The sequence below is a fragment of the Anoplopoma fimbria genome, chromosome 15 (genome assembly GCF_027596085.1).
Source record: "Anoplopoma fimbria isolate UVic2021 breed Golden Eagle Sablefish chromosome 15, Afim_UVic_2022, whole genome shotgun sequence".
NCBI lineage: Eukaryota > Metazoa > Chordata > Actinopteri > Perciformes > Anoplopomatidae > Anoplopoma > Anoplopoma fimbria.
In genome coordinates, this window is record NC_072463.1 from 23,748,690 (window position 1) to 23,820,778 (window position 72,089).

The following is a 72,089-nucleotide window of genomic DNA, read 5'->3' on the forward strand; positions in this document are numbered from 1 at the left end:
GAGAGTGAGAAGGCACAGTACAGGTTAAGGCTTATGGTGAAAGTAGCCAAAAGCACACGGACACTCGCTCCTGTGTGCAGCTGCCAGGACCCCAAAGCTTCAACAAGCTGCCTGCAGGCCCTCTCCAACATGGGGAGGCTTTGAATCTCACATGCAGCCGCATGGGCACAGACACACACACAGCACAAAAGCTATACTCACACACCTCAACGCAAATATATTCCCTTTGCTGAATGTAAATACAGAAGTGTTAGGATTGAATCAATAGTAGCCATCCCTGTCTCTCACACATTACACAAACACGTGCACAGGTGTACACACAGATGGTATAACATACACAGGAAGACATGCCCACACAGATAAATGCATCAGGTGCATAGCAGACAATAGGAGAAGGGCTGCCAAATTCATGCATCTGGCCTTGGACCCACTTTCTGTCTCTAAATTGGCACGAACAAAAGATTATCTCATGCCAAATGAATATGGAAGACTTCACCTCTTTAAACAGTCACCTAAAATCAATGATGGCACACTTTTCAGTGGTTGCTAGCGGTCTGTCACGAGTATCTGACAATGAATAATTCAGTGTTTGCTGGAGCCGTTCATCTTTTTTTAAATTAAAAAAATGATATATATATATATATATATATATATATACATGATGTTTTATCATAGTATGTCTACCTTTTTTACTATGCACATTATGTCAAAAACTGGCTCAAAGAATGTGGCATAAAGGGTGTCCACACATATCTAAACCAAAAGGAATTGATTAAAACTAAGGTTAACACAAATGAACAATAGGGAGTGGAAGTCAGCGATGTTAGCAATGAAAGTAATGCATGGATGTGTGGCACGTGTGCTGTGGAGGTGTTGAATGTGCAAAAACAAAGAGCGGAGGCTGCAGGGTGGACCTCAGCTGTAGGAAGGGAGAGGCAAGAGGAAGCACATGTGCCAGTTTATATCGCCAAAGGCCCAGGTGAGCTGTCAACCAATTGTCTACTGCGGTTGGCTAGGACAGCCTTCACGATACACAGACTCCCACCATGTGCATATATTTTGCTGTGGTTACGGACAACTTTGAGTTGGGTTGTAGGCTAGCAGTCATGGTGAAGGACAGTAAGGACGCGCTGGGGAAAAAAGAACATGCACTATGATTTTCCACGCCTGTCGCATCTGAAGGGGGTGAAAGGCATGAAGAAGTGATGCCACTAAAGCTGCTAGAGATTCAATGTTTGGCTGAAGGACACTTCAGCCGGGTGAACAGCCTTCTGGGTGAGAGTGGCCTCCCAAATCACCATGACATCCTGTTGGCCTTTTATGTTTAATTGTTCTCTGCTGTTGGATACGGTAGAATTTGATTTCATGAAGAGAATGTCCTCTACCAGAAAAACGAATGCACTGGCCGCTTGACAAACATTTAAAATGACCTAAATTAAAGTTTTGCTTACAAACCTTCTCTTGTGGTTGTGAGAGTAGTTACTGTCATCTCTAAACAGGAGAGACAGAAGTAGCATGTTGATGTTATACCGTCTGTGGGGTCAACAAAACAGGTGACATTGACAAAAGGGACTGTAGTTCACGCCTAGTCCCGTATCAATAGGTTTCTTTTTACCATGACCACAATGTTTCCCTCACCTTAACCAATACTTTTAGTTGCCTAAACTTTGGCAGAGTAGAAATCATTGATTTGATACCCTTTTGGAGTGATTATATGGGTTGTTATGGAAGAGTCCACAGCAACCTTTTTTGTCAATTAGGTATGACGATTGTTGGATTTGCAACACTGAGGAGCTTAAGCACAAAAAGGTAACAGAATCAACTTTTGATTTTATAATGCAAACTCATCTGCTGTGAATTAGTCGAGATAAAATATGCTGATCCATCTCTCATCTGTCTGTGGTGTCTGTCCTCCTAAGACAAATTTGACTGCAGCTCAACCTCTCCCATTTCTGTCTGTCAGATCACCACCTATCTATCTTCCTGTCCTTCCATCCTTCCCTGGCTCTGCTGACAGTTCCATCAGCCCCTTCTTTCTGTCCGTCTGTCCGTCCGTCCGGCTGTCTGTCTGTCTGTCCTGCTCTGGCTGTGTTGACAGCGCCTCGGTCTCATGCCGTCGCAGTGTTCTGCTCCGTCACGGCCACTGGAGCGACGCCTGCACTCTCTCAGCCGATGGACAGGCAACCATTCTTGCTTCCACTTTTTATCAAATTTTTCTTTCCCCTCAAAAGTTTATTTTACCCGTTTCCTCACTTGCTGCAGCTCTCTGGCTCTCTCTCTTTTTCTGTCATCTGCCTCCATCTCCATCCTCCTTCATAGCTAACCATCTTCTTGCTGGGAAGCTGACAGAGAGGGAGACTGGGAGAGGCAGACAGATAGGACACATACATCCCTTGAAGGGCACTGTTCAGAAAATTTGCCAGCCAGGCCCATGGTGTCTCATCCCCTCCTATGTCCCCCATGCTGCACCTAGACTCCATGCCTGCATGTAATGATGCACCCTCGGAAATGGAGGAGACCCAAACTAACAGTTCACAACTCCCGATGCACAAGACAGGCACGCCGAATAAGAGCAAGCTTGACAACTTCCTCTGAATTATATATCACCCTACATGAATCTATTTGAATCTCACAATAAGGGAAAAACGAACAGAAACAAACGCGGGCGTAGACAGAATATTTTCAAGGGCTCTGATAGCGAATTTACCGAATTCAAGCTTTTATCTCCAACATGATGTTCGCCATATCGCAGTCTCAGGAAAAGAAGCCCGTATTATGGCGCTTCACACACAGTAACCTCAGTTGGCAAAAAACGCCGCAGTACAGCACAGTACAGAGCCCAATCCTTACAAGTAGGTCATGGGGGTGGGGACGGGGGGATGCGGATGGGGGGTGCAGCCCATCTGGAGCAGTGCATTCTGAGTAGTTGACTGCAGATGAAGGGGAAGGCGGCGAGAGGATGAGAGCGCTGTACTTAAAACACGACTCTGTATCTTTTTCTTTTGCAATTTTTTGGTCTCTTGAACCCTGACTGATTTCACAGAGAAATGTCCTGCCAACCCACTTCACCTCCTCCCAGGGAGGGAGCACGATCAGGTAACATATATCAAAGTGTTGAGGGCACGCATATGTGAAAATGTGCAAATTCCCACACGAGTGTATTACCTGAGCAGACCTCGTGGTAAGTGGGGTTGGGTGTAAAGCCGCCGGCGAAGCCCACCTGGGTGGAGTAGACTCCTGGAAGCCGCCAGAAAAGTCTCTCAGCTCCCCAGAAACAGCCCAAACCTGGACACAAAGATGCATTCAAACACACACCCACAGCGTTAGTGCTTCTTGTCTACCACACCATCCACGCATCTGATCAAAATGTGTCAATAACCACAAACTGGTTACAGCATTCCATATTGGGTTCATTCTGATTACGCAAATGTGTGATTGTGCAGTCTCACCAAGCATGATGGTCTCCATGCCTTCTGGAAAAGGCTCCACAGTGGGATTCCCATTGGCTGCGTGTTTGTCTGTAAAGCGAAACAGTGTGCAAATGTGAAATCAAATCTTAACACCGTATTTCAACAGCACAAATTACAGCATGTGTGCGCAGGGGCCCACTAGCGGCCTCGACTAGGCCTCATAGCTCTGCACTTTGTTACAGGCTGACCCAGGCTGGCGGATCAGAGGCACAGGCTTCTGTGCTGGAAGACATTTAAGAGATTACACGGCTTTGACCGCCATTCTAACCCTGCTGTCCTCTCCTCAATGCCCACAATTAAACACTATCACACAGTTATTTCCTGATCTCCCTCTTACTCTACTATATGCTTTCAAATGTGAGTGTATTAAGTGCTAGGCTTGGCACCATTTAGTGTCCACGAAGCAAACTAATGATGACACTTCAGGGGCACGAGCCTGCGTAACCTCACGAGCAGGGGAGGGCCCTCGCGAGTAGACCCATTGCTGTCCTAATCTTCACTAAGTTAAAAATACCCGATAAGTAAAACAAACTGGAGTGCTGAGAGATGGCGGGGGGGGGGGGGGTGCATGCCAACTGTGGTGCATGGAATTAGAGCGCTAAAAAGGAAGTGAGTGAGTGTGTGTGTGTGTGTGTGTGTGTGTGTGTGTGTGTGTGTGTGTGTGTGTGTGTGTGTGTGTGTGTGTGTGTGTGGCCCACAGATGTGTGAGGAGGATTATGGTTTAAGAAGACTGAGTTGACTTAGTGTGCAAATCTCCACTAAGCAAGGCTGGTTTGTACTGCAACTACTAATATTAGTCTACAGATAAACAGGCCACAGGGTACACTAGGAGCTTAGGCACATACTTACAATGGATGCTCGCTCTAAGTTCAATGTGTGATTGCTCTCTGGCCACAGAGAGATGTGATGTGTGACATTGACCTGAAAACCAACAACCTCTTATCTGATTGAGTCATAATAGTTCATTTCCTAGATAGGCCTGGGATGATCTATAACTGTAACAACAGGCAAAATACCAGTTACCTGCAGTTTATTTTAGACTGAGTGATTACTGTAAAGCCAGATAGCAAAGAAGCATTGAAAAAAAACAAATGCAATGCCTTGACCTAAAAGATTAAGAAGGGTTTTGAAGAACACAGGAAGCAAAAGAAGCATCACAGCACTTGAGCTGATAACACCTATCTCGGTGAGCCACCTTAAGGACACTTTTTTGATATTAGACAAAACTCTTTGGTTTTCCTGTGCAGCAACTGATTGCAGAAGCATGAAGGACTTAGGAAATGTCACAAGAGGCCTGGGCTGCCTTCAGGCAGTCACTTCCTGCCCTCCTGTTGAGCGACAGTTCTGTCTTTCAGCAGCAGGTTGTTTGACGCTGCCAGGTCATGTTCGCCGACACAGTCAGCTGCAATCAGTGTATATCTGTCAGTGACGGTGCTGGCTACATATTCTCAGTCCACAGGGGTGACTTAAGGTGGTAGGCGGACAGAAGAAATCTTCATCCTTCTTCTGTGAATTTGTCTAGTGTTCATTCTCTCCCTCTCACCCTCTTGTCCTGCATATTTTGGCCACAGAGATAAAAAGTCCTGAAGTTGCCAAATGACGGGGAGAGAGAAAATGTGAGAGTAAGAGAGAAACAAGTGTGCGATAGAGGAGGTGGAGTGGGAGGAGAGATCAGCCTGCCAAAACAATAAAGAGAGTAAATAGCCAGTGAGAAGCAACAGATGAGGGTAGCAGAGAGGCAGTGAAGGATTCTTTTGGCTTTCAGACCACCATGCCTTTGGGCGCTTTATAAAAAAAGACCAAGCACTTCATCCAAGAGAGAACACAGAGAAAACAAACAAGCAAACAAATAAACAAACAAAAAAAAGAGAGGTAAAAATGAAGACAGCCAAGATCACGCCGACACAGAGCTGACCAGAGAAGCCAACTCGGAGCCCCCACCCACCCCATCCTCCGCCCTCTCGTCTATCTCAGCTGCTCTCCATCTCTGCTTCACACTCTCTTCCTCACAAAACCTTCCCATCATCCCTCACTCTCCACTTACAAAACACGTGTTCACCCTCCTGCACGCACACAAGCACGCAATCATCCGCACAAAGACTCGCACGCTGACCTCTGCTGTGGGTATTTCTCCCATGGAGCAGCTGGCAGAGGTCCAGGTGGTGCCAGGCTGGCTCCTTTCACTCTGCCTAGCCCAGCATTCCCTCCTGCCAGCCCAGCGCCCACACCCCATTCTGCCAGAATTACCCCACCTAACACAGAGAAAGAACTGGCTGAATACCCTCACTACACTGCCTCAATACGCCAGAAAAAGAAAGAACAGAGGACGACAAAAACAAGCAGGGAGGGTGACTGACTGAGTTTACAAAAGAAGAAAAACAGGCTGAATATGGGGGAAGGATTCATGAAAAAGGATTTTTTCCCCAACTTGGATGAGATATGGGCGTAATGTCTTTTGTGCGCCTTTGGTTTTCGAGGATATCTTGAAAGCGCAGTGCAGGCTACACAGTACAGCGGGACTGAAGCGGAATACTTTGGTCAGCTTTTGATGATTTAAGCATGGTGGTTGTAGGCGGCTGGACCAGAACCAAAACATCGGACCCCGCTGCTCTGCTTGTATCATGGCTACCATCAATCAAGGGCACAACAATCTGTTGCTTAGCGGATAACAATGTCCAGTTTGAACTGTTTCGGATTGGTATTTAGTCTTTGTTACCCTTCCATTCTACCCATGGTCCTGTGTTTCTCACCCGTAAAACTGAAGTCCAAGCGCTGCTGCCCCCTCATGCAGAGACACGGGAGAGGTACTATCCCTGGGTGCCAAAACTGGTGACGGAAAGGTCGATTTCCAGGCTGCTCTGTTTATTTCCTTCCAAAAATCCCTTCTCTCCTTTTCCCTCTCTCTCTCTCTTCCTCTTCCCTCCCTCTCGCTATTCCTCTTTCTAGCTTCACACAGGTTGGCAGAGAGTCAGGCACGAGTTGTCGGAGGAGGCTGAAGCTTTATACTGGTGCCAACTACCCTCTGCTGTATGGGAGGATGGGTAGGGGCGAGGAAGAGTGGGGCAAATGAGGGGAGGGGAGGAAAGAGGCAAGGCTGGCTGGAGGTGGGGGATTTTTAAAAAGAGGTGAGTAAAAGAAATGATTTAGCTGTGGCCTAAAAACAACCCAACACTGTAATAAGAACTTACACACATTGATAGCTGCCACTGTTCAGGGTGGTTAAACTGTCTAGACTCTCAAGAGCACAACTTTGAAGCCATCCATGCATTCCATACATACTGTATCCTAGCAACGGAAACAGTTGCTATGGAGAAGACTACCTACTATAGCAGTGGCTCCATTATACCCTGCAAGCAAGATGGAGGCACATCCTGTTGGAGCCTGCAGGAATATCTTTACTCAAACATCGATCTGACGAGGTAAGACAAGGATGGGATCCACCTGGTCAGCACAAAGGAATAAAGGCATCTCGTTTGAACTATTTAAAAGTATAAGGAAATCATACGAAAAACTAACTTTTAAATACCTGTTTGCAGAGATACCTGAGCAAATTAAATTTTCTATACCACTTACACTATCCAGTGTTGCAGGGGGCTGGAGTCAATCCCAGCATGCAATGGGCAAGATGAAGGATACACTATTCAGGGACTCCAATTCACCTAACTGACTGTATGTAAAGAGAAGCTGCTGAAGGAAACCAATGCAGACATGGGGTGAACATACACAAGCCAAAAACAATCCACATTTCAAGTTGGGTAATAACACAGCATTTTGCACTAAACAGAACTTATCTTTGTGCTGTACCAGCAGAGCAAATCTTTTTAGATATGTATCTACTGGTTGCATGCTCTACAAATTACTTATATATTTTTCTTCCCCTCTGAGCTTATAGCGAAAGCCAAAAAAACAAGGGCATCTTGAGACGTCAGAGATGGGAAAACAACACAGCGATAATGCCAGAAATATATCTTTGCCATGAACCTGCTTTGAAGAGTTATAGTGAAGCATGTTACAGAGATTGATTTTGGTCAGCTGACCTCCCCCATCCTGTTTGGAAGAAATATTGGCAGTCTATCCTGCACTGACTCAAAATAATAGCTACTGTGCCCCTACCATGTAGCAATCTGCCACTGGATCATTCTCGCCAAGGTCGTAGAGTACATTATACAGAATGTGGCGAGGGAGGGAACGCAGGACATCGGGACGTCTGAATAAGGAACAAGGAGCTTCTTTAAAGAGGCTGGGGGGGGGAGGAAGAGGCAACTTTCAAAATGAGTGATCTTCATGTAGCGAGAGGACAAATGTGTGCACTCACACAGACACAAGGCTGGGACAGCACAGGGCATATGTGGAGACAGTCCTTGCAATCCCTAAATTACTCATGCTTACTCCAACACGCACACAAACACACACACACACACACACACACAAGAACAACCCCATCCCCACCTAAGCTGCCCCCCACGGTGAAAGGGGAGGAACAGATTTCCGCCATGCGGTGTCTCCGAGCTGCTTCGACAGACGGAGCAGGAACTTACGACGGGGCGGAGCCTTCATGCGCATAATGCCCAGATGGGCCCCTGGACGCTGCGGCAACGCTTCCTCCTATGCACTCACACCCAGCTCCCACAATGCACTTTGTGGACATCTCAGTCTGAGTAGGTGAAAATCGGGTCCAGGTTCAAATCGCACCATGTTTCGCCTTCGTCACATGTCCACATGCACTGAAACCAAGAAAATGACGATACATTCTTTTCCGAAGACAATATTTTACTAAGATTGAGCACCAGTGTCTTTCTAACAGTGCTGAGAACTGCCTTGGGCATACTTGGTTTAAAAAGGTTAAGTATGCAACTCGATTAAGTTCCCATGGCCATAACTTAATGGGAGAAATCTCTGTTCATAAAGGAAGTAAACTGTGGGAATACATTCTGCCACTAAAGCTACAGTGTATGCACTACTTAATCCAGAGTCAAGTTCTACTCCTGTAAGTGTGTGTTAGTTTTGCAGAGCAAAATATAGCGAGCTGCTGTGAGAGAACCTTCAGCTTTAAGAAGGATGGTGACCCCAAGCCCCAAGCCAAAGCAACAGCTGTAGATAAACAACAACAAAAGTAGAAGTTTTACAATAACATAGTCACATCCAGATGCCAATCAGACACACACTTGAAAATGGTTTTGACCTTGTAATTTGGTAAACTTAAGTTGTGCCCCCCAAGTTTGACAAACTTGTGGTAAAAATGAGCCTTATCCATCTTGAACCCAATTTCTAACCAGCAGACAATTCTCTGATAACACAAGGGTAGATGATTTCAACCCATGAAGCCATGCAGAATCGGGAGGGCCTCAAAGCAAACACATATGGAGCACAGAGCGCTGCCTACGTAGGCTGCAATCTGTGCTCAAGGTTCCTTATTTCACAACACATGGTTGCACTTTGAAATATACATTAAAGCCCCTTCATGCTACACACACACACATTGAACATAAATACAAATATTACATTTGACTCAAAAACCCCACTTAATAATGATGATATTGACAATATAAATGAATAACATAGGCCGACACATAGACACACAGGAATGTGGAATGTTCAGTGTAATGAGAAACATATTTCAAATACATCCGTCTTAAATTAAGAATCATAACTCAATAACAACAGAAATATTGCAATATTATTTTATTCCTGAATAAGACGGCAGGCATTTTCCAGCCATTATCTTATAGCTTTAGTCTTCTGAGGTCTCTCGCCTGTGTTTATGAGACGTGGACAGTTTACCAGCTGTCAGCTCAGGACAACTCCATCATGTCTGGACACAACCTGTTATGTATTTACCTGCCACGACCATTCTCTCCTCCCTTCCTCTCAGAGTCTTTTCTGCCATTGAGTCAGCGGCAGCGAGGACACAGAGACTATGAGGAACCAAACAGACTGTTTGTGGGAACAACTGTAGAAATGTCTTTTGTACAGGAGAGAGAGAGAGAGAGAGAGAGAGAGAGAGAGAGAGAGAGAGAGAGAGAGAGGGAGGGGTGGAGAGACGGCGGAGAAAGAGCCACCGATATGAATATTCATCGTGCGTGGGCAACGTCGTGCACTGCATATTAACTAATCAAGGGGTTAATATGACTTTGGCACAAAAGCCTACAGCACCGTGTGCGGGAACGAAATTAAATTGAAATAAATATCCGCACCGTTCCGCATGCAAATGAGCTCACACCCAATTATGAGCTGTCGGTCAGTGGGAGGCGCTTCTGGTGCGTCGGGTTGGAAGGGTGGAAGTATGGGTGGATGTATGGGTGGAAGTATGATGGATGGATGGGTGGGTGGGTATGGATGTGGGTGGATGTATGGGTGGATGTATGGGTATGGGTGGATGTATGGGTGGATGTATGGGTGGGGATGGGTGGATGTATGGGTGGATGTATGGGATGGATGTATGGGTGGATGTATGGGTGGGTGGATGTATGGGTGGGTGGATGGGTGGATGTATGGGTGGATGGATGGGTGGGTGGATGGATGGGATGTATGGGTGGATGTATGGGTGGATGGATGGGTGGGTGGATGTATGGGTGGATGTATGGGTGGGTGGATGTATGGGTGGGTGGATGTGGGATGGGTGGGTGGGTATGGGTGGGTGGATGGGTGGGTGGAGTATGGGGATGGGTGGATGGTATGGGGGTGGATGTATGGGGGGGTGTATGGGTGGATGGGTGGATGTATGGGTGGATGGGTGGGTGGATGTATGGGTGGGTGTATGGGTGGATGTATGGGTGGGTGGGGATGTATGGGTGGGTGTATGGGTGGTGTATGGGTGGGTGGATGTATGGGTGGGTATGGGTGGATGTATGGATGTATGGGTGGATGTATGGGTGTATGGGTGGGTATGGATATGGGTGGATGGTGGATGTATGGGTGGATGTATGGGGGTGGGTATGGGTGGATGTATGGGTGGATGTATGGGTGGGTGTATGGGTGGATGGATGTATGGGTGGATGTATGGGTGGGTGGATGTATGGGTGGGTGGATGGATGGGTGGATGTATGGGTGGATGTATGGGTGGGTGGGTGGATGTATGGGGGGTGGATGTATGGGTGGGATGGGTGGATGGATGGGGGTATGGGTGGGTGGATGGATGGGTGGGGGTGTATGGGTGGATGTATGGGTGGGATGGATGGGTGGATGTATGGGTGGGTATGGGTGGGTGGATGTATGGGTGGGTGGATGTATGGGTGGATGTATGGGTGGGATGTATGGGTGGATGGATGTATGGGTGGGGATGTATGGGGGTGGGTGGATGGGTGGAGTGTGGGTGGGTGGATGTATGGGTGGGTGGATGTATGGGTGGGTGGATGTATGGGTGGATGTATGGGTGGGTGGATGTATGGGTGGAACATGGGTGTGGATGGATGGGTGGATGTATGGGTGGATGTATGGGTGGGTGGATGTATGGGTGGGTGGATGTATGGGTGGGTGGGTGGATGTATGGGTGGAATGGGTGGATGTGGACAGTGGATGTATGGGTGGGTGGATGTAATGGGTGGGTGGGTGGTGGATGTATGGGTGGGTGGGGGTGGGTGGATGTGGGTGGGGGGGTGGATGGATGGGTGGGTGGATGGATGTATGGGTGGATGTATGGGTGGTGGGTGATGGGTGGATGTAACAGTGGATGGATGGATGTATGGGTGGATGTGGGTGGATGTATGGGTGGTGGGTGGATGTATGGGTGGATGTTGTGGTTCAGTAACAGTAACAGGATGGTGGATGTATAACAGTGATGTAGGAGTAACAGTCCTGTAAACAGTAACAGTGACAGTGACAGTAACAGTAACAGTAACAGTAACAGTGACAGTAACAGTAACAGTGACAGTAACAACAGTGACAGTGACAGTAACAGTGATAGTAACAGTAACAGTAACAGTGACAGTGACAGTAACAGTGACAGTGACAGTAACAGTGACAGTAACAGTAACAGTAACAGTGACAGTAACAGTGACAGTAACAGTAACAGTAACAGTAACAGTGACAGTAACAGTGACAGTAACAGTGACAGTGACAGTGACAGTAACAGTGACAGTGACAGTAACAGTGACAGTAACAGTGACAGTAACAGTGACAGTGACAGTGACAGTGTAGTGACAGTGACAGTAACAGTGACAGTGTAACAGTGACAGTAACAGTGACAGTGACAGTAACAGTGACAGTAACAGTGACAGTGACAGTGACAGTGACAGTGACAGTAACAGTGACAGTAACAGTGACAGTAACAGTAACAGTGACAGTAACAGTGACAGTAACAGTAACAGTGACAGTAACAGTGATAGTGACAGTAACAGTGACAGTAACAGTGACAGTGACAGTGACAGTAACAGTGACAGTAACAGTGACAGTAACAGTAACAGTGACAGTAACAGTGACAGTAACAGTGACAGTGACAGTAACAGTGACAGTAACAGTGACAGTAGTGACAGTAACAGTGACAGTAACAGTGACAGTGACAGTAACAGTGACAGTAACAGTGACAGTAACAGTGATAGCCTACCTACACAATGGCTTAAGCCCTTCATGTGTTCAAACGTGGAAAAAAAAAGAAAGAGTGCTCAGTCTGTCTGAATATGATAGCTGCCAATCAATACTGCATGTGTTTTTATTGTATGATCATCACTATGATGTATTGTCTGTTTCAAACTATACCATAAGTTATTCAAGCACATCTTCAAATATTATTGTGACTATATATATATATATCATTTAATGTAGTCTACGTTTGTCTACTCACTGATTCATGCTGTCGCTTTACCTTTTGTTGTTTTGTAATTTAAAACCTGAACCGTAATAAAGAATGTATTGTGTTATGATATGTAGCTACACCTATATGGTGTGGTATGATGAAACAGTGTAAAAAAAAAGGCACATTCATTATGTTTGGAGAGATTTTCTGCTCCTTACTAATCAGTTTCAGGTGGGTTGGGTCGTACCTGTTGAGAAATGCCAAAGTCAAAAAACTTCATCACTTTAATAACGTAATATATATTTTCCTTTTAGTTACCTGCTCAGTCAATGGTATTTTCAATTAAGGCATTCCAACCACATTCATGCTATGTCTTCTTTGCTGTAAAAGTGTAGAAAGTTACAAATTGCATTTCCAAAGTCTTCGAGCAAGTCGGAATGCTGAAGTCCGGGATGTGCCTCAGTCATCGAAAGCCAGATATGCTTCACATTATGTTATGTATGGAGCCAGACCAGTAATAAGATAGTAATGAGGGCAATTATGTACGTGTTGGAACTTCTTGTGCATGCTTTTGAACCAGCCAATTTACCAGTAACAAAGAATCCAGGGAATTGTTCCTATATCCTGCAAGCCAGAATAAAATCACACCCTGCTGCAATACTCCCTTTTCCCCTCTCTCTCTCTTCCCCTTTCTCTCTCTCTCTCTTATCTGCTGGGGAAATGAAGCTCAATCACCTGCGGAGGAGCTGAGGGCGGCACAGGGGACTTTGCAATGCAAATGCCAGGTAATTACCCGAAAGCTAGGAGAGTGGAAGCACACAGATGAAAATAGAGCAGGCACAGAGAGACAGAGAGAGAGAGAGAGAGAGAGAGAGAGAGAGAGAGAAAGAGATGAACCAAACACTGGGTTCACATGCCTGTTGATGCAGGATGATTGGGGTGTTTTGGGGATGTAGGAAGAGGAAAGGGGAGAGGGGAGGAGGGGAGGAGGGGACAAAAAGGTGATGAGAGACAGGATGGATGGGAACCACGGCGTGTGTCATAATGTCCTGCCTGTGCGTGCGTCTGGGAATGTATGTGTATATCTGTATGTATACGTGTGTTCCTTTAACAAATAATCAATACATTTAGTATTTTCCCGTGTCTCTGCGGTGTTTTACGATTAAGAACTTTTAAATCAAAAGAATATCTGCGCTGAATAAAGTCATTTTTTGCCTGAGTAGAAGTGTGTGTGTGTGTGTGTGTACACTTGCATGCACAAGTGTTTTTGTGCGCTTGTGCGCATGAAGGCATGTGTGTGTGTGTGTGTGTGTGAGCTTGTGTGCACCATTGTCTGCGAGCTCTCTAATGGGCCCTTGTGTATGTGGTGTGTGTGTGTGTGTGCATGTGGTCGGTGATTGCATATGTTCGTGTGTGTGGTTTGTGTGCTGTACCGGAGGATTTAGTGAGTATGCCAGCTTGCAGCTGTTTGATTGTCAGTGAGTGAGAGCGAAGAGATGTGCAGATGTGAGTGACTATCAAAGAGATTATGAAATGACCTGGAATTAAACACTGCAGTAGATTTTAACCGGGTATCGTGGCACGTTAAGCCCTTTGTGTGACTGAGGGATGGTTGAAAAGCTGTATGTTTGTGTTTGTTTAGACAGTTAAATGCCATTTCATTCAATAAGCCAAATGCTTGTTTGTAATTCAATATAGGACTCTAGTGTTTGTTTGTTTGTGGAAGATATTATCAAGCAATAGTGTGACTCACAAGCAGTTTGCACCTTGACTCAATAGCTGCCTCTGATTAACATCTGAACAAAACAGGAGCCAGCCAACCAGAAAACTGTTTTGGCGATTTAGTGTAATTGTGGCTTTGCTAAAGTCTCACTTCGCCTAATTAGAATAATAAATCACGCCGCCTCGTTGTTTTCAAAGGGCCCTCCATCGACTCGCCGAAGCAGGTGGGATTGTGGGATGGTGTGAAAAAACAAAGGGTTTGATTGCTCGGCTGAAGCTCCAGTCAGTTAAAAGCAACGTGGCGCTCTCTCTGGGGATTCATATTCAAAACTGCGGCGTATCAATTCATAGACCTGAGTAGGAAAAAGCCAACTTGACAAATTTTGATTCATATGCTGGCCCATGCTTGACTTCACTTGACATAAATCACTTGGCTCATTGGAAAATGGAGAGAGAGGAGATGGGGGGTTTGTTTGAATGACATGAAAGGCTGAGAGGGGATTGCATGGTGCTACCTTTTTCCAAGATGGTTGTTGTGTCTCTCAGTTGCTTTCTGAAGGGAAATAAATGCACATTCTGCTTAGGCCATCAGAATCAGCTTCAATGGCCAAGTGTGAACACATACAATGAATTTGACTCAGTCATTTTGTGGCTCTCAATGTATATACATATATTAAACAACAACACAGTGACATTTGTAAACAGTAATACAGAAGTGCAGCGGTTCTGAGAATGACACAGTGTATATAGTGTGTACAGCGATGCAGGGTATGCTATACCAGGGGACATGCAATATAACATTCTCTCTCTCATTTCAATGAACTTTGTTTACATATATAAAAATCCAATAGCAATGAATTATGTTGTCCCTCCGACTAAAGAAATCATCAAATATTCACATATAAGAAGATAGAACTGATAGACCTTTTTGCTTTAAACTGACTTCTAGACCAAGTGATTATTTTAATAGTTGCAGATTTATTATCGATTAATCTTTTAAGCTCTAGAGGCCTCAGTATTGTTCTTATCTTATAATCACATGTACCATGTGGTAGCAAAACCGAAAATATTGCATTTATTCATGAATATTCTCAGTCATGACAATTGGCAATATATTGTGTTCTTTTAACCAACGTAGTGCATCTGTTTCTCATCCATTTCCTGTTCAGTAGTGATTACAAACATTATGCACTCCTGTTTGGGTGGCCATTTCTTTTTGTGTCTTCCTCTCATTTGATGAGTAGATACTCGTTTGGGATGCACCTCTACTTCTGAAGAGTCAGTTTGTAGTCTCTCTTTAGAGCTGTGTAACAGGACATTGTTTTCTGTAAGTATTGGATTTGCTATTTCAGTGGTTCAAATAATTAGATACAATTTTTTCAGTGATTTTGGTTCATTCTACAATGTTTGCAGTATAAGTGGTTCTCAAATTGGAAATCACGAGAGCACCCGCTTTAAACAGTATTGCAGGGATTGTTAAGGTCTTGATTTTAAGTTTAATAGCTCTTTTAAAGTAGAAGAATAATAGAGTCTTAAACAATTCACGTACAGCAGAGCTTGTTCTCATGAATCCTCACCTGCACTCTTCAGACTGTATAATATTGGATCTCTGTTGGATGTTTGTCCCTTCAATAAAATGTTATAAACCTTTTGAGTCCTGCCCTTCATCTCCATATACGGTTACGTTGTTGGGAAAATTACACCATTTTTGTATAACCAAATTTTGTCTCATTTAGTCAAATATCAGACGCATTTTCTTTAGGATTATGTGGATTCCGACCAATCATTTTCTACAGTATTCTAAAGATTTTGTAAACAGAAACAGCAGGCAGAGGCAGAATACATATTTAGACTATTTGCTGAGGTAAATGTAGCAAAGCCACACTGTGAAATATCTCTATTGTGGGTAAAAGCCCTGCATTCAAATTTGACAAAGTAATAATTGGCAACAACTCATTATGCAGAATTGGACCCTTCAATGTTAGAGTATTCTATATTAATTATTGTTGATTCATTAACAGGAAAGCATTAATCTAAAGTCTTGTTTGGTCCAGATGGGGTACTATTTAATAGCTTTACATACTGTTTGGTAGTTTACCCTATAACTGAGACATGTTTTAAAGACTGATTGAATGTGATTTTGTTTTGCATGTAAAATCTTACAGAAAAGTTAGGAGTCACTATACAGCTGTCTAAATAAAATAAAAAAGGAAATGTAGTGGAATAGAAGTACAAAGTCACATAAGAATAACTAAGTAAAGTAAAAGTACCCCAGAGTACCGAAGCAAAGGTTTTTACTTTGCACTACTGACAAAACGTTGTATTACTTGTACATATTTGTTGAAAAGAATCTCCTCTTGTATTGCCTCTTTGAAATATTTTGTACTAGTATAAATATATACGAAATATACGACGATATATATATTCCCCCCACGGCCAAACTTTTAAGTAATTCCTTAAATAACCTTTTTTCTCTCCAACCTTTCTGACTCTTTCAAAATGGCACATAGAACTTTTTATATCATAGGTTCGCTCTATGCAGAAAGATATGCATGAACAAAAAGAAAACAAGAGGTGATTAGAGCGAGCTAAGTGCAGCTATATAACACCAGTCCACTTCCTCTCTCTCTCGCTCTGGCACTCCAGCCATGCTAAGAGTGGCTGGGCTAAGCCACTCTTGCCCTACATACAGCCTAAACAGCAGATTACTGACTGTCCCTCTAATCCCATGCACCAGGGCATGTGCCACTGTCACCATGCACCAACCACCCAATCACCCTGCAGCCACCGTCACAGTGCCTGCTGTTCTGCTAGCTGTGCAACCCACCCTCCCCGCCCCGATCCCTAACATCGTCCCTGTTTCTGTTTTTTTGAGTCGGTCACTTTGGATTTTCGGTTTTATTTCTATCCCAATAAAGCGAGCGCTGAAAGCTGAGATATCGAAATACCTCTTTCGCCTCGCATCTCTTTCTCCCTCTGTCTCTCTCTCAGTCTTTCCCTAGCAACACCCTGTCCTGTCCTCATCCTCCCATTGCCCCCCCCCCCCCAACCCTTTCCCAGTTGTAACCTCCTCATGACCACCTGGCATGGGACAGCTTCCTACAGTCCCCCTCAGCCTCACCTAAACCACCAGGCCTGAGATTAGGGTTAATCTGGACCTTGTGTCATCCTGTATCTATCCACCACCCCCACAGCCCCATTCTTTCCTCCCTCCCTCCCTCCCTCCTCTTTACCAAAGAGGCTTTGGTTTAAAATCCTTTATTGTGAACCCCCCCTCTCCTTGCAGTGTCTTTCTGCCTGCTGCCAACTGCAACTTTTCCTCCCGCACCACATCCTCAGCCAATCCTTGAACAGATACTGGGCGAACCTGTCCCCAAGCTATGTTGGTTAAGAGATGTGAGAAAAGGATTTTTGCATTCACTTTCTCTTTAGAATACATTTGGAATTAGGCAGATACAGGCACTATGCTAAAAATGAAATGCTTGCTTGTATGAATGTGCACACAAGCATGCTGTAATACATGATTATACTTACAAAGTGTGCATACTGTATGAGGACTTGCCATACTGATGTGCATGCAGTGGCGTGATGGTATATGTGTGCATTTTTGTACGAGTTTGGAAAAATCAACCTCCGCTCCGCTGTCCCAGTCACCCAGCCCTGAGTGCATTTAGACGGCCGCGCTCTCCTCTCGCTCATCTCACCCCGAGGACAGAGTGAAGGCACGGAGGCCCGAGTTGGATAAAGAGACTCAACAATGGTGCAGAGAGCAAAGATGCGTAGAGAATGAAGACAAAAAGGGGAAAAGACATAAAGTGCTGAATCCCCTTTTCATTTTTTTGTCTCTGGAAATAAATGGCAAATTTTCCCTCAAGCAAAGTCTCCTTTTCTCAAGTTGAAAAGCCAACAAAAAGCACTTGGCAGACAGAAACTAGTAGAATGGAGAGTGAGAGGTAGAGAGGCACGAGGGATGTAGGCCAGCAATAAAGTGTCTTATCGTAAGGGGCAGAGAGAGAGAGAGAGAGAGACCCTTGAGCATAAGAACCTGCATGAGTTGCGCGCTTTAATGAGAAAACGGCATGGAGGATCCGTTGAAATGATCACAAGATGCTGAGCTTATGATGTTAATGTCAAATTCCTTGCACAATCATAGTCAGCCAATTTGTTGAGCACTGTTTAATTTGTTTCGATTACACAGATAGTCTGTTCGCTTATTAAAAAAGTCTGAGTACATGTAACATAATGATTATTTATAGGGTTCAGTCATATGAATCCCAGCCAGCCGGAGGTTCTTCATGCCTTCGATAGACACACATACTAAATGAACACAAACACACATACTCGTAATACGAACTTGATGACGTTATAGTTTATGTAGCAGACCTTAATGCATCGAGGTAGGGCGGGATGCTAAAGATCGTCTGACTGGATTAGGAATATGGAATCCCAGAAGCCAAAAAAGAACAGCGAGATGCAGGAGTGACTGGTAGAGCGAGAGTGACTGATTAAAGGCGAGAGAGCGACCGAACATGCTGAGAAAGGAAAAAGTCGGAGAGTGAGGGGCGAAACGAAGAATGTTCAAAGTGATTGTGCAAGAGTGCGAAATGTCCACAGAGAGCAAGAAAGAGAGAGCAGGCGATGTAGTTAATGGATGTAAATTAATTGCTGTCATGTGGATTCTGATCCCAATAAATCAGGGTCAGTGTGGTCTCCGGTGCAATCACTGCATGGCTGGGAAAAGGCAGGAGGGAGCCCTGATCTGACCGACACACACTCACACACACGTATGTATGTAAGTATACACACATACTGTTATTCACATGCAAATGTCAAACAATAAATATGAGAAACAGGATGATCCTTGGGCCATTTTTGATCAGATGGAACAAGATGCAAATGTGATGTATCTGCTAAATTCTGAAATCAAATCTTTTGAAGCAAGTGTCATACATGAAAAGACGTAAAAAAATAAAAAAAATGAACATTTGTATAAAATAAATTCACTGCAGCACTCGACCAACACCGCTGTATAATCTGCCCACATGTGATATTTTGGATGCAGCGTGTCACGCCGCGAGATCGCCTTCGTCATGAGGAGCTTTTTAAAAATGCATCTCAAGTCCAAACAGACTACTGGATGCCAACTAGTGCAGACCTAACTTGGTTATAAATGCATTGAATTAGCCATGCTTGTTACTGAAAATTACCATTGCTCTTTCTGCTTAACTAGGCTGCAAAATTGATTTACCTTATTTCCCTAGTCTATGACCATCACAAAGACATCCTGTTATTATGAGGGCTGTGAGTATTATTGTATGTGTTAATCAGAAAATACGTGAAGCATGTATTTTAATTACAAATCATACAAGGGCAATTTTAAAAAACAAAAGCCTTTAATAAATTGAATGGCTCACACATTAAAAAAAAGCTGCCACGCTGCAACACAAATTCATAATTCGGGGTAAAAAAAAAAAATGTCAACTCTGATGTGAACGCTTCCATATTTTTTAAAACACTTTTCATTCATTACACTTTACAGTACCGTATGCCCCATATTATGTACACCGTGTTTTCTTTGATACTGTATGCCCCAAAGCAAATCACTCATGTTCAAACAATAATATCTGAACATGACAGAAATGGTGCAAAATGGGAAGTAGGTCACATAGCAATTTATTTGACAAAAAGGGATGGGGGTGGGGAACTGGGGCATGGTCTATACAGAGACAGCAGCAAAGGGGTTTTTGGGAAAGCAGATCAGATAGTGTGTGTGTGTGTGTGTGTGTGTGTGTGTGTGTGTGTGTGTGTGTGTGTGTGTGTGTGTGTGTGTGTGTGTGTGTGTGTGTGTGTGTGTGTGTGTGTGTGTGTGTGTGTGTTTGAGAGAGAGCGTGCTCAGATTCGACCTGGTAAGTAAAGTTACAAGCTCATTCGAGAACTGCTTGGTCAGTGAGGATTTTTTTTTTTTTTTTTTTTTTTGCTGACACATGATCATGTAAACTACACCTATATTTTTTGGGGGGTATTTAGTAAATATTACAAACCACACACAGTGATGCACACTCATCAGTGGCTCCATTGCCCACTCTAGTGAAATTGAAACTGATATTGCGGTCACTGAACTGTATCAGCACCTCTGACACAGAGAGTGTGAGCAGCATTGATCAGCTGTCAATGAACTGCCCAGCTGCCCCCAACCTCTGACACAACTAAACACACACACACACACACACACACACACACACACACACACACACACACACAGTTGAGCTGTGTGTATCACGAGTAAATACCCAACATCCACATAACCTACTGTAAATACACGTTTTCCCCTGCATAGACATCCACACACCCGTAAGCTCTCTGGCTTCTTCCTGATCCTGTTTAAATCCCGTCATCACTGAACATCACAGCTGTATGATTTGCAAGTGCACGAGGGCCACGCATCTCTGTATTCTTAACTGACCTACAGCGCTAAACTCTACATTTTATCTGGCTATACCGTTAGACACAGTCCCGATGCATAGACTCCTTCATTTGTCTTCAGGTTCATCTACCTCTAGGCTAGAATTTGTGTGTCATTGCTGAGAACTCTGGTAATGTTTTGTTTTGGGTATAAAAGTAAAAAAAAACGTTCAATAAAAATGCTAAGTAGTATTTTACATAAAAATAATCTGATGATAGGTCGTGAATGGCAAATTCTAAGAGCAAAAAAAAAGCACTTCTCACAAAAAAAACAGTTTAAAGTTTAGATTTGTAAAATGCAAAAATAAAAATTAGATTTATACTGATTAGTTTCACTGGCATGGAGGGGGCATTTCTGTGTGATACATTTCAATTTTCTATAAACACTTCTGCAGCATTGCAATGCGGAAGTTCCTCAACCAAAGACAGAAAAAATAATCACTTAGCTCGTTTTTTGAAAATAATTGAAATAATTAAAATAAAATAAAATAGAATGTCAGTCTTATGAATGGTGTATTTTATATTCCACCCAAATAATGCACATATACACGAAAACAAATCAATGTTGGGGCATTAGGTTTATGTGGCCCTATTTACATATTGAAAGACTATACTGTATATACTTTCAAGACAATCTAGACAATCTGCACAGACTGCACTGAGGATCTGTAAAGCCACATTAACACATGAGAGAAGCTCTGGAGCACCAGTCTTTTCTAATGACTCGATAATCCGACCCAAATGCTGCCTGCTTGCTAATCTCTCCACCAGATTACCGACCTAGGGACGAGCACTGTCTATTTGTCTCGTCCTGTCTCTCTGCCTGTCTGTCTCTCTCGGTTTGTCTCTTTGTATAGCTGCTTGCGTCTTTTTCCTTGTTTTTCTCTGTATGATAAAAGAAAAAAATATTAGCTTGCCTCTCTGTGATCTTCCTAGCTGTCTGCTAGGAGGGTTGCATGCCCGTTTGCCCGCTCTCATCCTCACATGTACAAGCTATTTAAAATGGAGAACGGACATCAAAATGCAGTCACAACTCTCTTTTCCTCTCTTCGTGCCAACATTTTTGAGGGTAAACATAACCAATTCTAAACATATAAACATATACAGGATAGAATGCGTAAAATTTATGGCATGTAATTTATGCCCATAAATAATAAGGTCTCGGTCTTCTCTAAGACATAGACAACAAAAAAAATGAAAGAGTCGACAAGTGTATTCCTCAAAAACAAATAAAGGAAAAGGGAATTAACCATCCTTCCATTCAATCAGCCTTCACTCACATTCTCTCTTAAAATCTCTCTATCCCTCAGAAATAGAAGGCCAAGCTGTCTTTATTGCACCACCCCAGAGCTCTGCTGCAATGTTTTTGTGCATTTCATGTAAACAGATCTAAACTAATGTCTTATTTGTCACATATCAACCATGTCCGATTCTATATATTTACTATAAAACACTGCCGCTGTTTTCTGCCTGCGAGGCCGAACAAAATGTCTCTTTGATTTTACAGAAATCACTCCATGTCTGCCTCTCCGTGTGTGTGTGTGTGCATCTGTGGCGCGTTGGCATGTGTTTGCATGATTTTGTGTTTGCGTGTGATTGTACTGAGCCGCATCTCTGTCTTATATACTGGAGCTCAAACTGCTGTTGACAGTCTGCAAAAACTTTTGACATTTAGCTTTTCACAAAATAACACTTGACGCAACTAATACTGTGAAAGTGTCTCTGAATTATCCTGCTGTACCAAATTTGGTGACAGATGAGAGACAGATCGTTTATTCCACCAAAAATAATATATCAAATTTTAGGACATTTTATCCCATCAAGGCTTCTGCATGATATTGAAATAGATATTTTTACGCTTTTAACCAAAATGAAGATCAAAGGGTGTAAAGTAAATGTGTGTCAAATTGCGACTGAGCAGACATGCAGCTGTTAAGCCTGCATGATTTTGGAAATGACAGACAAATACAGTATCATACAACTGGTCTAAACCCCAAGACTCAAAATTGCTGCACTATTACAGATAAACTGAACATAAGAAAATGATCACAAAAAGTGACAACAGATTACTGAAAAAAATGGAAATCACCTCAACAGCTGGTATGTTTGCTAAAATGTGCTTTGAGTGTTCATGTTCATGAAAACAATTTAATGTATACATTTTCAGGCACATAAATGTATTTGAAATATTCATTTGTAAAATGTAATTGTCCCGACTCCTACATGTAGGACTGAAGATGTAATATGGAAGCGCTGTGGCATAGTGTAGGTCTAAATAGTTCCAGAAAAAAAAGGTAAAACTAAAACTGACAGAAAATATAAGCACAAAATCTTGGATACAATGGGATCAGTCAAAACACGAACACATAAAAAATACACCCATACAGTATGGATCTCTTCCTGCATAGATATGACAGTTGTAGATGTCGACACATTTGAAAATAATGAGAAAGGTTAGGAGCGGGTATATAGGGACGAGCTAAGTGGTGAAGTGAGGCATGAGACGGGAAAGAGCAACGGAGAGCTGGAGGGAGCGAGAGACAGAAACGGATAAAAAAAAAAAAAAAAAAAAAAGGTGAGTCGGGCCCTAGTAGATTCAGCACTGTTTGTGAATAAGTGTGTGTGCATAAGAAAAGGAAAGAGAAGAGGAGGGGGTGTTACTGCGGCCGTCCATTTCCCGGGATCAGCTGATGGCCGTGGATGATGGAGTGGAGAGGGGTCAAGGGTCAGAGCCTTGCATTGTCAGCCTGGCCCCGCTCTCCCGTGGGGCTCCCTCCCTATTTCGACTCCCTCCTCCATCCGTCCCCGGCGCCTCCTGCACATTTACATACATTTATCAAAACTGTGCGTCGCCGTGACTCGCCGAGCGAAAAGGATGCGGCGCATGCATTACTGCCCGGCTACCCCTGCAGTCTGCGCAGCCGACGCTCGTGCATTCACTGCAAAGCATTATATTTGTAAGCATTTCATATCATGGAGCCGGTGCATGACACATATGTGCATCTGAATGAAATGTGTACGTGTGGCAAAATGTGACCACATTTGTGTGTCTACATGCACATCTGTGTGTGTGTGTGTGTGTGTGTGTGTGTGTGTGTGTGTGTGTGTGTGTCCAGGACAAGACAGGGCCTCCCATCCCCCCCCACAGTTTTAGGCCTATCCTCCTCCCCCTCCCCCCCTCCTATTCCCAGACCCCCCCCCCTCACACACTCACCTCCCCCACTTTGCCTGTGTAATCCCTGCCAGCTGGCCCCGTTGGCTAATCCCTCTGCACTGATCAGCTGGGCCACGCATCCAGTACGGGACAGGACAGGGACAGGGGCAGATAGGGGCGGGACGCTGTGTGTGTGTGTGTGTGTGTGTGTGTGTGTGTGTGTGTGTGTGTGTGTGTGTGTGTGTGTGTGTGTGTGTGTGTGTGTGTGAGATGGGGGTGGTGTCGACCAGAAAGCATAAATTGAAGCCCGAGCCTTCGCCTCGGCGCAGTGTGTCTGTGTGTGAGCCAGTTGCCTGTTCCTCCTCGTCCGTCCATCCCTTATCTCCCGTCCTTCTCCTCCTTCTCCCTTGGATCCTTATACATATATACCTTCATGGCTTATATATGTATATTTTACATCTTGGGCTTTTTTGTCTTCCTTTTTGGTTTTGTCTTGTGCAGATCCAAATGGATTTTTTTTCCAATGGTGGTGACTGGGTAGAATTTAGCTGAGTTTGATTTTTTTTTTTCCTGCTACCCTCTCTCCTCTTTCCCCTGACTGCATGCGTTGACACCTGCCTGCTTCCCGTCCCTTCAGCCCCCTCTTGTCCGCCATCCCACCAACCCCCTGCGTGCCTGCTCCCCTGCTCTTCCCAACCCACAAGGACCTTCACAGGATGGAGCTGCGCAGTCACAGCTACAACTACAGCAACAATAACAACAAAACCGAGGACCAAGGACCTGAAGGAGGAAATACTCTGCAGCTCCTCTGCTATTTTTTGCCTCGTCTTTAGAGAGGAAGGATGTGTTTGATCTGAGCAAACCCTATTCTGCTTGTGCTACATAGTCTTAATCGTTAGGCAAATATAGACAGGAATTGAGCGCAGCGGTCAAGAGTTTAGAAAGAAAAGGGATTTTAAATGTAACAGATGCAGTTTTTTTTCTGGATGCAAGAGTCTTCTGTAATGGAAAAAAAGCTTAATTCCTCATTTTGTTGCTTTTTGCTATACAATCAATATTTACTCTTTCCCTAATTAGTATTTAGTGTATTTTGTTATTAATCAGAGGATGGAGACTGTTTTCTAGTCTGTACATAGTTACATGCGCAGAGTGCACAGAAAGAGAGAGAGAGAGAGAGAGAGAACTGTAGAGAATAGATGGAGAGTAGGAGGGAGGGAGGGAGAGAGGGAGGGTAAGGGGGAGATAACGATACAGCTTTACCAACTGTAATGAAGAACTGCTTGGTCTTATTAAACCGTACCAAGCTCTTAACCAGGACCAGCGGAGGCAGTGCAATGGTGAGGATAAAGCATCGCAGTGTGTACTCATAAATATCTAGTCGTCATCCTTTGTTTTGCTCTGAGGGGAAGATGGTCTGCAGGAATGGTAGCAATCAGGTAGCTGGGCTGCTGCTCTCTTTATGGTGCAACAAAGGTAGCCTCGCACGCTCGCTCCCTGTTTCTCCTTGTTCTCCCCTCTCTGTGTTGCTTTTTTAAAGATGTTATGTGTATACGGAGAATGCCTTATGGTGCGAATGCTGCTTTGATGATCATTAGATGTATTTTTTTGTAATTCACATTTTATTGCTGGAAATCCTTTCTTGCATATACACAAACGCATGCATGCATTTACACACTCTGTTCAGTCAGAGGAATCCCAATGTCATTGGCTTGTATCATGTGTGTGTTTTATTTTCCTGTATTGTCTGTATAGAAAAACCTGTTTCATTGCTAAGGGAGAAGGCATGCTGGTGTGGGATTAGCATGCAATGTACTTTGACGTGTGAGAGGACCGCATAGCCGCCTTTGAGCCCGCAGGGAGGAGAGATCACAGGTGAGGCGAGAGGAAGAAGAAAGTCAAACATGGACCAACGAAATACAACGTCAGGATGTACTTTTCAGATTGATAAAGTAACAGCGTTCATCAAATAGCATTCATGTTGAAAATTGCTGTAGAGCGTGAATACAAAGGAGGGAAAGTGTTGCTAAAAAGCCGGGTAAGTGACAGAGGAGAAAAAGGGTATGATGAGGAACCGAGAAGATTTTGGCAAGTTTGGGTTTGAGCTCTTTGTGTTCACAGTGGACCTTGATTTAATTTCAATACAATTAAGGCACGCGGTGAATGCCAAGAGAGAAGCCACAGTCTTCACTTACCTGAGAAACCAGCGTTCAGCCGCTCCAGGGCTGGAGAGTGGCTCCGATGACTACACAGATGGATGTTCGCCACAATCCTACCAGATTAACAAGCAGCGACATTAGAAGTCACAGAGAAGCAGGAGGCAAAGAGGTTACAGAGCCGTGACCTAAGCCTTGTGAATAGATCAGCTAAAGCAAACCAGAGAAATCTAGGAGAGACATACAAAATACATTGAAATACACCAGAATCACAGGGCACCAGTCAAAGTAATATACTGGTTTCCATAATGACAGAACAGCCTACCAGTGATGGTCCTGTGGCCAAATGGACAGAGGGATCACACCAGGGGGATTTGCCATGTGGTGACAGAGGGACACTTCAAAGGTCTCTTTACGCATGAGAGTACACTCGCCCTGTTTGAGAGGAAGATAGAAAAACAGGGTGAGAATGCTATAATAGTATGATCGGGTATTGTAGTCAAAATAATTATCATAAAAGGCAGTAACCTCCTGAATCATTCTCATGCATGTTACTTTATTTTACAATATTTCCATGACCATCCATAGTCTGAAAATACGGCTTTGCACTTTATTTAAAATATATATGTTTTTTGTTCTCTCTTTCTGTTTGGGGGTTTCTATATTACGCCTTTGTTTGTATTTTTGTTCTGCAAAAAGTCTAAATAAAGAAGTCATTTCATGGACTACATTTCTATTTGTACAATTCATGTCTCTTTTCAAAGTCAAAAGGCCCAAAGCACTTCAAGTGATTTAAATAATGAGCTTCATTTCTACTCTTATAATCACAGAGCTGCATCAAACGCTTCAAGCTGTAAATCGCTGTAGGCGATAGAGATGTGAGTTGACCTACATCTCAGATGTTGGAGGCGGAATATGCAACAACAAAAAAAAAAAAGAAATTGTGGATTTTTGGTCAGATTTATTTTGATGTATTTTACTTACAGTTGTACCGTTAAATTTGCATTTTGGTTTAAGGCGATAGTCTATTTAAAATATGGATGCATGTTTATTGCAGTAAGAATTAATAAATTCATAAAATAAAAATTTTTAGGAAAGAGAGATTTTAAGATAAACGCAAAAAGCATTTGTAGCTGCATCAATATAAGGCCTGTATGCTTCTTTATGCTTTGTTATACCGGTGGATGACGTTTGGTTATTGCCTGTCATCTCACACAATGAGAGTGTGCAGAAGGGCAGGCGTGCCACATATGTTGAGACAGAGGTCATCAACTCTTTTCAGCCCCTTGGCCTGTCTAAACATTATGCATTTTCAAAACTCTCAATAGAATTGGCACACTAGGAGAAATGAAGGTAATACTCAATGTGTCAACAGTGCAGGACCCCTGGTGATAGTGAGCAGGTGACCCCCCCCCCCCACACACACACACACACACTTGCTAAAAACACTCATCTTCATGCCTTATTCCGATCCCTAAATAGCCTGTTTTTTTGTTGAAAAAATGATGCTGATAAATTGGTGACAGGTGTGAAATTATATGTCTACAATTTGAGGAGGCCATTTTTGTCCATGTTAAGTAAAAAAAAAAAGTAAAAAAAAAAAAAAAAAAGATTAAACTTCTAATAGCTGTGTTGTAAAATTTTAATTATAAGTTAAATATGCCTAAGTAATATATATATATATTTTTTAATCCAAAATAAGGGCGTTTTTTTCACCTTTACTGTGTTGTTTCCTTTAGAGGCAGCCTCTCCTAAACAAAACGGTCGAGAAGAGAGAAGAAATCTAATTTAGTCATGTAAATAGAGGCCGGGTTAGCGACATGGTGAAGCGTCACTAATGGAAGAAAGAGATGGATGCCTTATGATAATGAGGGTAAAATAAAGCAGAACCATGACCTTGCAGTGCGACATCAACCCACAGACACAACGCACCTAATGAGCAGCTCTCTGACTGAACAATACTTCCTACAGGACAAATATTTTATAATAATATTCTTCCTTGCATGATTGCAGAAATGAAGAGTGAAATATAGGACATTTTAAACAAGTTATCTCTTAAATAAGTCAATGCAAAAATGGAATATCAATTTCAGTTTATATGTATAAATTATTTCTAATTATGTCAGTATTATACTGACTGCACACGATAAAGTAAACTAGGCCTCACTTCACACGCAGACACACGCGTGACACAGTCATGCTACCAGGGAGGAATGTCTCCTGTCACCACTGCAGGGCAACTTATTCTCTTTCTCCATCTCTTTAGCTCGATGTGCGCTCCGAGATGTGAGTGCTGACCTCCTCCTCCTCCTCCTCCTCCTCGCCTCCGGACCCCCTCCTCCACCACGGTCCCCCCCCCCCATCCCTCCCTTTCTTCTCCTCCATCGTCTCGGTGGCTGTATCTGCCTCTCTTTTATGGGCCGTTCATTTGCATCCCAGGAGGGGCCGAAAGGCGTCCCCAGAGACGCGCAGATAAGGGTCACAGGAGATCCCCTCGAGGCCCTCAACGCAGACACGACACGTGCCGTAGACCCCCCCACCCCACACACACTGCACTTCTTCAGCCTCAAAAAGCTGAGTGATGCTTACCCGGTATACCCTCAGTAAACCGTCTACCTTTTTTTTGTATAAATAGGCCTCTCCTAGTAATGCTCTCTCATGTTAATATCATATTGAGGTCACCGCTGTGCAGCCTCTGGTAGGCCTACACCTCCATCAGTGTCCTACAATAACCAGGCTGCACCAGGCACAGGGGGAAAGAACAAACACATTGGAGGCGTGCGGTCCTCTGTGTAACCCTTCACACAACCCCGTGTGCCTGTTAGTCATTGTTTTCACGATAGATTCACACATGCTATAGAGCTTAATCCTTAAATTAAAACCATGGGTAGAATTCATTTCAAAATGATACAGCCTAGGCTATGTAGTCATCTGTGATGTTTGCAAACAAAGCGTAAACAAATCCATCACGAGAAAGCTTTACCTAGTTTATTTTTTTTATACAATAACTAAAATAAAAAAATAAAAATGATTTGGGTGAGATGCTGTTGAAATCGCTGATTAACCAGTTCATTTAGGGATATGATTTTACGGCTGAGGTAAATCCAAATGTTATTAAATTGAATCAATGTCTGTGTTTTAGTCGCTAAAGAATGTAAAACCAGATAACTTGAAGTTTTTATACTAAAACAGTCTCGACTGATAATATGCAGCGTTTCGGGTATTTTAAAACAAACAATAAAACATATAGCCGTACTGGGTGTGCAGAAGGCCTTAATGCCCCCCCCATCAGCCTGTCTGCTAGTCTGCATGGGGACTGAAAGGCAGTAAATAATGCTGTGTCTCCCTCTAGTGGCAGCTACGTGAATTACAACGTAACACCAGGAAAGAAAATGGCGGATTGCAAATCATTTCTTCCAGTAGTTAGTCGGCCTACACACGCAGGTATACATGATAGGATAGACATTTAAACAGTTGCTCTTGACATCACATTTTCACGACTGCATATTAAAAAAAAAAAAAGCTGTAAAATGCATATTATACATTTCACAATTTAAATTTCAGAGGTGGTGTACTGCCACCAAACAGAAGAAGTGCAGCATGGTAAAGACACATTTTACTCAACCAGGACAGCCAGAGGTGTCTTATGCTCTGCCTGCTTTGAGGAGAAGGACACATCAATAGTAAACACCATGTGACTACTGAAAAGAAACCCACTAATGAGGAAAAACCCACACACCACTTTGTGGAGCATCTTTATTATGCCACAAATAAAAGCCAGTAGTTCTGAAGGAGGACCTTGCGTTTTTTTTTTTTTAGTTTTTCTTTTTTTAAACTCACCAACAATGACATTCTGAAAACGGTGGAAGCTGATTGTGAGATCATAGTATGTAAAGTTGGCTGAGCAGTCAGAAAGAGGAGTGTGGAGGACGAGGCGGGTTAGGAAAATAGAGAGAAGAAATGCAAGTGAAACTTTAAGTCAGCATGGGGAGTGGACGGGCTGAGTATGAAGGGTAGCAGGAGGAAAACAAACATTCATTCATATACCCATCTGGGAGAAGAGAAACAGATGAAAAGAATGCACAGACACGCTGCATGACAAAATTGCTTTACACAGTCAAACAAGGGGAATGCACACCAGTTCTGCTGAATATACCACATTTATTACTTTTGAACTGATTAATAGAAAGAGTGGGGCAAAGCCACTCGCATCACTGTCTTTAGAAAACGGAGGAAGGAGAAAAAACAAAAAAAAGAAAGCAGGCCATAGCAACGATGAATAAACGTGTCCAAGAGAAAGAAAAAGGAGGTTAAACAAAGTCCAATGAAGACTGTTAACAGAGGGCCCCAAATTTTTTTTAGACCATAAAATTATACACTGAGCAAGGCTCATCAACTTAACATTTCTTCTGCTTTCAAACTCTTGACCCCCATCACTACTTCTCCAGATCCTCCACACCCTACCTTCCACCACACACTCTGTCCGACACATGCGAAAAAACAAAATAGAGGGCCGTTCTGAATCTGCAGTCCTCTCAAACAAGACATGGCAAGCATTGTAGGAAATAGATTGTGAGCGAAGATGACACCCGTCTACGATGAAAATCCACTGAGGAGGAAACTCCACTGGGTCCTGGTTGAAGATGTGAGCATCCTCAGAAGACAGGGGTGCGAGTGGGGGTTTACAAAGAGAATGAGACAAATGGCCCATTCTTGACTTTGGGACACTATTATAAGCCAACACTACAAATTTTCTATTGGATTTGTGTGGTTTTTTTTTGAGAATTACAGACTTGCTCTTGGACCATAAAAAAACAGGAGATGATCCTTTGACTTAAAAAAGGAAAAAGCAGCATACAAGGGAAAAGCATATGTAGTGGAATGGGGTGGGGCAAAAAAGATTTCACCTAAGGATGCTATGCATTTAGTTGTAGTCCTATGAATAATCGTTTCCTTTTCTTTTACTACAAGTTCGAAGTAAGTCTTTAAAGTCAAAAGAAATCAAGAAAGTCTTCATTTAGTTTTTTTGTCCTCTGTTAATTCTTCACCCCTATTAGAATTTCTTAGAGAGATCTGGATGTAATGATGTAATGGGGTGGACAGGGCTTTAGGGGGGGCCATTGCAGTCTCTTGACCAAAGCACCAACTGTTACTTGACTCGTCCTTGGCGCTCCTGGAACACAAAGAAAAAAAGGAGAAAAAAAGTTACCCATAATAATATTTGTATTTTCAGACTGCAGTTGACACAGATCCTTAGAGTAATTTATTTCTGGTTCATTCTTTGAAGACAAATGGCCACACCCCTCCCCACTTCAGTTTTACTTAAATTTGCTCATTATGAGCTATTCATGCCGACTTCAGAACAGTTCAGATATAGTTATATATACACACACACACGAACTTGATATGAATCCGAGAAGATTTCAACCCATTAAACTGATTCCGCACGTAGAGACAGATGAAGCAAGTTACCTGAAGCCGGTAATGACTCCTGTTGCTTGGGTTGCTGGGATATGGCTCACTGCCTTGGACCTCCACCTGTCACACAAAGGAGTGAAAACTGAGCTTAACTGGAACAGACAAGTCACTTTACTTAAATTAGAGCTTGGTCACACCTTTTGTAACTTCTCTGGAACAGCAGCGTCTGACAATTTTACATTAACCACACCGTTTCATGATTAGAAGGGTCCGATATAAATTACAACCACGCCTGCAGACATCACACTGGTATTGGATTTAGGTACATAAGCCAAACCTTCTAAGTTCTTACATTAAACATTAATCAACCATTATAACCACTAAGTATGACCTAAATTGCTTTGAAGAGTTATGGGAAATTCCATATATTGACAAAGCTCAACTTGGATTCACCACTATGCTGTCAATAACCCGAGGTTATCAAGTCTGGGTGTTGATAATAAAACAACTCTTAAAATACATGAGTCACTAGTTTGGGAAAACTGCTGGTAAGGCTTATTAAGACTTTTATACATACACACTTAAGCCTCTAAACTGGGATGAAAATCAGTTTGACACATTTCTGGAATGAATACCTGAAAAGAACAGAGCTGTACAAATTCAAAAATAACAAAAATACTTAATAGCTGTATAATTTCAGTTGCTAAATATTTACATTCCATTATGTAAAGAAGTCTTTCACTATAACTGTGAGAAAGCAAGCAGCAGCTAAAGGGTTCCTAACAAAATCTGTATTATTAACTAAAATATTTTAAAAACTAAATTTAATATAAATCTAATGTATGCTTTTTAAGCACCAAACATTAACCTTAAGCAACACATTTGTGTGCCCTTAATAGGCTGTACATTATACTTTTAAGCATACAAAAGATACAGTGGGTTGAATATAAAGATCCAGCTTAAATCATTCTTGTCATAAACCCCCAATGTTTATACATCTACAGAAGAAACAGGACTTTCTACAACCAATTGAAAATAGTTAAATAACAGAAGTTCAGGTTAAAAAGCTGTTGTTTTAAGGAAGGTAAAACAATGTTGTCTTGGGAAACATCTCCCTTAATTTGTCCCTCTGTCTGGTAAAATGATTATAGTATGTGCAATACAGCTGTGCATCACACCAAAGCCGGAATATAAAAACAGTACTTTCTTTCCCACAGTAAGATATGCAAACAAGTATTACTACATTATATGAGCTGCAATACACATTTGCTACTCTATTTTTTGTTCCTTGTGTTGATGTGGACAGTTCAACACAAAATGTGAGTTAAGACATAAGGCATAAAGATACATTTCACATATTTTCAGAAGGCTAGGGAACAGATAGGGAATCAACCAAACCAGAATACAAACAATCAATTCCATTTTCAGATATGTTTTCATGTAATCCACTGCATATTTGCATTTCATTATATTATCTTCAAGTGAATATCACCAGGTAAAATTATTTCTGGTGTTCATTCTTCTGTGTCTGTTATTCCTTTTTAAAGCAGAGTGATTAACCAGATTAAACACAGAACACCACAGTGAAAAACTGAAGAGGAAGAAAAATCAAATATCCTACTATGTATACCACCACTGATTTCTGACAAAGATCTTAATCCAGCTGTAAATCCTTGAGATGTTCCTGAACTCCTTTTTATGCAAAAGGAAAGGTTGTACAGGCACACGGATCGATAGAAACAAATGCACACGCACATCCAAACCATATACTGTACCCAATCCCAACATTAGTTAAAGCAGAGCTCTCTTTTTTCATTCATCCGTTTTATCATTCACTTTTTTCAACAGTAACTGTTACCTTTTTCACACACTCTTCCTCCTCCTGACGCTTCTCGTAGTGAGAAAAGTCATCGAAGATGGACGTGGTGTGTTTATATCCAGCGATGATCTTAAGCACCTGCCTGGCCTTGTCCAGTGGTACCTCCTGTGTGTCCCGAGAGTTGGTCACTGGCTTGTTTTCGTTGTTCTCCAGTCGAATGTGCCGTAGCTGACTGTTGGGAACGTCCTTAACAAAGATCCAGCGCACATCAAAACGACCCTTCCACTTGTCCTGTGACCACACGCCAGCAGACGTGTTGTAGTCCACGGGTGAGCGCATCTCCGCTACGCCACAGAAGTGACCGCTCCCATTGACACTGAACAGAAGATAGAGCGGCCCTTTGCCACCCAACGAACGGTAAGCCGCATCAAGCCTCTTGTTGCCGTGCTCCGTGCTGCACCAGATGTTGTACTTGATGGAGCGGTGGATGTCATCCTCGGAGTAGCTCTTGATGATAAACACCCTGCCCTGCTTGGGATTCCAGTCAAAGTCCTTGGGGTTGTAATTGTTAACCATGCGCAACTTCTCTAAGACTGGGTGAGGCTCGGAGGGGACTCCAGGAACCACACCCACACCAGATGAAGTTGGAGGTGACTGGCCTGTACCACCCCCACTGCCATCCCCAAATCCATTCGCCCGGTTCCGCGGAGGGACCCAACGAGTAGGTTGAGAAGGTTGCTGTTGTTGGTTTGGAGGAGGAGGACCCTGGGAGAGAGGAGGCTGGGGCATCTGAGCCATGCCTGGTTGCCCACCGGGTGGAAGCTGATGCTGCCCCATCTGGGAAACCTGGGGAACCAGCTGTCCATTGCTGAGGGGCATTTGTGGGTTCCCTACAGCGGTAGCTCCGGGCTGTGGTGATGACTGGTTGGGCGGCTGCCCATTGCTGGGAATAGGTGGCACCTGCTGGGGGGTGGCAGCTTTAGGCATATTGCCCTTGTTGTCCCAAGTGCCGATGTCCATGTTGTGTTTAATGGGCGGAGGAGGCAAATTGGCACCGGCCATGCCACCCTTGGTTTTCAGCTTGGGTTGAGGCTTGGCTGGCTTGCTGGCAATATCGGCCCAGGAGGCGGGCTTGGCAGGGGCAATAGAGACAGGAGGCATGCTTGGAGGTCCTACAGATGACACAGGGCCAAGGGGACCTCCACCAGGTAAGCCAGAGCCAACCACCTTAGGAGCCATGTCCCCGTTACCACCAGGAGCGGCACCACCAATCTTAAGCCCTGCCATGCCCTGGTCAAGGCTGTTCATACCAGGTGCCTTGTTCAGGGGCTCGTTGGCAGCAGGTGCAAACGGGGACTGTCCATCGATCATGGCACCCCCAAGCGAGCTGGGAGCGTAGGCATAGCTGCTGCTGTAGCCAGAGCTCTGCGGTGTCCCCGACTGTCCCTGAGAGCTGTTATTGCCCCACGCAGAGAAGTCGATGCCACTGGGGAAGAAGTTGAAACCGTGCTGGCCCAGGAACGGGTTGTTCCCCAGGGGGCCTGGCTGGCCAAACATAGCGTCCGGGAGGTAGTGGGGCTCCCCATTGCTCAACTGTCCATAGGAGGCCAGGTAAGGCATAGGAGGGTCCCCACCTGTGGACCATGCTGCCTCATTCAATGAGTAGGAAAATCCTATGGAGGGGCTGTAGTAGCTGGGCATGTACGAGTCCGACATGGCCGTATAGGCATTGCTCTACATAGGAAAAAATAATAATTTGTTTTAGTGCCAAGAGGTCAAAAATAAATACACATTTTTTTTGTACCAACATAATCAAACTTAACATTTTCTTTGAACCATAATTTTTTGTTAGATATGTTTATACCTTGTTCTTGTAGATCCAAAAAGTCAGACCAAGATAAAAGATGAGGAAATATATCGTATTCTCATCATTATTTAAATATACAGACCAAGGCTCCACCAAACAGAAATGACATGCTTTCTTAGTATCCTTCCTAAGGATACGATGAGTAAATGCATAGCACTGAACTATAAAACAGAGCAATAGTCTCTTAAACAAAAGAGTTAGGCATTCTTCTGAGTGGAGGGAAATACAGGGTCCATTCTTTTCCTCTACAGCCCACTTCACAGACAGTGTCTGTTACTACACAAGTGGAAATTCATCCATCAAAGCAAAATAAATTCTAAAGCAACTGAAAATGTATCATCACAAAAGCACCAATTCCTACCGCACATCCTTAAAGCCGTCCTGTATTGCTCAGTAAAGCAAATATGTGCGCACATAAAAAAAAGAGGCCTCACGGTTACTGAAAGAAAGTGTGTATATTAATCTAGTTGTAGAGGAAAATGTGTTAAAATTGTTACCAAAAAAGGCACACAGATAAAACACTTCTCTCTTAACTTCCAAGGCTTCTGTTTAATAATCTTAAATCACACCAGGTCTCGAATTATAACACAAAAATACATTATATTTAAGTAGCTTGTAACATGTCAATATTAAGGATTGTTGTGACCCAAACTACAAGGTCAGTATCTGGATCAATCAAGGTGTTTATACACTGACCCAGGAGAAAGGCATCATTTCTGTTGACTCGAGATTCTTGCTACTTATCTCATGGTTTAAGCTATCTTTTTCTTGGATTCGATTAAATGACTGTACAAAGACAAAAAATATAAATCAACGGACTCTTAAAATAAAACGCGAACCACAGAAGTTCAGGTTTAAATCACAACCTGTTGATTTTATCACTGAATTCCACAGCTCTGCAATCGTTTTATAACTTGAGGCTACATAAGACTGATGATAAAAAGGGGTTCAAATGAAAAAGAAGCACCTGTTAGCAAACACGGGTCAATATCAGCTTACCTGTCTGGCCTGAGTATTCAGGTAAGGCTCAAACTCATCGTCATTCAAAGTATCCTTTTGGGTCACAGCTCCGTTTTGCACTGAAAAGAACAACAACCCCGATGTCAACAAAGAATACAAGTTTGTGTGACTACAGAGATGCGAGTCGTTAGATGTCTCTTTATGATCATTTCATATCAGAATCATCACCACGTGTTACATAATCAAACCACTCCTTGCAATTATTGGCGAGTGACACAGGAAATGCCACTAGGACGGGATTCAGTTTCCACAGAATAATCTTGAACAAAATGACATGAATCAGCACCTACAGGATAATTGAATGCACTTGGCACTGAGGCTAAATTTTGGCACAAAACACAGAATATATTTCTTCAAAATGGACACATTTTAATTTAAGATAAATTAACCAATAAGGGATATTCACAGCGCAGATTTAACGCATTTTAATGGAAGTGGACCAGTGTTTTCTGGTTTGTTTTCCTAAGTTTCAGAGAGTTCTGTTGTATTTCTAAGTGTTCTGTTGTAGTTAAGTGTTCTGTTGTAGTTAAGTGTTCTGTTGTAGTGTAGTAAAGTGTTCTGTTGTAGTTCAGAGTGTTCTGTTGTAGTTCAAGTGTTCTGTTGTAGTGTAGTCAAGTGTTCTGTTTGTAGTTAAGTGTTCTGTTGTAGTCAAGTGTTCTGTTGTAGTTAAGTGTTCTGTTGTAGTTAAGTGTTCTGTTGTAGTGTAGTTAAGTGTTCTGTTGTAGTCAAGTGTTCTGTTGTAGTGTTCTGTTGTAGTCAAGTGTTCTGTTGTAGTGTAGTTAAGTGTTCTGTTGTAGTGTAGTCAAGTGTTCTGTTGTAGTCAAGTGTTCTGTTATAGTCAAGTGTTCTGTTGTAGTCAAGTGTTCTGTTGTAGTTCAGAGTGTTCTGTTGTAGTTAAGTGTTCTGTTGTAGTCAAGTGTTCTGTTGTAGTGTAGTTAAGTGTTCTGTTGTAGTGTAGTCAAGTGTTCTGTTGTAGTTAAGTGTTCTGTTGTAGTTCAAGTGTTCTGTTGTAGTTCAGAGTGTTCTGTTGTAGTTCAGAGAGTTCTGTTGTATTTAAGTGTTCTGTTGTAGTCAAGTGTTCTGTTGTAGTCAAGTGTTCTGTTGTAGTGTAGTCAAGTGTTCTGTTGTAGTTCAGAGTGTTCTGTTGTAGTTCAGAGTGTTGTGTTGTAGTTCAGAGTGTTGTAGTTCAGAGTGTTCTGTTGTAGTTCAGAGTGTTCTGTTGTAGTTCAGAGTGTTGTGTTGTAGTTCATGGCACGGTGATGGACGACATGGGACTATCTGCGAGCTGTTCAGGACGCCTAAAAGTAAAGCCATAACGCGAGCAGGTTAACAAACACATAAATTACATAAACACGCTTCAGTGCATCATGAACGCAGTGCCCGAGGCCCGCCTGGACACAGGGACAGGTACGTCCCGGGTTAACCTAGCAGCCAGGCTAGCCTTAGCACGCCTCCTCTGTGGTCTGCATGGAGTGCGCAGAGGCTCCATGTTAACGAGCGCCAAGAGTCCTTTCAGCATGACGGTATGAGAGGACGACACCTGTAGCTCAACGGACAGACAGGCACACACACAGACTGGACTCTAACAATAACACATAAATAAAAAAAACCCACGTTGCAAGTGCAACCAGGAAAAAGGAGGATGATGTGTGAGCCTTTTAACGCGAGCTAGGTGTAGCTTAATGCTAACGGAGGAGACCTAACGAGTGCCATCTCACTTCAGGAAACGAGCTGAGGGCCGTGGACACAGTGTTTTGTAGTTTTGTAGTTTTGCAGATGAAATGTGAATTCGCGTTTGGCCTGTTTCAGCCCCGCAGAACTAAAGATAACCCGCATTCAATGTGTCCTTTCTTACCTTTATTAGCTTGGCCTTTCGGTCTCTGGATTGGGTCCAGGTGATTCATGAAGGTTTGATTTATGAGAAGAGAGGAAGGGGAAAAATAGATGAAGAGATATATAAGGTTCAGCAGTCAGTTTCCTTTTAGCAGGTGGTCAGGCCTACTGAGCCACAGCCGCCGCCTCGGAGCTAAGCTAAGCTAACCTAGCTAGCCGTCGCGATGCTGAGAAATGGCCCTCGTAAATGTTCAGAAAATACCTGTCTTTACCTGTTCAAGAAGGCTGCTGGCTGACATGTCTTTCCCCCCCGGAGGACTATATTTACTCCTAAATAAAAGCAGCAGGGTGCAGAATCTGTCTAGCTATTGGAGAGTTTCACCCAAGCGCCCCTATCTCTCTCTACAGAGCCTGTTTCTACACAATGGCGGGCTGCAGTTTGCTTGACAGACTCCTCAACATGGCTGGGCGGCCTGTCGTCAGCTCTCGATGATATTTATCTAAAGCGGACCAGCGCCCCCTAGCGGCGCGGAGGAGCCACGACCTGTGTTTCTGTATCAAATACAGGACCAGTCAAAAGTCTGGAAAATAAAGATGGTACTGTATATATATATAAATAAATAAATATATATATCTATATATATTTATATATATATATATATATATATATATATATATATACATACAGTACCAGTCAAAAGTTTGGAAAATAAAGAAAAACCATTGAATGAGAAGGTGTGTCCAAACTTTTGACTGGTAATGTATATATATATATATATAAATAAATTAAAAAATATATATATATTTATATATATATAAATAAATATATATATATATATATAATATATATATAATTTTATATATATAATATATATATATATAATATATAATCTCATTATATATATATATTTCTTTTTTAATTTATTTTGACATATATATATATATATATATATATATATATATTATTTTATATATATATATATTTATATATATATATATAAATAAATATATTATATATATATTTTTTTTTTTTTTTTATTTATATATATATTATATATATTCAATATATTTATATATATATATATAGTACCAGTCAAAAGTTTGGAAACACCATTTCTCATTCAACTACTTATTTTAAGAATATAAAATATATAAATATACAGTACCAGTCAAAGTTTGGACTGTAAATTGTTAAAGCATTTGTTTGTTTACCACATTTTTATATATATATATGTGTATATATATATATATCATATATTTGGATGTCTTATAATAATTAATATACTATATATAAAATATATAGAATAAAGTATAAAGAAAAAAGTTTGGACACACCTTGAATTCAATGGTGTTTAGAAGGTATATTATTATAATATTTTACTATAACGTTTGGACGCACCTTGTCATTCAACTGCTTTGAAGAATCTAAAATATCATATTCTAATTTTTGTTTAAATATTTTAATGGTGAATTTTATAAAATTGTAAAAATAAACAAAACACCATTGAATGATATATATATATGTCCAAATAATATATACTGGTACTGTATATATATAAAATAAAAATAAAGAAAAACCATTGAATGAGATAGGTGTGTCCAAACTTTTGACAATGGTACTTATATTTATATTTTAAATTTTTTAATTTTAAATACAGTATATATAAAATAAAAATAAAGAAAAACCACTGAATTTATTTTATATATATTTATCCAAACTTTTGACTATATATATATATATAAAATAAAAATATATATATAAAAAAAATAAATATACAGTACCAGTCAAAAGTTTGGACACACCTTCTCATTCAATGGTTTTTCTTTTTTTTTATTTTATATATATTTTTATTTTATATATATAAAGTACCAGTCAAACGTTTGGACACACCTTCTCATTCAATGGTGTTTCTTTATTTTTATTTTATATATTCTTTTATTTTATATATATATACAGTACCAGTCAAACGTTTGGAAAATAAAGAAAAACCATTGAATGGTGTTTCTTTATTTTTATTTTACTTTATATATATTTATATATTATATATATAAAGTATATAAATTTATATATATTTCTTTATTTTTAAATATATATATATTTATATATATATATACAGTACCAGTCAAAAGTTTGGACACACCTTCTCATTCAACTACTTTGAAGAATCTAAAATATAAAACATATTCTGGTTTGTTGAGCATTTGTTTGTTTGCCACATAATTCCACATGTGTTCCTTCATAGTTTGGATGTCTTCAATATTAATCTACAATGTAGAAAAAAAAAAAATAAAGAAAAACCATTGAATGAGAAGGTGTGTCCAAACTTTTGACTGGTACTATATATAAAATAAAAATATATATATATAAATATATATATATATATATATATAAATAAATAAATAAATAAATAAATAAAATATATATTTATATATATATAAATAAATATATATATATATATATATATATAATATATATATATATAAATATATATACATACAGTACCAGTCAAAAGTCTGGACACACCTTCTCATTCAACTACTTTGAAGAAATGACTTATTGGAACTTATTATTATAATATTATATTTCATAATGTTTTAGATTTAATGGAGAAATTATCTCGGTTTATGCCAAACAATTCAACATTTAATTGCATCTTCAGAGGTTACGACAGACAGGTAATAGTGTAGATTTCATGTATATAATGACAATATTAGGTACGTCATAAAACAAAACAAAAACAATTCATCCTGTAGGCCCAGTAAGCATAATATTAAATAACAAATAGACGCTTTACCACAGGGTTTCTGATGGACTTTTGTTGAATTTGGCGTCCTCAAAGACACCTGTTGTTATCGACCTTTAGGTTAGGAGGACACTTGGGGTGGTTATACAAATTAGTGGAATCACAAGGTCATTTATTGTGGTTGAAATATAAATATTTCTCAGACTAAAAACGATTTTAATTTTAAAAATTGTTCCAATATTTGACATGGCATGGAGCCAGGTGGGCATCACTTAAGTTTAAAGGACTAGGCACTTATACACAAAACAAGAAACTTTTAAATGACTTCTTAAATTGGCTGGTATTCCCTTTCGACTTTTAGTCTGCATCTTTTCACTTAAATTGGGCGTTTTTTATTACAGATGATGTTTTTTTCAAAGGAGAAAAGACTTCTATTGAATTTAATTCAAAATTCTGTTCAGAAAATAGTTCTGTTTGTGATTTTTATCAACTTCCTTTTTATTTGGGTACCTAAAGAGTCAATATATTTATTTGAACCTTCACAGCCTGTATTGTGGAAATATTACTGTAAACAGTTCCCAACAAGTTAAGGTAATTTATTTTAATACATCAGTGAGGTATCAGAAATCACCAGAGAACAACAACAAACTTTTCACAGTTTTTCTAAATTTAGATCTTAAGGTATGTCAAACAAAAAAAACCTTTGCCTCCCGACTTAAACCTTTAGCACCCCCTAGCACTGTTTTACAGAATAAGCCTCATTTTCAGGAACTCGAGCTTTACTTGCAATTCAATGCCCTGTCACAAGGTGGCCTCCAAGTCACTGTCTTGAATTTGGGATAAAAGTGAGGCTGTAAGGTCAAGATTAGCTTCTGTGTGGTGTGCAATTATCAAACATGACCATTCAGGACTGCTCCACCATCTCTCTTCCTATGAATCACACTGAAATGCATTCGACACACTCACGCATCCTTTCATTGGTGTTACATTTTGGTTTACAGGCTATTCATTTGTGAAGTGCTCTTGTTGGTGTCCCTTCAAGCTCCGGTGATTCGGACACTAATTAGAAGTGTCTCTATACAGTGTGATATTGTCTCACTTTGTGAAACATCCATTATAAATGCACCAAGTCTATACCTGCTCTTTAAAAACCCTTACAAATATCAAAATAGAATACATTAGACTCTCGGGTCTCGTTCTTTTTGGGGTATTAGGACCTTTGTATGGTTCTGTAAACAGGCAATGCAAGTATTCCTTAACAGTCTTTTGATAGCTTCTTTTTCAACACTTGAATACTTCATATATATCAATGTGTTATTTAATTGACACTGTCATCTCATGCATGCGTGTATACCTTTAGTATCAGTTTAAACCTACCTTGAGCCGACGGGGCATTGGTGGTTGGTTATGTGATGCCCCCCTCTTGTGTACTTATCATTTTTCAGGGCCAAAGGTTGTTCAGATGGCATGTGACTAAATTGCACCTCAGAACACACAACACAAGGCCAGGAATAACCCCACCTTGGAGTCACACAAACACACACATTCGTTTAAAGCCTGCCGGGGAGAACAAGGGGCACAGAACATTGTGTAGATCACAAGGCCTCCTGAACAGAGGTATTTTATTTTAAATTCACACGCAAAACCAAAAAGAATGTATGCGGGGAAACAGAAAAATACATGAGGCCTACACTGGATAGCTGTAGTGTTTAATTAGGAATTCAGTAGGAGTAACACAGGCAAATAGGGATCGCAAACCAGTAGCAGTGACAAGACATTTGACTTGTGAAACATGCCTAGGACAGTAGCATGGCATGCATGTATCATATTCCGCCTTTCAACTCTCAATCATTTTTGGGTGCTTGACTTTTTTTTTTTCCCAGGGGCTTGTTGACTGGTGCGGATTGGACAGGTGGCCTAGCATGGGGAAGAGCTGGCCATTTACCAGCCAATAAAAATAGCTGTGGTCTCCATGATGTCACCGGAGAGTAAATCATAGCTCCTGACTGCAGAGAACGAATGAAAATGAGAGAAAGAAAACAAGTGGCATATTATTTATTTTAAACAGTTTTAATGTTTTGTTAACCTAATCTCAGATTACACTGTTTTTTTGGGGGGCTTCTTGCTTTCACTACTAGCCTATATCAGTTTTCTGCATGTCTTTATCTGCAGGTGCTCCCACCAATGTCGCTACGTTTAATCTATACAACCAGGAAGATGAGAAGAAAGAGCAGACAACAAGAGACCACGTTCCCCACGCCGAACCCCAATAACACTGCCGTCTTCAGCCAGTCATACAGTCTGTAGTTGCCAGAAAGGGTGTACCGTCTAAAGCCGGGGTCTGATCTCACTCCCATACCTGGCATTCTGAAGCCACAACACCATGCTGCCGATGTGGAACCTGATCAGTCGTAAATCTTCTCTGTTTGACCATGTGACATGCCAAATTTGTGATCCTGCCCTCTCGTCCACCCTCCGAATCTCTTTCCTTCCACCTGCAGCCACCCATACTGCCCTTCGAACTGGAATGTCAGGCAGGAAGGTGACAATCTGACATGCCCAGATTAGTGTTTCTTGTGCATCTTTCATTTGTCTGTACGTGTTCCTATGGCTTTATATCTGTATGTGGGAATAAGTGATTGTGTGTGCATAACTCCAGTGACCCAGTGGCAGCATGGCACTCTCGGTAATAAGATGTTAGGAATTTAGCACTTGTCAGCCTCTCCGAGGATGCTGTTAATTCACATTCTGTCTGTTTCAGAGGGTTAGCCCTTAATAGACAGTCAACATTCAGTGTATTTACCTACGTACAAGATCCCTCCCTCTGTGTGTGTGTGTACATGTAAGTATTCAAACTGCTTCCTTACATTAATGACATTTGAGGTTGTCACTGTGCTGCAACTCTGTTTTACTACACTTTTTCTCAGACAACTTGCATTTTCCAAAGCTGCCATAGAGGATTAATAACCAAGAGAACACAGTAAAAGCAGAACCAAACATGTTAAACACGATTAATTACAAACCACACAAAATACTGATAACCTCTTTTTAGTGTTTTCACTATCATCTACAGAACTGTTCATTTCAGGCCGACATAACAATGAACGTGCTTGAGAAAATATCTGACTTTAAGGCAAATTATAAAACATGGTTATCATGAAAATATGTGTGTAGGGATTTATTCAGGTATTTTCTGAGACATTTTTGAGAAAAGAAAGAAATCTGCATTAACTGGACTGTAAAGTAACATCTAAGACCATGAAATTATCCATCAATCAAAATGTTTCCAGCATCCGAAATCCCACATGATATCATGTTCACTAAAAAACATGATACAATACATTGGTACAATTATATTCTGTGATCCCATCAGGTGTCATGTGGTTTTCAAACGGTGCTGCCATGAACTCATACTGATGACTGCAGAAGGTAATAAAAAGCATTACACAATGCAAAAAATGTTGGCGTTGAAAATAATCTTCAGTCAGGTTAAAATGTACATTTCTAGTGAATGGGCTAAAACAAATATGATCCTCAAAAATCTTTAATGATTTTTAACTGACTTCCAGACTCCAAGCTGTGGTATCCTGGTGGTCGGTGAGGACACAATGAGGGAGTTGTTTTAGGAAGAAAATAGCTGCACACTTGCACATTCTATCACAGAAGATTTATCACCAACATTTGTGTAGAGGGATGAACGAGCCAGAACTGTCCATATGTGGCCCTTTGTGTGTGTGTGTCCGAGTGTGTGTGTGCCAAAGTGTCTGTGTTTTCCGATGACACTTGATGATTTTGAACAGCTGAGATGAGTTTGTGTGGAACTGGACAACGGGGCAGCTGTACATCTCTGTCTTGGACATATACACACATACACACAGAGACACATACACACTGAGGCATATAGAACAACGGTGGAATCCTGAGGTCCGACCCCCTTGGGACCAAGCCAGACTGGGACCTTAATAAAGGCCTTGTTGTTTCAGGAGGGAGCTCTTGTGGTTTCAGGTTCTCAACAAGCCCCGTTTTAAAGACCATCGCCATAATCGTCCTCAGTGCATTGTCCTGAATTGCATTTACATAAATGATTGTACAATTTTTTTTTACACTTTGACAATTTCACTTTAAAGGTCTATTGTGTGGGACCTGGCAGCATTTAACGGGGGTGTTTGCAAATTGCAAACAACTGAAACGTCTCCCATGTGCCAAGCGCATGGGAGAACTATGCTGTATGGTCCAAAAACACACGAATGGCCTTCTATAGAGCCAGTGTCTGGTTTGTCTGGTCCGGGCTACTGTAGAAACATGGCGGCTGTCTCCACGAAGAAGACCTGCTTCATATGTAGATATAAATAGCTTGTTTTAAGGTAACAATTCTTATTTTCAGGTGATCATACACCAAATAAAATGTCTGCCAATAGATCCCCCTTAAATGCTACAATCTGTACATTATTTGTAATGTAAAGGGTTAATAAAAGTACACGTGTGCACTCTTTTCTTTAATGTTGTCGAGGTATTTGTAGCAGAGTATAAACTATTAATGGTGGTATTGCAGTGTGAATAGTCGTCTAAATAAAACCAGGTTGCCATTACTACCTCAACAGGCCCTGCAACATCTCAGCCAATGAGAGCCTTTGCTTGGTTGGTCCTCTTTTGAGAGAGGTGGGGCTGGATGTGCTGCAGGGTCACAAGGAGTGATGTAACCTGTGTTTATTTTCAGCATGTACACGTAAATGTAGACACACTGACACCTTCACGCACACTCGCAGACACATGCACACACACACACACACACACACACACACACACACACACACACACACACACACACACACACACACACACACACACACACACACACACACACACACACACACACACACACACACACACACACACACACACAGCAACTGTAGACGCTTGCACATACTGTTCTTTACATGCAAAGATTTTAGCATGCACAAATGAACCTACTGACTTAATTATGGACTTTGGGAACTCTGCCATGTTTCTGCAAGCTGGTTGTCTCTCTAGCTCTCTTCCCAGTTTGGTCACTAAATGACAACTGTTGTATGTGCACATGGACTGCTAGTGGTACACACACACACACACACACTCAATTGAGTAGGGGGTGGCTGTTCCAGGGGGAACACAGAGCGATTAAATAGCTAAAGGTGTGTGTATCACTAGGGAAGACAAGTTGGAGGGAGAGGCAGAGACAGAAAGAGAGACAGAGACACAGAGAGAAATTAAGTCATAGCCATTAATAATAATAGTGGCCTCCCTTTCCCTCGGTCAGCTGCAGCTGTTGATCACGCTGGTGCAACACTGAGCTTCCTCGCATTGCATCACTCTCTTTCTCCCTGACTTAAACGCTGTCCTGCGTTACCCTGCATATATATGGATCTAATGGGTCATATTGCACATCATGCTGCGAGCGTAATGGACTGAAGTAGGATTATTGCCCCATTATGTCCAGACTGATACATTTGTGGAAAGTGGATTTTTCAAATTTCAATCTATTCTTTAATTTGATTTAGAAAAAGACACACTCTTTTGATACTCTACTGATGATATATGCAGTAAAATACTTTCCATTTTAAAGTATTAAATTGCAGTGCTAAGTCAAAGTGAGAACTTGAGTGTGGCATGTCTGCTTTATCCACTGCTATTTAAGAGCGTGTTCAATTCATTAGCATGCCAATAACCTGCCACTGGTTATTCATACTATGTGTGATGTATGCATAGCGAGATGTTGGTCATGTTCTCCATCTAGAGAACGCAGCAGAGGGACGATGTAACTTCCCGAGGAGCTCGTCCACTCGCATACATCAGAGACATTCCACCTCATCTGACACTCGTCCATGGAATTCTGCAAATTTCCCACACTATTCTACCAGGCATTCTGAAGTGCTCGTCAAAAAGACTGGCATGTCCAAACATCAGGCACCTGTAATCACTTAAAACAGGAGAAAATGGACTCCACTTTCTTGAGAATGTATCCAACTTGTTGTTTATGTTTTCAAGATGTATTTTCTGTCACTTTGTACATGGATGTATGATGAATTCTGTGCTCCTGGGTCTGGTCGTGATTGTCATTGGGTATGTTTGTGTGTGTGTGTGAAAATATCTTTTTGTTTGCACTGCTGATAGGTGATAATTTGTCATAGATTTGTGCAGAGTCCCTTTCTCCTCTATGTTAGGATGGCCAGTGTATGCAACCTATAGTTGACACTTATGTGTCATTGTGGGAACGCACTAAATACTTCAAATGACTTGAAGGTTTACTTGGCAACCGATGGCTGTTTTAAGACCACGGATACACTTTCAGCTCGGACGTTTTAAGTATCCAGTACATGGAAAGACATAAAACGTCACCTAATCACATGTATCATGTGCTCATTGTGGTGTGGCTGGTTATAAAGTTCGATGACTTCATCCGACTCTATTTGTGTAAGGGGATGACATTCTATTTAACCTTTATTTTACACCAGGATTAGGAAGTTGTGGAGCCATTATTAGTCACAGGTTGTTTCCAACTTTTCTAGAAAACACTATTGCATGTTAGAATGGAAATGTAGCAGTCCCTGACTTTGACATGATTCACACCTATCATAGGCTTTCAACATCATTACAGCTTTTCAATTAATTATTGGTATCAAAAGGAAACATTTACTTTACTGGTGTGCAATCAATGGTCTGCTGATAGTGGGAGTGTTGGTGGAGTGGTGGGTGTAGGGCTGGTGAAGGTGGGAGGGGTTGACACAGAGATGTACAGGACAGGACACCCTCATGCCTGCTCCATAAACCTCACCACATGTCGCTGCCGCAGCTGTAGAGGAGCACACAGTGAGCGGAGAGGTGTGCTTCTTCTGGGGGGATTATGTCGACGGCGTTTCCACACTGACCACCGGTCACCGAGACCGTCTCTCTTCGGCAGAAACAAACAAACAACAACAACAACAACCGGAATGTTGTCACACTCTCTGTCAGCCAGGTCGGTTTCCACAGAGCAGTGAGGACGCCGCTCATCTACCATGAGCTGTTTGGATGTTATGTACCCAGCCTATGGACATTACGCACCCTACCCGACTGTTCCAGCTTTCATCAACAGCTTACAGGTAGGAAGTGAGCAAATATGTATATGTTATGTTAAAGAAATGCTTTTATTTTCATTGTTACTGGGGAGGTTTTTTATTTATTTATTTAAAGGAGGGGGTTGAGGTGAGGAATGTATGAAGCTTGTGCGTAAAAGCAAGTAACCTCAAGGGTGGTTTAGAGTGTTTGATAGATTTTTGTGATGTAAGTATCTGTTTGATTAAATGAGTCATTTACAAACACCCACATTAGCAGTGCTGTTTGTTCTGCACCCTTAAACTCATATGTATCATAAGAGCACATGTGGACACATGCATACTGCCACACACAAAGAAAAACATTATGGCAAAATGTGTCATCGACCTCTCCAGGACTGTCCTGTGTAACACCTGTCTTAACCCGCTCCTCCCCTCTAACCCCCCCTGTCAGGCTCCCACAGGTCTGAGCAACACTTCTCCTCTCTGCCGGGATTTTATGGACACTCCCAGGGGTCCCGAGGGGATGTCTGGGGCCCCAGGCGCAGGAGGATCAACTTCCTCTTCGTCTTCATCCAACTCTTCCTCTTCCTCCTACACGCCGGCAGCTTTAAGGCCAGAGGAGGGCCCCAAGGAGAAGCAGGAGGCCCCTGAGGCAGAGTACCTGACTTCTCGCTGTGTCCTCTTCAGCTATTACCAGGGAGACATCAGCAGCGTGGTGGACGAGCACTTCTCCAGGGCCCTCAGCTCCTACATGGACGGGGAGGGCAAACGGCGGGCACCAGACCAACAGGGCACAGGTATACCACCTTGTAAGACTATAGTTGTATGAGTCAAATAAGGGCACACACCACTGTCTTCATGTGGATAAAGCAAACCTACATAAATGTAGTGATAATGGACATTTAAATTACTTTCCATGTCCATAATTACAGAGCAGTATGGTATAATTTAGTTGTAGTGGAGAGATTCAACAAAACAACATGTTTGGTTTGGCTTCTCTACATAAAAAGCACAAACTCCAGAAAATCCTATGCCCAGTGTCTGAATATGAAGAAAACAACCACCATTGCATTTCGCAAAACCATGAATCAATTATCTTTTCATGAAATTAATTAGGACCCAATCTGAATGTTATTGCACCAGTTAATCTGACTCACTGCAATGTTTACAAATTTACTTCATGAAGAGTCACGCAAATCTAAAAAAAGTTGTGTGAACTGAGTTTAGGTTGCTTTTGCCATCCACTATTTCCTTGCCGTCTCATAATTCCCATTTATTTATACGAGCACCGGTGACACAGTTGTCTGTGTGGTGTCTTGCGCTTGTTTTTAAGGCCACACAGGGTGAGGGGACAGTTTTGCAGAGCACAGCAGAGCACCAAACAGGTGATGTGATCAGGTGACAGGACTGCTTGTGGGGACTGTTGTCCCTGGAGAGGTGGGGTAGTAAGGTTCAGAGGTCATAAAGGTCAGGAGCTGTTGAGTGTCCAATGGGACTTATTTTGCTCTAGTTAGGGGTAAAGATTAAAGAAGAGCAAGAGAAAGCATGCACACTGTGTATTGTCAGAGTGTTTAGGTTGGGGAAAATTAGGAATCCGAAATATATTATAGACTTTTTGATACCAGGCTCCGAGTTCAGGCATTACATGGTCTTGTTATGTGGTATAGGCTTTGGCAACCTTGCTGAAAAAGACACATATGCGTTCTAAAGCTTTTGTATACTTTCTGAAAGGCAAAAAAAAAATTCACAAATTCCACAAGTATTACTCTGAAAAGCATTACATGTTAGTACAAACATAGTCATTTTCAAATCTTCTATAAACACTAAGTCCTTTTGTACCAGCTGCCTGCAGATTTTCTTTGCATATCCATATAGGGCCTATAAGCTTCTACTCTCTGCGCTATCACTGTTAGTCTCTTTCCTAGCTCAGTTGGACGTCTTCATTTCTGCACTAACACACGCTTCCTGCCTCACAACAGATGCTATGTTTATACATGGCCGTAAGCGCACAGCCTCGCCGGCGTATCCCCTTCAAACGTCTCTGCGGCTGCCATTCTGACTATCGCTCCAGCTCTTGCCCCACAATGGTTGCTCAGTCAGTTGCCTGCCTGCTGGTCAGATTTATATATGCTGTGGCCGGTGTAATAGGGGCAGAGGGAAACATTAGCTCTCAGGGTGCCGCATGGTGTCTTTTTTCAGAGGAATATCTATATATATAAGTATACTGCTAAAAACATATAATGGCTCACTGACATTCTGTCAAGGGCGAGGAGAGGGGGGAGCAGAGAAAACAACAGGTGAGGGTGCAGGAGACAGAAGAGAGGGGCGGCGGGTCCTAGCACAGGGCAAGGTTTGCGTGTCTGAATGAATATGTGTGTGTGTGTGTGTGTGTGTGTGTGTGTGTGTGTGTGTGTGTGTGTGTGTGTGTGTGTGTGTGTGTGCATGTGTGTGCTATGAGACTTTCAGAAGTTCTCGGCTGACATGAGAGTGAGAGATGTCACCACAGTAAGTGATTTAAGGCTTTGTGAGCCTTGGACTCCCTCTAGGTCAGAGCGTCTACCTTATATAGAATCCTAGGATATAGGGACGTCTCTCTTTCTACGTTTCTCTCTCTCCCCTTCTGTCTGTCTCTCTGTCTTTCTCTCCCCCTCTGTCTTCTACACTCTTGGTTGTGTTTATTTCTGTGTCTTGTTGGGGCTAGGGCAGTGTGACAGTATGATCCAATGGGGAAGATATCTGGGCCAGAGGGTGTAGCAGTCATGTGAGTGACATCTATGTTTTAGCACAGGTTGCTCCTGTTGATCAGCTCAGGCCTTTTCCATTTGTCGCTATTAATCAAGATCCATGACTCGACCAAAATTAAATGTTGTTTATCCTCTTTCCCCCCTCTCTGCCTCCATCTCCCATTAGATACCCCTTCACCTAGCAGTCGGCGAAGCTTCCCCCCATCCTTCTGGGACAGTAACTACTCCTCGCCGCAGAGCCGCACGCACTGTGAGACTGGTGCGCCTTCCTATTCCATGGACCCATACGCATCAGCATTGCACCCGGGCCTGCCGCACCCACACGCTCATCATCACTCCCACCCTCACCCATCAGATAGCTGGGGATATCCCCAGGCCCCAGCCTATGGCCACCCACGGCCTCTCCACGAACTGTATTCACAGTCAGGTTTGGAGCCCCACTACGGGCCCCTGCTCATGCCCACGGTGAGGCCACCTCATCCCCTAACCTTGCCAAGCCACTATGATGTGAGCAAGCTGGAGCCCACTGCCTCCTGGCCCGGCCTGCTTCCACCAGGAGACGTCAGCCAGACGCTGGCACTCAACATGGACGCAGGTAACCACTCAACTGTGTCAGGCTTTTACAAATTCTGTCAGTGTTACTTTATTTATAGTTTATAAAATGTCTCTTATCAGACCAGATAGGAAGATCAGAGCAAAGAAACCCACTCAGATATCAGTGTAGACAGATGTAAATGGCAAGTTTTGATTATTTATGGCTATGAGAAACAAAACATATCTTTTTATGTATCAACTTGAGCAAATGAGAGCGCGCTTTAAATTATGCAGGGTATCAATTTGGCTTTTTATGTTCTATTAATTGCTAAAAACATACATTTCACCTCAGGTATTGAACATTGACTTCACATAATGATAACAGAAGAAAACACACATTCTAACAACCATTTACACAAACACACACACACACTCAAGCACACATCTGTATTTTCTTTCAACCCTTGTGATACCCGCTGTAGGAAACTCATGCACACATAAATATGCATTTGTCATGTTGAATACACTAGGCCCTGCCATTGACACTCCCACACCCTCTAACACACACGCCGACACACACAATACATTATAATCATCACAGAAGCTCTCTTTCCCCCCTCTATAACTGGATGTTAGGCAAAAGTAGGTTCCATGACAACCTGTGTTCTGTTGTTCGCCGTTGTCCTCCTCATTGTTCCCTTGTCTTTTTTTCCCCCAGGCCTCCAGCAGCACAAGAAAGGCAAGGAGCTGTACTGGTTCTAACGAGCCCTTCAGTCACATTGACCAGCCATTACCAGATCCAATTAGTCCCTGGACCTGCTCCGCTATTGAAGCAGCGTGTCCCTTTATCCCCCCACACACTCCATCCCCATCCATCCACCCCCTTCTCTCTGCTCCTGGCCTCCCCTGCCAGTATACAGCCTTGCTCCAGGTCGACATGTGTGCACCATGGAGATAAAGCAGGGAGAGGAAGAGAGAGACAGAGAGAGAGAGAGAGAGAGACAGACAGAGTGTCACTGTCTATAATCTGTGTGGGTTGCTCTCTCTCTCTTTCCCATCTCTCTTCCACTCTCTCTCCCCACGCTGCCGGTGCAGCACAGACCTTGGCAAGGTGTGAGCCACAGTGACCTGTTTGGACTGAGAACGACAGGATCACAACAGACCTTAGAAAAGGACAGAGAGATAGAGGGATGAATGGAGGGACAGGGGGATGAAAACTGGAAAGCAGGGATTCCCTCCAACGTCCCTGGTTATCTCCGTCTCATGCTCTTTGTGGGTACAGTGGTTGTCATCATCCACTTATCTGCGTTTCACAAATGCATCATGCAGCGATTAACAGGAGCAGCAATTATGGTGGTTTATGCTTTGTGACTTTAATCATGACGCCTTTTTTTTGGTTGTTATTATTTGATTTTGCCCTCTGAAATAAAGTGTTTCTATTTATTGGTGTTTATGTGCATTTCTAAAATGTTTGGTTAGGCCAGTGATCTGAAATTATTGTGATTGCGTTTATTGTGTTTTCTAAAGGGAGAGTTGATGGAGATGACCATACCATGTTTTTTTGGTGGACTTTCTCATGTATCTATGAAGCAATCTTTTGTGTCGAATAAAGGTCATTTTTCAAAAAACATATTAAAAGTGTGTTAAATTCTACAAGTATTTGTTTTCTCTGAACAGACTCAAATCTTGTGTTTTTTCAATTTGCTGATGATGATGTTCCATTTGATTTCTTTATTTCTCTTTGTCAATTATTAGATGTTTTGAATTTGGACTTTCTAAATACTTCTGGGTTGTTCTTGTGTCCAAGAAGATTGTGATGTCAATAAATATTTTTATGGTTTAATGACACATCTCATAAATGTTCACCTTACATTGTGTTATGATAAGTAGTGTCTTAGCCACTATTAATTTTAGAGGACGTTGTAAGTGCAGCTGGACAGAAAGAAAGAATACGTCCAAAGTAATACTTACATTCAATCTTCAAGAAAGGTGTCCCAGTGTCATTGGGTAGAAGACACTTGGGAGTCAATGAGGGCTTGATGGAGGCTTTAAGATAATTTTCAGATTTTACACACTGATATATAGAGTGTGTTGATATTTCAGCATCTGGCTGTGCTACTAGAGACAGTAGCACAGCCAGATGTGATTTAGGTTTTGCTATGCGACTCGCCTTATTTAAAAGGCCCTCCATTTGAATTCCTGCTTGCATTCACAGTTTGTCACCTATAAAGTGGGAACGAGTGGTGAATGCCAGCAATGTGTAACCAGAGATGCAGCCAGTCATTCCAGCTATGCACCAAATGTTGCTGTCTTATTGATCCGATAATCAGATTATGTGCATGGCAGTTTGGGCCACTGTCACAATTTAACGGCTGTTATGTGTGACCCCCTACTAGAGAGCAGCCAACTATGTGATTGGCTCTAAGCTGAGGATACATGTAGAGTAATGAAATTAGAAGAGTTTACCGGGGATAGCGTTCCTCTCAGTTTCCCATGCCAGGCATCTTACTGCCTTTTCACACTAGTATTGTCACTGGGCCTCAGGGTTTCCCTTTCACACCACATCCTCCAGGATCCACTCCATAGTTAGTTTGCACCCACAGCTATTGTCACATTATGTTACTAAGTTGTTGCTAAACTCTACATAGCATCAATCATTTCCATGTTAACCATCATACTCTATCAGTTTTTATAAGAAAATCACTGCATATTTCATCATTATGGATGCTGACTGTTACAGTGATATTAATAAACTGATTTAGAATTTCCATTGGAATTAGCCGCAAAACTATTGTATTTAATTGTATTATTGATCCACTATAACATGTGTGGGAGCTGTGTTTACTTACTGAACAGAAACAGTGTACACAAAGAATAAGGCAAAGGCGCCCTCTCCTGGTGTGGATATAACACTGCAAAAGCCAGCTAGAAAATGAATGAGGATTTTCAAAACCCTTACTTTTGATTGACTGTTGTTACATACTTGAATATGTGTGAGGCAAACTAATCTACAGAAGTTGAGAGCAGAACTATGGAAGCTTTGAAGTTGAGAAAGAAGGGTCTAGCAAACTGCAAACAGAAAGGTGCTGATGAATTTATTTTATTCCCTTTTAGTTAATTATTTTACTCCAAAAATGCACCCGCATTCAACTTTAAAAAATGTAGATACTGCACCATGTCTTTTAATGGTTGGAACGCTCAGAGAAACTTCATCTACAAACAAAATTAGTTATTTTACGTTTCTTGTCCATTTTAGGAAATTTGCCTGAGAAAATGAACTTTATTTTGATTATTTACAGTAGATTTAAGTAATTTGAAGACGTCACTGAGGGCTCTAGGAAACAATGACAAATATTTTCCAGTATTTTTGGACATTTTATAGACAAAACAACTAAACCATTAATTAATAAAATAATCATCAGTTTAAGAATAAACAATAATGAAAATAGTTGTTAGTTGCGGCCCTAATTTACATATATAGTCTTCAAGAATTTAAATATTTGGCGTCTGTTAGTGTAATATCACTACTCATGAAATCGATATAATAAATAAACTTACAATTTAATACATTTAAATATGTTATTTAAAGTAATCTAACCACCAAATCAGAGGAATTAAACTTGAGTATGAGATTGATACATCTTTATCTATATGATCATACTTGGATTTACTGCCTCATTTAGTTACATAGAATAACTATTCATTATTAAGATGTCAGTTTATTAAATAAGATTTTGTTCATTGACAAATAAAAGCTCTGGGAAAATCAATAAGTTCAAATCAAATGGACAAATATGACAAGTAGTAAAAGTATGTTGCTGTTATAAGATGTACTATGATGCTGATAATGAGATTATTAACAGTCAGTGTGGGTTGTATTCCTCTAAACACAACAGCAAACCAAAACAAAAAGCTTGTGTTTGCCTCAGTTAAGTATCATCAAGGCAAAATCTGGAAAATGTTTGTAAGAATTATAATCATGAGTGCAGTGTGCTTAATTTTACTTTGACAAAACTAGTTTTGGAAAAACCCTCTGATTTTCTTCATGTACTGTACCCGGGTAGACTTCGATAAAGGGAAGTGACAGTTATCAGTCCCCAACATTAACCAGCATTTCCTGAACAGCTGATTTACTGTGCTATGGTGTCTATCACTGAGTCAACTTTTACAGTAAGACAAACCCTAAGATGACCAACTGTCAACCTCAGAGACAGTAGGTCATATGACTGTTCATTGATGACAGTCACATGATACAGTATGCAGTTTCACATTCAGTTTAAAATGTATACAATTATTACATCTACTGAAATTAATGTAAATCAAACTGTATATTTGTCTTACATTTTATTTAATGTTGAAATCATAAACCTGTTCTTTTTTGATATTCCATCTTCCACTAAATACTGTGATATTTACTGTACCATCTTTACAACCTGACACTCAACCTGTTAACTGACAGTATAAGACCTGATTTGCTCGCCTTAACTTCAGAAAGGTTGCATGACTGTGTATCTCTGCCCTGCATTTCAGATAGTTAATGTGTCATTTTTAGAGCTGTCATAACTGTCATGTGCAAACTGAAGGGACAAATAAAGCACATTGACATGCAACCAAAACAAGTGGTAAACAATGTAGAAGTGGTGGTGGAAATCACAGAAAACTTTTTATTTGTCCTCTGCAGTTGGTTGGTTTCTGTATTGCCTTTTCAGAATCAAACAATGTATGAGCCCCTACACACACAACTGCCAATCATGTTGGTGTGTACTCCGTCTAAAAAAACATCCTCACATGCTTTACTCCGACCTCTTTCTCAAGGCCAATCACACAAGCACACAGAAACCTTGAGCTATGAACTTAGAAAGTTTACCTATTGTTTATGCGTTGTGCTGACTCATGACCTTTTATTGACCGTTTTGCAGCTTTATAGTACGCAAGGTACATCACAAACTTTATGCATGTATAAAGTTGCACTTGATTTATTGACCAATAAAACCAACTAGCTGCTCTTTTAATACTGTAGAGAAGCATCTCCTACCTTTTTCTTCATTTTTGCGTTCACAAAATCCCAGTTATGGTGCACAGATATATTTGGTGGAAACAAAAAAATGTCAAAGGATCAGACAGACACATTCTGCTTTGCTGCTTTCACATAGTTGCAACAGTATTATCAATCAATATGTCATATATAATAATATATTAGTCACAAGGGCCATATTTAGTACTTTTACTTTTGATACTTTAAGTGTAATTTGCTAATGATATGTCTGTATTTTCATTTAAGAAGGATTTAATGCAGGACTTTTACTTACAATGGAGAATTTCTACATCGTGGAATTAAGTAAATGATCTGAGTACTTCTTCCACCACTGATCAATTTTTCTAAGTCTGTCTGTGTTTTGTTTTTTATGTGCAAGGCTTGTAAAGCTATATAGCATAAAGAACAACACTAAAGTGCTGTAATATATCAAAAGCAGCAGTTCTGTAACTTCTCTTTTCTGTTTTGCGCTAGTGTTAGTAATAATAATTAGTAATTGTTTGTATTGCTTTTTTACAAAGGATCTCAAGCATTTATACAGACTAATAGGTAGAAACATGAGACAAGCTGATGGAGTTCAATGACATCTGTAAACTTTTAGCTTAGCTCTGAGTTTTTCCTCACCTAACAGCATCTTTATGGTCTTAAGTATTGTCATGATCTGAAAGCCTTGTGACAGACAGGCAGACAAGCAAAGAGATAACAGGCAAGCAGGAGGGCGGGGCAAAGACAGCAGTAACCGCAGTGAACTACCATGGAAAAATATGAATACATTGCTTATACAAAATGTAGAAATAGTTTATCAGACCTAGAATTCACACTTTGGTTGTCATCATGTGATGACAAAGTGAAACAAATAAATAAAGTAATTTCCCAGCTCTGGTTTCTGCTTTTTTCTTCTATACCCAGTCTCCTTTAGTGTGTTTGACTTAAAATAACATGTTTACTCATGTTCCTGACAATGACGACAAGGTAAAACTTGCAGAGCAAAGCAAATCTTTGAAAACAGGATGTGGAGATGGAAAGGAAATCTTGAACAACTGGGTTTAATTTATCAGAATGTGTGTGTGTATATATCTGTCTGTGTTGACAGAATTTAAAGGTCTCCAAAACCTCTGAAAACACTTGAGTTTGAGTCAAAAGTTGTCAAAGCTCAGTATATTTCTTGGATTAGGTACATGTTGATAATGTTTTTTTGATTCTTTTCAGTCTCTAATTAAATGGAGAAGGAAAATGACTTAAATCCACTGTGTAGGAGTTAAAAAAAAATGAAATTATGGGATGACAACTTCAAATAAAACCTGATCATTCATGTAAATTGTTCAAACAAACATAGTGGGTGTTAAAGTAACTAAAGTACCACCTACATATCCAAGAAATGAGAACACCTCTGTTAGCTACTAACACAATTTCCATCGTAGCGTATTTCAGTTGGAAAGCTTTCAAGTAAAACCAGTTGTTGACAACGCACATTAGCACATGCATAATGTTATTGTATCTATGTGTCTGTTCTCGTGTTTTTATTCCCCATCACTATTTGACTGGAATCAGAAAGCACTGGTGGAAAAAAAAGAAATCCCAACAGTGTTTTTTCCACATGAAGGCATCATACTAATAAACAGAAAGGTTATGTTTCTTCCTTAGGTGTAATTTTCAAACAACAAACCGCTGAGTCACTGACCATGTCCTCCCATAACATTCTGTGTATTTCATGGTCTCAATTTGTATTCTAAATCAATATGTCATATATAATAATATATAAATCACAGGGGCCATTTTTGTGCCAGACAAGTACTTTTACTTTTGATTTGGCAAAAATACTTCTGTATTTTTACTTAAGAAGGACTTTCATGCAGGACATTTACTTGCAATGGATTCAATTATCTGAGTACTTCTTCCACCACCGGTGAATTGCTCCCGTCTGTGTTTTGGCTTTTTATGAGCAAGTCTTGGAACGCTTTATAGCATAAAAACAAAACATATTTTGATAATATATCAAAAGCAGCAGTTCTGTTTCTGCTCTTTTCTGTTTCGTGCCAGTGTTAGTAATTGTTCGTATTGCTTTTATTCTAAGGATCAAGCATTTGTATCAACAGTACCAACAGCACAACTAGTATGTTTGACAAACTGCAAACTAACTGGAAGAAACACAAGACAAGCTGATGGAGTTCAAGGACATCTGTAAACTTTTAGCTTAGCTCTGAGTTTTGCCTCACCTTAAAGCATCTTTATGGTCTTAAGTATTATCATGATCTGAAAGCCTTGTGACAGACAGGCAGACGAGCAAAGAGATAACAGGTAAGCAGGAGGGCGGGGCAAAGACAGCAGTAACCGCAGTGAACTACCATGGAAAAATATGAATACATTGCTTCTAAAATATGTAAAAATTGGTTTTTAAACCTAGAATCCACATTTTGGTTGACATCATGGGATGAAACAAATTAATAAATTAAATTCCCAGCTCTGGTTTTGGCTTTTTCTTCTTTATCCAGTCTTCTTTAGTGTGTTTGACTGCAAATAATATATTTACTCATGTTCCTGACAATAATGAAAAGGTCAAATTTGCAGAGCAAATCAAATCTTAAGCTGAAAACAGGATGCAAAGACAGAAAAGATGTATTGAACTTTCATACATCATGAGTCATAAATCAAGCAATACCAAATGTAGAGCAGGGTTTAATCTAACAAAAATGTGTATGTATATATTTGTCTGTGTTGACAGTATTTAAAGATCTCCAAAAACTTCTGAAAACACTTGCAAAACATGTTTTTTGAATTGTTTTTTGAATTCTTTCAGTCTCTTATTAAATAGAGAGGGAAAATTACTTCAATCCACTCCGGAGGAGTTAAAAAAAAGGGTGACAATTTCAAATAAAACCTGATCATTCATGTAAATCATTCAAACAAGCATAGTGGGTGATAAAGAAGCTAAAGTACCACCTACATATCCAAGAAACGAGAACACCTCCATTAGCTACCTACAACGTTTCCAGCGTGGCATATTTCAGTTGGTAAGCTTTCAAGTAGCACTAGCTCTAGCAACCTGCATAATGTTATTGTTTCTATGTGTCTGTTTTCAGTTTTTTATTCCCCATCACTAATTGACTGGAATCAGAAAGCACTGGTGAACAAAAAATTCCGAAAGTGGTTTTTCACATGAATGCATCATGCATTTTCCTTATGAAAATTCTGGGTATTTCATGACCTATATTTGTATTATCAATCAATATGTCATTTATAATAATATATTGGTCACAAGGGTCTATTAAAGTATAATTTGCAAATAATACTACTGTATTTTTTACTTATGTAGGACTTTTATGCAGGACTTTTACTTGCAATGGAGTATTTTTACATTGTGGTATTAAGTAAATTATCTGAGTACTTCTTCAAATCAATTGCTCGAAGTCTGTCTGTGTTTTGACTATTTGACTGGAAACAGAAAGCACTGATGAAAAAAAAATTCCAACAGTGTTTTTTTTAACATGAAGGCATCACGCTAACACACAGAAAGGGGTCACTGATCATGTCTTAATAGAAAATTCAGAATATTTCATGACCGTGATGTGTGTTTCCCAAAATAATGGCATCATGAGAATTTCTTTAAATGCATAACTCAGCCATTTCCTATTATGATGATTGACTCTCCCTTCCTTTTCATTGTATGAGCAGCTGACCGCCACCTGACAGGACATATGCATGTCATAACATGAAGTCAGCTATAAAAGAATGTCTCTCTAACGCAGCCCTGCATCACCCACAGCTGGACATACCTCAGACTCTTATCACATCTACGTAGAAGCAGGTAAGCAGCTACAGCAGACACACAAAAACACACACTAACAGACAAACAGGCAGGCATTTCCTGTTATACAAGTGCATTAAGGCAAAGAACAAACCAAAAGAGTTTAAGGTAAAGGTGAAACAGGGATTCAAATATACTGGTAAACTGATCTGATACAGTGGTAGCGTGCATGTGACGGCCAACGTCACGGAAGAAAGTGTTTGTAAAGCAAACCTGAAGTGAAAGAGTTCAGCAAACCTGTGTGGTTTCCTGCAAGTCACAAGGGATCTTTTGTTTTAACCTTTTTCTGCTTTTGTTTCAGTCAGGATGAAGCTGTTGCTGGTTGCTGCTGCTGCTCTGGCCGTGGCCAGCTGTGCCAGCATTTCTCTGGAAGACCTGGAGTTCCACGCCTGGAAACTCCAGTTTGGTAAGACAATCTAATCAGACTGTTTTCTTTTATTGTGGACTGTTAACAAAAATAGTAGATCTTGTTCAGCTTTCTGTGAAAGTACTGCCTGTGAGGCTTAAATTTGGAGTGTGTGCTCATGTCCACATAACACACAAGACCTAAAGGTCTAAAGTAAAAGGAACTGTAATCTGTATACATGTTTAGAATTTTACAGTTTACATTTTGTTTGTCAGCTGATAAAGGGAGACCTTCAAACTGAAAAAAAGATTATTTCCCTCTCTGATTGGCAGGAAGGTCCTACAACTCTCCGGTAGAAGAGGCTCAACGCAAGGAAATCTGGCTCAGCAACCGCAGACTGGTGCTGGTGCACAACATCATGGCAGATCAGGGCATCAAGTCCTACCGCCTCGGCATGACCTACTTTGCTGATATGGTATGCACAGACATACAAAAATGTGGTTTCTGCCATCCTTTAGATTTTAACTTTCTCCCTTTGTGACTAACTGTCCTCAATGTCTTTGGTTGCAGTCAGCTTGTGAGGATGCAGTGAATGACATTTTGGATAAAGACCTAATTAAGTGACATATGGAATTTTGTCCCTCTTCTCCAGGAAAATGAAGAGTACAAACGCCAGATTTCCCAGGGATGCCTGGGCTCCTTCAATGCGTCGCTGCCTCGCCGGGGCTCTGCTTACCTCCGGCTGCCTGAAGGAGCTGACCTGCCCAACTCCGTTGACTGGAGGGAGAAGGGATACGTCACTGAAGTCAAGGATCAGAAACAGTGTGGCTCCTGCTGGGCCTTCAGTACAGTATGTACTACAATAAGTTGGTGTCCTCTCTTTAGGTAACGTGGGAAACTTTACATAACTGTCTTTTGGTTTCAAATACACTCCTTTTTTCTTTCAGACTGGCTCGCTGGAGGGTCAGACCTTCAGGAAGACAGGGAAGCTGGTGTCTCTGAGTGAGCAGCAGCTGGTTGACTGCTCTGGCGACTATGGCAACGAGGGTTGTATGGGAGGCCTGATGGACTCCGCCTTCAAGTACATCCAAGCCAACGGTGGGATTGACACAGAAGACTCCTACCCGTATGAGGCTGAGGTAAACAGGCAGCTGTTTGGTTGAACAATCTTTAAATGTGTAGAATCCAGTGTTGTTTTGCCATTTGTCATTTTCATGCTAAATGCAGAGTTGGAGATGGAAATCAACTCATTCAGTTTTAAAATGATAGCCCTACATATAAGAGGTGTATAATAGTGCCATCTTGTGGACAAACTCTATAGTGGCCCCAAACAGACTTTCAGTGCAAGGCCATTACGTTTTAAAGTTCATCTCTCAAAACCTTAAAGGGAACATATAATGAAAACTCTTGAAAGCTTCTTTCATTGCTTGTGCGCATACATTTGGGTATCTGGAGTGTCTACCAACCCACAAATGTTGAGATAATACAACCCAGGGAGTTTTTTATGGGCTGCCTAGATCAGAAAACATGTGATTCAACAAGCCATTCAGATTTGTTTCCCCTTCCTATTTCACATGAAGGCTTATTATAATATACCGCAAGCACGTGTATCTCCAGAGAGAGTACAGAAAGGAGACAGCGCACTGTGAGTCAGTTTCCTGTTTCTGTGTAATGTTGATTTCACCACTGCCTTTTCAGAGAGATGAATAAGGAGTTAATAAACTTTGTTCGAGACCGTTCTCTGTCTCAGCAACACACTCTCACAAGATTTGGCAACTAACTATGCGAACTAACTACTTTTTGTAATGCTTTTTGGCTGTAAACTGTGTACATATTTAATGTTAGCGAAAAATATATATAAATACATGAAGCAAATATAACCCAATCTGCTTTACAGTTAGAGGTATATTCAGTATGACAGTGTTTCTTAGTTTTTTTTACATTAAAGCATGTAAACATACCCAAAACAGAATTTTGAACTTGAAAATGAAGTTAAAATTGTTGGTGAAAATGTTGGTGAACTTTGAATTTTTTCTCTCAATTAGGATGGTCAGTGCCGTTACAATTCTGCCAACATTGGTGCCACATGCACAGGCTATGTTGATGTGAAACAAGGCGACGAGGATGCCCTGAAGGAGGCTGTGGCCACCATCGGACCTGTGTCTGTGGCCATTGATGCTTCTCATTCGTCCTTCCAGCTGTACGAGTCAGGTGAGCAGTTTTAAACACTGTGTTATTCTCATCAAATGAAAGAAGGAATAGGATATAATCTTTCAACCTATTCATATGCCTGTCTAATCTGTGGTTGTTTGTTTCTAGGAGTGTATGATGAGCCAGAGTGCAGCAGCTCAGAGTTGGACCATGGTGTTCTGGCTGTGGGTTACGGGAGTGACAACGGACATGACTACTGGCTGGTCAAGAACAGGTGAATAACCAAATCTGCTGCATTTTAAAATTTGGACTCCATTCCTGTTAAAACTCAGTCAGCAGTATTACAGTGGAGACAGAAAGTTGCCGTTGTTGTACACAGCAGCAGTAAGACGTCTTATTTATAGCTGTTGAAATAAATTGAAACTCACTGAGGATGTTTTCAACCTATTAAACTACCCCATTACTATAAATTGCTACCTTTATTTCACCCCTATTTCAATACTGAACATTTGATCTCTACATACTGCTAATATTTGTGTTTATGATACTTTACATAGAGCAACTGAATATTGGGTAATGTGTGTGTTTCTGTAGCTGGGGTCTCGGATGGGGAAACAAAGGATACATCATGATGACCAGGAACAAACACAACCAGTGTGGCATTGCTACTGCATCCAGCTACCCCCTGGTCTGAGCAGGTGAGAGGAAACTTCCTTCCCTTAAAACCAAATATTATTAAAACAAATTAAAGTTCTGGGTGTCTGCACAGATGTACCTGATAGAATGTGTGTGCACTCTGCAGTTCATTGTCCATTAAGTCATTGTTGTTCATGTTCATTGCATTTTCAGGTCCAGGACTTTTCGTCAGTAAGGAGGAGAAAAGTGACACATAATTTACTTTAATTTCATAAAGAAACTGAGTTATAAAACAAGTCCTTTTGTTGTTCCATGGACGTTACTAGGACCTTTCTGCACTTTTAAAATGTCTTATGTTTTATTAGGATTGTAAATAAATGTAAAGACATTGTGTCATTTTATAATGAGAGATAAAAAATAAATAAACATTTATCTGTTTAAGATTTTGTTGCTTTTCATTGTGCATCATTATATTAGATTGAATGATGTGTATTTTGCGCATCTGGAGAAGGCAGTCGATCTAAAGTTTGGTGCAGATTGAAAAATCGCCACAACTATTGGATGGATTGCCAGGAAGTTTGGTATTCCCCAACTTGTTGTGACACTATGGTTGACATTTTAGTTTTTAGTGAAATGTCTCAACATGAAACTAAACAGTTTCAGTGAACAGTGAGTAAGCACCTGATGCTTATAAATAATAATTTTTCAAAATTAAAGTTAGTCCAGGTCAAAGGTCTACTTAAACTGATGTGGCAGGTTTGGCATTCATTTGATGGATTGCCACAAATTCACAAATTTGGAGACATATCCCCTTTAAAATTACTTTTTGGTAATGGCTTAAAATCTAGATACACCATATGGGCGATATTTCATTTTCCCAATACTTTGGTTTATGACCACCCTAAGGGGGTGTATGCAAATGTGTGCATGCTAATATGCTACACTTAGATGGTGATCATGGTAAACATTACCTGCTAGAAATCAGTGTAAACATTTATGAACAGGTTAGATTGTAGATTAGCGTTCAGCTCAAAGTGCCTAAATACAGCCTGAAGGAGCTGACCAGCCGTAAAAATACACTTTTTAATCTATTAGCTCAGGTTTTAATAACTACAGTTGCTTATTTATCATGTGACATTATTCTATTTTTAAAGGGCATGTAGGGATCTATGAATTAATGATTATTTGTAACAAGGCAAATATAACCTCAAGATGTGTTTACATTTTTTACTTATTTGTATAATTTTGCAATTAACATTTATATTATACAATAGTATATCAGTAAAAACAACAACTCCTAAAACTCAATCTGCATATCAAGCAACCCACAGTGGGCCCTGATGCCAAGTATGAGAAACTCTGCAGTAGCTGGGGCTTGCAGCTACAGCGGCATGCAAATGCACAGGATGAGTCTTGCACATAAGCTTTTACAGGAAACAATTTTAACCTCTTGACTTAATCACTTTCCAAATTATGCATCTGAACGATTTCTAAAAAAGGAAAATGATTAATATCTGCACAAATTTTACTGTAAATATATGAATTACATGTGCCTCAAGCTTCCCAGTGTACATGCAGTAGCTTCAGCTCCCTGCACTGTACGTCTTCAATCAGTTTGCCATCAGTCAAGGCTGATGTGTTTAACAATACATTTTACACTGTGCAAAATACATAAAAAGGGGGCTTTTAACATTATAAATACACTTGCTTAAGTCACATATTTTCAAATGTGCGCAGTGCATTTCAAGTTGGCTGAGAACTTTGCTTGCAGAAAAGTTTAACGTCTATAGAAAACATGTCTCGGAAAGCAGATTTTATCTTCATATCGTGCAGCTTTATGATATATCTGTAATAATCCTTACTTACACCAGTTCTGACTGAAGTTAATTATTCACTAAAAAGAACTGTGTCTGTTGTTCAAAAAGTTTGATGTTTAGAATCAGAGGCTGCCTCCGATACTGACTGTTGCTGTGGCCTTTGGCTTGCAGACCTCTGGCCAAAGATAAAATCTGTGGGATGTGGGGAGTTTCAGACGGGGAAAATGTATTCTGGTAAAGGAACATCTCCTCTTTGGTCTCTCCTGCCTTCTTGTATTTTTTGTTCGATTGGATAGCATTTCCTTGCACAATCCTTCCAGATACGTCTTTTGTTTGTTTAGCATTCTGCTGTTTGTAAAAGGATATCTCAGATTCGTTCTTCGTATGCTGGTGGGGACGCAGCCACAGAAAAAGGAAGAAGTAAAAGTTAAAGAAGATCTTGGTGGTAAATGTGAACATATAGTGAAACAAAATGAAGTAGCTGAAAAGAGAGAGAAATTATACACTTTTGTGCTTATATCTCTTGTCTGGTGTGGCAAAAAAAGCCATTATGGATTTCAGAGAATTATCTCAGCTGTACGTTTTTTTGTCCTCTATTGTCTTAAATATATTTTACAGACAGTCTGTTGCTTTCAAGATCAGCCCCTCCTCCTGTCACATCTTCCCACTGTGACACTTAAGCCGCCCAATCCTTGATAATCGGTTTCCATATAAACTGTGATAATGACACTGCAGAAAAGAAAGAAAAATATTTTTCATCCTCATCTTTCGAAACCACTGATGGAATACTAAAAGGATTTATCATTTATCATTCAAGTCTGGAGTGCTGGAATAACTCATAAGCAATGACCCCAGCACAAAATGCCCATCAAACTGAATCAGAAAACTGAATAAAACCACATTTTCTTGGCCTGGACAGTGTTGTGATGGCTGCACCCACGGCCACACTGCCAGAATGTTAGTTAGGTTAGTATAGAGTGTATTCATAGTTAATATTGATTGTTTTTTAGCAAATAATATATCTAGTGTTTTTTTAAGTTATTTTAGTTCTTGCGTTTTGGACAACCAATAGATATGTTCCCCTCTGTGTCTAGTTTTGTTGAAGTTCAATTTGCTGTTTGCATTAAGTTTTTTCATGTTGTCGTCAAACTGGGCCTGTTTTATTTTATATTCAGTTCATTTGTCTTCTTTAGGGTCAATAACTTATTTGAAATCTAAAACCTGCATTATCACATCCCTGTCCCTTATTTGTGTACTCAAAGGTTTTGTTAAAAAAATGTTTTTACTAACCCTAACCTAACATATTTTATGCCAATATAATTTTGTTTTGCAGAAATAGCTTTCTGTCTTCCCCCCACTGCTCTGCCCACAGTCACACTTCCCAGATACAGTCTGTTCAGGGGGGAAAAAATCCTTGTGACCTTTTTGATGACACCAATTAACTTCACCCATCAAGGTCAAGTTGGTGCTCTAACATTGTTTCCAGGGTAACATAAACCAACTCTGGTTAATACAAATTGTGCAATACCCACATCATATGTACAGTAATAACATAATGAAATCATCATTTCAACAGTATTTGTAATGCTTAAGGGTTTTGCGTGTAATCCAACTAAACAGAAGTACTTATGTCATTATTCTTACATCTCTATTGAACCTTAAGCGGAGGAAGGTCGCTTCACTCAACTGTTATCCATGAATTCGGCTATAAATAAATCTATGATGCTTAATTTATATTGTTAATTTGTCATGGGCTATTCAGCCTAACTGCAATTCATTTTACTGCATGCAATGAAGCTGTAGAAAAGTTCAGAACACCAATCTGACTTTGCTTAGTCGCAAAACACAGATGATGCTGACTTCTCGATCTGGCTTTGAATATTTTATAATTTGCTGGAAAAAAAAGACACTTGACTTTGCTTATAAAAGTTATCCGTGAGAAATTCTTTTCCCAGATGACATCTGTTCTAATCATTCACAATAGTTGCCCCAAAGTAATTAATGAAATCACATTAAGTGATTGTAATTTTCCCATTCTAAATGTCACATTAGGTCTGGTGGTGATAATATTTGATGGGAGGTGGAGAAACACATAGGCAGGGAAACAGAGAGGGGAGAACATATTAGGGGATTTAATCAGCTTGTGTGACAAAATGTGACCTTGACATCTTACTTTTCCCCCCTCGACTGAGGCAAGCGGCAGCAGCGTGAGCTGCGTGTGGAAGCAAACACGAACAGCCAACATAATTGAAAGGGAGATTTAAATTATCTCTTGTCAGGCCAGTCTCGTAACAGTAGACCTGGGAAAAAAACATTTTATCAGCACCGGAATGTGACAGTATTCAGCTAATTAGGCCTGAATGATTGTTATCCAGTGACGTTATCATCATCATCCCTTTTATTTTGGGGAGTATGAAGAGCGGCATTAGAAAGTGAAAAAAGCAAAAATGGAAAAGCTTCCAGACAGAGACAAAGGGAAACCGAAGGAGGGCGAGTATGAGGTGAGGCAAATTAATTAGTTTTGCTAAATCCTCCTCAAACAGCAGAAGCCAATGTAGCTCTACAAAAGGCCATTACTGGTAATCAATTTAAATCTGTTTTACTCATCCCAAGGAAACCAATTAGGCAATTTGATTTGGCTTTTTTGATTCAAAGCATATCCACTGCACAGGACGTCCAATTCGCATCCTGCAGGGAGGAACAAGTGAAAACACTGGGAGGTGTTGTTGGAACAAACAAAGCTATTGATCTGAGGGAGGCTGAGAGATACAGGGAAGAGTGAGAAAGATACAGGAAGCACGGTAGGATGATAAATGAATGAATTTGTTTTTTGTTAAGGAAAGGAGTGATCCTGCTGTGTTAATTTAAAACTGCCTAAGTAATTAAGGTTTATTGCAAGTTCAGCTTCAGTTTAGCTGAATCTACACCTTAAGCTCAGTTTTCCATGTAGTGTGACTATTTAAAGTATAATTGTGGCTGGTTTTTTTTTTGTTAGAAGAAGCTCTTTTTAATGTCACTAGATGGCAGTACTTGACTGCTGATGATTATCTCAGCAGTTAGGGGTTCTGTGGCCTAGCTCAAGTCCTGCAAAGCCCTGGTTCAAAGTCAAATGTACTACTTTGATTCTTACACTCACATGTCCTTGAAATGCACATGAAGCACACATACAGTACATACAAACATTCATATATGCGCACATACACACTGAGACTGCATTTCCCTGTACCACTGAAACCATTACACTCCTACAACGCACACACCGTACGCTGAACGTCTCCTTAATCAACAATGTCACCACACAATTTCAGTAGATTGGCTGTTGGGTTGGTATGCAGAAAAGTGTCAGTTAGCCGTGTCACCCATCATAGCGCACAAACAGTCTCTCCTATGGGGATACAGACGGGGCCACGTTTCTGTGCCCATGTGTTATCCATCTCCGTTTATGCCTTCCGCTGTGTGTGCATGTGTGCAGCTCCTTGTGTGTGTGGTGTGTGCATGTGTGTGTGTGGGGGGAAATGGGATGTCAACTGGTTTGTCATGGTAATGGGGAACATGTGTGATTGTGACAGACAGGAGTTCTAAATGACCGCACACAGGACTGATGCATGGCCACACACATGCACGCACACACTCAGACTGCACATGTGGAACAAGAACAGAAGAATGGCCTAAATTACTTAAAACCTAAAAGCAGGAGAATGATTCATCCACGCCCCTCCATCTTGCTCTTTTAAATCTTTCCTTTCTTGTCTTTATCCCTTTTTTCTCTTTTCGATCTCTCCATCCTCTTCTAGCCAGCTGCATTTCTTGGACAGGGCTCCTGGCTGTGGTCTGAGAGAGGCGAGTGAAGCTAACCGTTTGAGAAAAACAGCTCTGGCAAGGCCAATTACACCCAGACAAAGCACTTTGCATGTTATTGTGTTAGGGATTCATGCTTGATTGACTGAATGGGTTCTAATGAGGCTGGGGAACGACGTGCAAGAACGGAAGAAACACTCCTCGGCTTCCCTGATGGATTGAATCACCCACGCACTCTCGTCGACAAATACACGCAGGTACAAACACACTTGCTGGTGCACAGTTACAGTGCAAAGGGGAGCAATCACATTGTGCACGCGGGAGCGCGCTTACAGTGAAGATGCACGTAAATCAACACTAATGCAAAAAGAAGTTCTGAGGTAACAGCTTTAAAGGTGGTACTGTGTGCGTCTGTGAGTGTGTGCAGTGGGTGGCAGATGAAGAGGAAATAGTGGAAAGGTAACTTGCTGTATTGCCTCTGCAGATGCTCCTATGTGAAAGCCTCACTCCCACTGGCTCCCTTTTATAGTATCACTTCACTAGAGTTGGATATAGCAACAGATGGATTGGTTAAGCCTACAGCAGTGATAAAAAATGTCAGCCGTTATTCTTGTTGGGCCTGTATAACAGATGTTGGTTTTATTTCTGTGTTGTGTTGTGTGCAGGGCTTTGACTCCACTAAGCTTCCAGTCTTTGAAGTTATTTTGTTCCCCGTCTCAGAGGAATGAAGGTTGAAACAGATATTACTAGCCACGGGCTAATGAAAATAACAAATGCCAGCTATGATGTTCGCAAGATCCCTGTCAACAAAAGGCAAATTGAAAATGAAATTAGCAGCAACCCATGTCCAGTCTATGAATTTTAAAAGGCAGGTATGAGCTGCATGTATATACACAAGCACTTAATCTAAAACCGGCAAAATATGTTTCCAAAATATAGTTTTTAAATGTTTGCATCATGAATCATTAACAGACATAAAACCATAAACAGACATGTATAGTATTAACCATATGTTAATATCATTTGATTTCCATTGTTTGGCAGCATTGAAGGATACTTGAGTGACAGAGTGTGTGCCCAGAGTCCTCTGAGGAATATTTACTTCGGCCTTCTCCTTCTTTACCTTTTCCTTCTTTGTCCTGCTTTAGCATCTACCCCTCCACCTGCTTATCCCCTTCTCTTCCACAGCCCTCTCATTCATCATTTCTTGTCGCCCCTACTCTCCTCCTTCTCAGCTCTCTCCTCTACCTCGTCCATCTCCCCCGCTGTACTGAGGTCAGGGTGAGGGGTCAATTGCCTGGGCGCACCACAGAGCCTGTTCTTGAAGGAGTAGTCATGTATCTGTGCTCCGTCTTATCTTTTTGTTTTATATCACCTGACAACTCTTTCCCACAGGAGTCAGCCTCACTCTCACCTGCAGCCACCCCATAGACCTGTGTGCATGAGTTTTCTACATGCATGTTTGTGTGTGAGCATGTGTGGGCGGATGCTCTCCGTGTCCTTGAGTGCTTTGCAGCCCTTTTTTGCCCACCCTTGTTTATTTGCCCTGTTATCTTCCCTCTTCTCCAGCTCTCTTCCTGACCTTTTTTCTCCCTTTGCCTCTTCTCCTCTATCGATAGTCAGAGCTAATAAGGCAATTAAAGCCTAATTAAAGGAGTCTTCAGAGAGAGGGAAGGTCTCGGGCAACTTCATGAGGGTAAGGGAGCAGTGTGTTTACTCAAGTCTCTGGCGGGCTCTCCCTCACTCTCTCCTGACCAACAAAACAAAGTTACAAAAAAGTACAAAATAATGAACGCATGAGGAAAAGTGCACACAATCCCATCAAAATTTGACAAAGTCTTAGGATTTCTCTCTGTATTTCTAGTCAATCGAGAAACAGGTAACACAAGGTAACTATCTAATTTGTTCAGCTTCAAGTGTATTTATCCAACCAGCGTCAGCCCACTCATTGTTGTCAAATTTGCCAGCGCAGATCAAAGAGCGCTGTGCAGCATGGCAGCCGGGTTACCTCTGCTCGGCACTCGGAATCAAAGTCACGGATTAAGGGAAAGTGAGGGAGGGGGTTCAAGGCCATGTGACAGACGATCATCCTCTCTTTGGGATGTGAGCTGCTTGTCACAAAGGTCTGTGATAGGTCTGTGTTGTTTTCTCCACAATCATACCAAAGCTTCTCTTACATCCCGTTGCGTACGATCACTGTTTGCACTTGTAGTCTGAAACAAAATCTTTACCCCTGATTTAGAAGGCACTTACAATGCATTAGCCTTGTGGTAATTACTAGAAACTCAATTAGAAGAAACCGCTGAAGACCAAGACCAAACTGGAGGGCTTAAGCTGCAACGCTGGTAAATGGATTTGGAGTTAATTTAGTGAGTCAGAGGGTGAAACAGCCATCAGTGATGTTTTAAGCTGCAGCAAGCAACCTGAGCGCTCATAGCTCTGCACTGGAGGCTGATCTCCTCTCTGCTCTCAACTGGCATTCAGCTTCACTTTTGGTTTGAGTGTGGCAATTAAATTGCTCTGGGAACTTGTTTTACGCATCTATGTGCTGCCTGTTAGCACACACCCTTGCATGTAAGTGCATGTCTCAATCCTTCATTCAACAATTCGCTGTATTTTTTCACAGCGATGTTTACACATGTGTGCTGTAGATGTTACTGTCCACGCCTCAGTTCCTGTTTAGAGTGGAAGTAGTATATTTTGTTCATGGATCTTTGTATGTTCTCTAACATGCCTCCGGGTATTTTTATGACCTTAAGCATTGCCTGTCTGTTTCTGGTAAATATCTATGTTTGCCGTCTTCAAGTGTACGTGATGTTTTTATTTCAGTTTCTGGTGATTTGTAGAGCCCAGTTGACACTATTAATTTGAGACCGATTCTCAAATTGATATTTGATAGTAAAAAAAAATTTAAATGACATGTACTAAGCGTGACATTTTCCAGATAAAGAGTAAACCTTTCAGCGGTCAACAAAATCTGAAAATAGTGAAAGATGTCTCTCACAATTGAGAATCTGGAACCAAAATACTGTTTGGCATTTTTTAAATGAGAATCAAAATAGTTACAGATCAATTTTCTTTCAACTGTAAGGTTGGTTTTTTTGTGACACAATTTCTTGTTATTTATTGGCTGACATATTTACAGATATCATTAAATATAAAAGAAACAAAAATCAGTAAACAATCTTAGCCTTGCTAGTGTATTGGTCAGGCTGTAGTGGTGTGTACCTGAGACACCATACGTATTGTAGAGCAAGCTGGTAAGTCGTACCACACATTGGACGCTGCCATCTAAATCCATGAAGAGAGAGGTACAGTGAGCAGATGGACTGCACCTTGTAGAAAGTGTGGGTGGTAGAGCCTGCATGTTGCTCCTATTGGTGCCAGCATGTGTGCTGGCATGTGTTATTGTGTGAGTGTGTGTATGTGTATGTGTATGTGTGTGTGTGTGTGTGTGTGTGTGTGTGTGTGTGTGTGTGTGTGTGTGTGTGTGTGTGTGTGTGTGTGTGTGTGTTCATGCATGTGCTACTGCTCTTGGCTTTTGCCTTGGACGGAAGTTGTGTGTGTATGTGTGTGTCCTGTGGGCTGCAGAGTGGGTGTGCATCGTGAGAGCACTGCTGTGCCTCCCTCCTCTGGGGACCAGATGGTGATGGAGCCGGTCGCTCCACCCAATTGTTTCTGACATCATCACTCAAAGACAAAAGAAGTCATAGAGAAAGAGCATTTCTGATACATAAGCTTATGTTGTCAGAAAATC

General features: G+C 41.2%; 4 protein-coding genes across 5 annotated transcripts in view; 2 read left to right on the plus strand and 2 right to left on the minus strand.

Moving 5' to 3' along the window:
• The window catches only part of msrab (methionine sulfoxide reductase Ab), a 32,873-nt gene extending 23,300 nt beyond the window's left edge, over positions 1-9,573 (minus strand). Inside the window, exons 1-3 of the mRNA XM_054614252.1 lie at positions 9,309-9,573; positions 3,450-3,518; positions 3,166-3,285 (exon numbers count right to left, since the gene is read on the minus strand). Of these exons, the coding sequence (XP_054470227.1) occupies positions 3,166-3,285; positions 3,450-3,518; positions 9,309-9,573 (454 nt within the window). The remainder of the gene's footprint in view (positions 1-3,165; positions 3,286-3,449; positions 3,519-9,308) is intronic.
• A 20,260-nt stretch (positions 9,574-29,833) lies between these two features.
• Positions 29,834-38,122, minus strand: ythdf2 (YTH N6-methyladenosine RNA binding protein F2). Its single transcript, XM_054613639.1, has 6 exons — positions 37,922-38,122; positions 37,672-37,696; positions 35,796-35,875; positions 32,969-34,663; positions 31,165-31,230; positions 29,834-30,865 (listed from the first exon to the last, which is right to left on the minus strand). The coding sequence occupies exons 1-6, from the start codon at positions 37,946-37,948 to the stop codon at positions 30,842-30,844; spliced, it is 1,917 nt and encodes a 638-aa protein (XP_054469614.1). The 5' UTR covers positions 37,949-38,122; the 3' UTR covers positions 29,834-30,841.
• A 9,070-nt stretch (positions 38,123-47,192) lies between these two features.
• On the plus strand, positions 47,193-51,622 carry vgll2b (vestigial-like family member 2b). The gene is made up of 4 exons (XM_054613230.1): positions 47,193-47,511; positions 47,918-48,263; positions 50,377-50,805; positions 51,463-51,622. The coding sequence occupies exons 1-4, from the start codon at positions 47,428-47,430 to the stop codon at positions 51,504-51,506; spliced, it is 903 nt and encodes a 300-aa protein (XP_054469205.1). The 5' UTR covers positions 47,193-47,427; the 3' UTR covers positions 51,507-51,622.
• A 7,881-nt stretch (positions 51,623-59,503) lies between these two features.
• ctsl.1 (cathepsin L.1) lies at positions 59,504-63,156 on the plus strand. 2 transcript variants are annotated; one of them, XM_054613228.1, is made up of 9 exons: positions 59,504-59,584; positions 59,886-59,990; positions 60,263-60,405; positions 60,583-60,780; positions 60,878-61,069; positions 61,976-62,141; positions 62,250-62,355; positions 62,676-62,779; positions 62,931-63,156. In XM_054613228.1, exons 2-8 carry the CDS (start codon positions 59,891-59,893, stop codon positions 62,773-62,775), a joined length of 1,005 nt encoding a protein of 334 aa, XP_054469203.1. In that variant the 5' UTR covers positions 59,504-59,584; positions 59,886-59,890; the 3' UTR covers positions 62,776-62,779; positions 62,931-63,156. The 2 variants fall into 2 exon arrangements, with proteins under 2 accessions (XP_054469203.1, XP_054469204.1); XM_054613229.1 differs by having other exon boundaries at positions 59,563-59,584; positions 59,890-59,990.
• The last annotated feature ends 8,933 nt before the right edge of the window (positions 63,157-72,089 follow it).

What these genes read in the sequence shown, in the direction of transcription:
- ythdf2 (XM_054613639.1), bottom strand. Translation starts at nt 37,948, where the DNA reads ATGTCAGCCAGCAGCCTTCTTGAACAG. An exon ending in CCAGCAGCCTTCTTGAACAG is followed by an intron (nt 37,697 to 37,921) that starts GTAAAGACAGGT and finishes GACCCAATCCAG; the next exon opens with AGACCGAAAGGCCAAGCTAA. An exon ending in GAAAGGCCAAGCTAATAAAG is followed by an intron (nt 35,876 to 37,671) that starts GTAAGAAAGGAC and finishes TGTTCTTTTCAG; the next exon opens with TGCAAAACGGAGCTGTGACC.
- vgll2b (XM_054613230.1), top strand. Translation starts at nt 47,428, where the DNA reads ATGAGCTGTTTGGATGTTATGTACCCAGCCTATGGACATTACGCACCC. An exon ending in CTTTCATCAACAGCTTACAG is followed by an intron (nt 47,512 to 47,917) that starts GTAGGAAGTGAG and finishes CCCCCCTGTCAG; the next exon opens with GCTCCCACAGGTCTGAGCAA. An exon ending in ACCAGACCAACAGGGCACAG is followed by an intron (nt 48,264 to 50,376) that starts GTATACCACCTT and finishes ATCTCCCATTAG; the next exon opens with ATACCCCTTCACCTAGCAGT.
- ctsl.1 (XM_054613228.1), top strand. Translation starts at nt 59,891, where the DNA reads ATGAAGCTGTTGCTGGTTGCTGCTGCTGCTCTGGCCGTGGCCAGCTGT. An exon ending in CCTGCTGGGCCTTCAGTACA is followed by an intron (nt 60,781 to 60,877) that starts GTATGTACTACA and finishes TTTTTCTTTCAG; the next exon opens with ACTGGCTCGCTGGAGGGTCA. An exon ending in TACTGGCTGGTCAAGAACAG is followed by an intron (nt 62,356 to 62,675) that starts GTGAATAACCAA and finishes GTGTTTCTGTAG; the next exon opens with CTGGGGTCTCGGATGGGGAA.